Genomic DNA, 66,139 nt, shown 5'->3' on the forward strand with positions numbered 1-66,139 from the left:
TCCCGAGAGCAGCACACAGGCGGTGGGTAGCACACTTTACTGAGGTTTGGTGCGAAGTGGGGGGGCTGGCGTACACTGCAGAGCAGCAGAGCAAACTCACAATGGAGCGTGAGACGACCCTTGGACAAGTCCCTCGGCCATTTCCACCAGCAGGAAGTTGACACCTATCTCCAGCGACCCCACTCTCCTCCCTGGTTCACTCCCCCTGGATCCCCACATCCCTCCCCCTCACTCATGCAGAGGAGCCCCAGGAGGAATGCCAAGGCCAGCTCTCAGTGAAACCACTGTTCTTTCCAAGGAGCCCAGGACCCACAAGTGACCAGAGCCTGAGGCAGCCAGAGAGAGAGAAGGAAGATCTGGCCAAAGACCAGACCCCATGAGAAGCCTAGAGCAGCCACCAAGTGTCACACAGCAAGCCTGGGCCGCAGGACAAGCCACACGGCCAGCGGGTGTGGGAGGTTGCGCTGGACTCAGGGTGCAGGGACGAAATCATAAGCCCGCCCTGGAGCAGGAAGGACCCGGAAAAGCAGCACGCTAGGATTCACCTATTCGGGCCTGGTCTGCCTCCTCCCACCTGAAGCGTCCCCCACAGGGCGTGGGCTTCCTCAGCCCCTGGTCAGGGGGCTGGCCTTCAGGACCCTGCCCACAGTGGCACCCAGCTCAGGGTGGGGGCAGGGGACGTCTGGTTAAGAAGCAGAGTCTGGGAAGCAAGGGTTTCGCCAGAGCCTGGAGCAGCCCCAACAGCTCTCAGGGGAGCTGGCCCCCAAAGATGACCGCCCTCGAGGCTGAGAGACAGCAAGTGAGAGCAAGAGCGAGAGGAGACCCACACACGGGGCATGCGCAGGGCCCTGAGAGCTCGAGAGCAGTGCGCACACAAACATGGAGATGTGTGGGTGTGCCCACAGTGGGGCACACCATCCATGAGCTGGTGTGATGTAACTGTTTCAGAGTGTGAACGTGTAAAGACGACAGCATGGAGGTGGAGTGTACCACTCTGCAGGCATGGCTGCGTGTGCGCTAGTGTCAGCCTGTGTGCGTGTCCGGCGTCCACAGGGCACGCGCACATGGCTGTAAGGACTCGCCCTCAGGCCCACCCTGTGATCTTGTTCCTCTCACTCTAACCGCCCCTCGGCTGCTCCCAAACCTTACCGAACCCTGGGTCCCCCAGGCAGCCCAGCTCACCCCACGGCCCCCAAGAGTGCCAGTGCCTGCCTGTTCTCAGCACCTCACTCCCTGCTTTCTGCCAGGAACCCCCCCGCCCCCCAACACCCAGACTCAGACCCAGGTCTCCGAACTCAAAAGTGACTTTATTTCTCCATAGAAGATGCCCTCACAGCCAGGCTGCTGGACTGGGCCTGGCTCAGCCTGGCTTCCCCTCAGACAGCTGGGGGTCCCAGCCCCCTGCCCTCACCCCCCACGCCTCCTGCCCGATGCCTGGTTTCCCAGAGATGTCCTGCTGGCTGGGACTCGACGCTGGTAGAGAGACAGGGAGGTCTCACATCTCGGGGAGGGGCGAGGGCCACAGACCATGGAGCCAGGCCAAGGCTGCCCCAACCCCAGCCAGGCCAGGCTGGGGAGAGGGCAACCACCGGCTCCGCGGAATAAGCTCAAAAGCCCTGTGGGAGGGAGGGGACCTCAGGGCCCAGCCCAGAGGAGGGCAGGCCCTAGGCCGAGCAGGAGCCCCCAGGCCAGGGCCCAGGGGCTGCCCCCCACCCCGGACACCCCGTTGCACAAATCCTTCTCGCAGCAGTCCACCTCTACTTTTAAGATCCCAGAGTTAATGAAGCCCATCAGATAGTCTGAGAAAAAGTGCCGCTTAACGAAGTCACAGGATGAGGCACACATCTTGTTCACGGAATGATCTTTCCTTCCTGGGAAAAAGAGGGGAGTTGGGCATTAGACCCCACCGGGGCCCTCTGCCTCATGCCCAGGACCCAGCCAGGACCAGGGAGAGACAGGCACCTACTCTCGTGCCCAGTCAGAGAAGCTCAGATGGCACCCCTGCCCTCTCCCCACTCGGGCCCAGTCCTGACTTACTGCTGCTGGGGTCGGTGATGCGGACACTGGCGCACACTGTGTCCGACGGCGGGCACTGCTTCGGGGTGCAATGGCTGGAGTTGGTGGTCAGCGTGCAGTCCTGGCACCACAGGCCCTGCGCTGTGTGGGGCACGAGGAGGAGCATGATCACACCAACCAGGGGGGCAGGCCGGCCAGCCCCCTGCATCCTCCCCGCTGCCTGCTATAGGCATTCCTAGGAGAACCACACGGCTGCAGGAGGCCAGGCACCCCCTGGCCAGGAGTGACCAGGCCAGACGGGCACCTGGAGGACAGGCCTGGGAGGATCTGTGAGCCTTCTGGGCAGTTCCAGGGGAGGGTCCCACCAGCGGGACTCTGGAAACCCCCATGCCCCCTGCCTGGCCCCATAAACATGCACACACACACCCCCAGGCACACATATCTCACACCCATGGTGCCCTCCTACACTCTCTACTACCCCCTAAGCACACATGCCTCAAGGTTAGGTTGGCTGCAAGCTACAAAAACCAAACCACACTGGATGGGAGATCAGGTGGGGCTCTGAGAAGAGATGGAGCACAAGAAGCCCTGCACTGAGGACAGACATCCCCGAAGGACGGACGAGCTGCTGGGGGAAGGCCCGGCCGGAAGAGCACTCGGCGCCCTCAGGGGCCGGGAGGGACCCGCGTGGCTGCAGCTGGAGCAGCGTGAGCCAGGGCGACAGGGGCAAGGGCCGGGCCGGGGTCGCAGGGGTCCGGGAGGCGGTGTGGGTTTCACGGCTACCGTCGGAGTTGGTGGCCCCCCAGCCTGTCTCTCTCCAGAGCCGCCTCGGGCTCTCCAGGCGACCCGGCCCACCCCGCGGGCCGCCCCCAGACTCACCGGGCGCAGAGCACAGCAGGGCGGCCAGCAGTACCAGGCTGAGGCCCTTCATGGCTGCAGGCAGCATGCTCCAGGCGGGCCTCAGGACAGCGCAGGGGCTGTGGGTGGGGGTCTTCTGGGGCGCAGGCCTGGCAGAGAGAAGCTTCGCTCAGGCGACCCAGGCCGCTGTCAAGCCCGAAGGACCCTCCCCTTCTCTGGCCTGCGGATGCAACCTCCTCCGGGGAATCCAAGGCCGGGGGTCGTCTGGGAGCTCGGAAAGCCCCACCCCCAGCCCATCCCCCAGAGCATCCACCATCACAGCATCGCCTCCAAAGAGAAGAGGTCTGCCCTCTCCGGCTGGGTGACAGCCCGAAACGCCCCCACCGCGCTCGTCACCTGTCGGATGGGGGGCTCGGGGGCGAGACTTCTCCACCCTGGGGATCGGTGGGTGTGTCCGGAGAGGAAAGGGTAGGACAAGGTGCGACCGAACAGTACCTGCCGAGGGGGAGGGGCGCGCGCCACGTCCCCACCCCCACCCCTGGGCTGGGGGGCCGGGAACCCCGCGCCGAGCCCCCGCCCCTCGCCTCCCGCTCCGCGTGCCTCGGCGCTCACCGCGGATGGAGGCGGGGAGCGCGGGCCTCGGGTCGGGGGCGCACTCACATCCCTGGGGTGTCGGCACTCCGGGGCGCGGGCGGCGGTGCCCTTCGGTCTCCCTGCGGACCGGAACCCGGGCGCAGCCTCGTCTTTCGGGGGACGCAGCCGCAGACGCGGACCCCGCGCGAGGGGCGGGGCGGAGCCGGGCGGGGGCTGCGCGGGGGCGGGGGAGGCGGAGACGCGCGGGTGGGGGTCGGGGGTCGGGGCTCGGGGCCTACGGCAGGTCGCGGTCCCGGGCCGTCCTGCGCCCCCTCGCCAGCAGGTGCCCCGCTCGCCCCCGCGCCAGCCCTCTCCGGTTCCCGCTCCCTCCGCCGCTCCCCCTGCGCCCTTCCCCCCTCCCACCTTCCCCTACCCAGGCGAGAGCAGGATCCCTTCCCCCTCCGCTTGGCTGAGATCCCCTTGGAATTTCTCGGAAGAACGTTTACTGCGAAAGGAAGCGAAGTGCACAAAGACGCAGAGAGGGAGGGAGGTAACTAATGAGCGCGGAGCTTGCGCGGGTCCCGGGTCACAGACGCTCAGCCCTGGGGCCCCTCCGCTTCCCATCCCGGGTTCCGACTGTTCCAGGCTGTTCTCCTCCCGCGAGCACCCAAGACGCGCCCCCAGCAGCCGCAACCCCCTAGGACCGCTGTCTCCAAGCACACCCACCCCCAGAGGGCAAGTCCCAAGTACTGGTCCCAGCATTCAAGGCCCTCTGCCCCCGCCTCGGCCGGTTTCGCAGCTTTAGGTGTCGCTTCCCGCTCCAGAAAGCGTCTGAGGTGCAGTGCCTTTGCGCCTGCCGTCCCCTGTGCCTGGAGTCCGGCTCTGCAGGGCACTGGATAAGCCACAGCTGCCGTGCAAGTGTTGGAGGTCGCTCCTTTTCGTCCTGCCTTCATTTGTCCAACACATTTCTACAGGGTACTCTCTGTTGGCTAGCGCTGCCCTAGGCCCTGGGCAACACTGTGAGAAAGTAGAAGAGGGTTTCTGCCTCCCTGAGTCTTACGTTAGAGAAATGACTGTCACTAATATGTCACTGCAAGGTGTGCTCATCATAGTTAGCATTGATTACGCGCATACTATGTGTTCTGTTTTAAACACTTGATATTTATTATCATCCCCATATTATGTTAAGGAAAACATGGCTCAGAGAGGTTGAGCTTCCCACCCAAGGTCACACAGTGACCAGGTGACAGCCGATGCTGGGACATAAGCAGCCTGACTCCAGAGGATGGACACCTCACTGCTCCACTGCCACTCCACAGAGTGAAGGCAAAGGAACAGACAAGCAACCTGAACTTGGGGACTGGGGTTCCCGCAGATTCAATGGAATTCAGATATGAGTTCACAGTCAAAAATCAGCCAACATCCAGAGAAAATAAGCCCTCACAGTAAGACACAGCAGAAACAATGACAAGTAACAGATTTAAACCCCCACAAACTTTCCAAATGGAGCGTATCAGGTATAGAATATAAAATTAATGTCTTGTCAGTTTAAGACATATTAAAGGAAGGAAGGAGACACTGTCAACACTGACCATGCTTTACTGAAAAGAACAGAACCTTTAGAAGGAAGAACTTTTTATTGAAATTATAATGTCAGGAGAAACCTTGAAAGAATTATGCTCAGTGAAAGAAGCCAGTCATAAAATAACCTATATTGTATGGTTTCGTTTCTCTGAAGATGTCCAGAATAGAAAAATCCAAGAGAAACAAAATAGATGAGTGGTTGCCTTGAGCTGGGGGAGGGGAGGAGTAGACAGTGACTACTCATGGTCAAGGGGTGGCTCTCCCAGTGGTGAAAGTGTTCTAAAAATAGATAGTGCTGATGATTGCACAACTCTGTGAATATACTAAAACCCACTGAATTGTAGGCTTTAAAAGGCTGAATTTTATGGTGTGTGAATTATACTTCAATAAAGCTGTTTTTTAAAAAACAACAAAAACCATTTCACAAACGTGTTAGGGAGCAAATTAGACAAAGTGGAAGAGGGAATTTGTGAACTGGAAGATAAATCTAAAGAAATTATGAGGAATGTGGCACCAGGGATAAAGAGATGGAACATAGCAAAGAGAAATTAAGACACACAAAAGATGGTGTGCCAAGAGCTAATATAAGTCTGGTTGAAGTCAGAAAGGAAAAAGAGTCAATATTTGAAAAGATTATGCCTGGGAATATTCCAGAACTGGTGAGAGAGAAGTATTTACTGAAAACTATAATGAAAACTGAATAGAATAAATAAAAATAAAATTCACACCTATGTACAACATAGTGAAACTGCAGACCACCAAAGATGAAAGAAGAGCTTTAAAATAGCCAAAAAGAAACGGGATCGACTCTGAAGAAACAGCAGCTAGGCTGACAGCAGAATTTCAACAGCGGCAGAGGAGGCCAAATGACAGTGAAATAGCATCTTTAAAGTGCTCAGAGGGAAATAACTGCCTACTAAGAATTTTATACACTGTTTTCCAAAAATAAATACAAAATACATTCTTCAGATAAAAGTTTAGACAAATAAATGTTTTCAGATCAATGATAAATCAGAGAAGTTGAGAGTTCGCCACTAACAACCTTTCATTAAAGGAACTCCTAAAGAATGCACTTCAAGAGGAAGTGTTCCAGAGGACAGGCAGGAACGCAAGAAGGAATTGTGAGTGAAGAACTTGGCTTTCAAGAAGGGAAATCTAGAGCCAGCCCTGATGGCCTAGCAGCTAAAGGTTGGCACTCATGGCTTCAGCAGCCTGGGCCTGGCTCCCGGACACAGAACCACACCACTGATCTGTCAGTAGTCACGCTGTGGTGGTGGCTCACGTAGGAGAACTAGAAGCACTTACAAGTAGAATATACAGCTGTGTCCTGGGGCTTGGGGGAGGGAAAAAAACAAAAAACAGTCTTAAAAAGAAAAAGAAGGGAAATCTAAATTGTTTGTCATATAAGCTAGTGAGAAGGTCTCCTGTGTGAGGTTTTAACAGACTGAACAGGACCCAGGACAGCAACAGCCCGTGGCCCGGGAGGGGTGGTGGAGTCGAAGGGTCCGGGGACCCTCGTTGTTGAGGAGGCAGCTCTGGTCGTCTGCACAGAGACTGTGTGCAGATGCTGAGGAGGCAGAGGGGGTTTCGAGGGTAACCAGCAGAAGGGCCAGGGGGAGCATTTCACAGGGGAGGGTCAACCTGTGCCACGTTAGAGTTGGAAAGGAGGTCAGCGTGCCTGGCACACGGCGGTCCAGGGAGATTAGAGGGAGATGAGGTTAGAAAAGTGGGCCAATATCAGACCCCAGGTGGCTTTGAAATCCCAGTACAGACCCCAGACTGTGTCCTAAGCACCTCAGTGTACTGGTTGGGAAGTCTTCACACTGCAAGTGACAAAATACTTATCCAATGCGATGGCTAATCTTATCTGTCAACTTGGCTGGGCCGTGGTGCCCAGATATTCAGTCAAACATTATTCTAGATGTTTCTGTGAAGATGTCTTTGGATGAGGTTAACATTTGTATCAGTGGACTCTGAGTGAAGCAGGTTGCCCCCCATGCTGTGGGTGGACCTCGTCCAGTCAGTTGAAGGCCTGAATAGCACAAAAGACTGACCTTTCCCGAGTAAGAGGGAATTCTGCCAGCAGCCTTTGAACTTAAACTGAAACATCGACTCTTCCTGACTCTCCTGCCTCCTGGCCCACCCTGCAGATTTTGGACTTGCCAGCCTCCGTAATCACATGAACCAGTTCTTGAAAGAAACCTCTCTATATATTCGCATCCCGTTGGTTCTGCTTCCATGGAGAACTGTGACCGATGCAGGAGTGGCTTCCCCCCAAGGTGAGGGAGAGCTGGTGGGACTCGTAGGTCCTGACATCGAGGCTCTGGTCCCTTTTGGTTGGCTCTCTTGGCCCTCCTCTCATCATCAAAGGAAGATGGACGAAGGAAAGAGAGCCTGGGAACGGCTTCGAGGTCAGCGGTTGGCAAGGTCTGCAGAAATGGGAATGAAAAGGGTTGAGGTGAGGGGCAGACACCACTGCCTTACGTTTCAGACGATCCCTGTGGCCGCTGAGTGGAGACTGGACCGAAAGCTTCCAGAATGGAGCTCAGAGGTCAGTGAGGAGGACAGTGGCTGAGATCAGGGGATGGCGGTAGAAGCGGAGTAGGTGACCGGGCTCGCAAGACTTGGCGATGTCTGTCCAGGACACCTGCCTCCCAGGCCCTGCTCAGGAAGCCGATGGGTCCAGGCCTGGAGGACAGAGAGAGCAGCTCCCCCGCGGGTGCTAAAGCACCTTCCTGAGTCTGAGACAGCCGGGAGGCCCCACCCAGGGACCTCAGGTACACATGGGCTCGGAGGAGGGTCTGGGCGGGAGACATCAACACAGCGTGGTCAGCACGAAGGGAACAGATGCCATCTCGGGGGAGAGAGTGGAGAGACAGGGGAGGGGTCCCCAGGCCCCACCCGGGCAGCCGTGGGGCCCAGCCCCAAGCACTCGGCCCTTCTTGCTAAGATGCAAACCAGGGCCTGACACCAGCGCCCGCCCTTCCTCAGGCTGATGAGAGCTCACGCCTGTTGTTCCGCCTGGACCCCAGTGACCATGAGTCCGGGGGCTGGCTGGCTGGCTGGCTATCTATCGTCCACTCAGGTCAGCCAGGCCCACCTTGGCTAGAGTCCCAGCAAGGGTTCTCCCAGGGGCCCATTCTCTTCTCTAGTCCCACTGTTCCTGCTGCCACCCCACCCCCAGGCTACGCCAACCGCTTCCACGTCTCCCAGGGTAGCCCCCCAACCAGACCTCACCCACAAGGCCCTCAGCAAAGCCCCAATGTCCCGGCTTCCAGGTCCCGCCCCTCCCTTCCCCACCCCACCTGCCCCTCTACTTTACTTCTCCCTCAGCTTCTGCTCACAGCCCACCTGCCCCTCGGAGACACCCCCACCCCGGCCCTGCCCAGGTCTGCATGTGTGTATCCCCGAGCGGATCCGTGGGACAGCCAACTCCTTCCAGGCCGCCACCCTGTGGCATTTCTGCCTCCAGCGTCTGCCTCCTGTACCGTTCCCACATGCCACCTTCCTCCCCACCCTCCCCGTGTCGAGGGTGGAGGCCATCAGAGACAGATTCCCGCAGAGACGCCGCACTGGGTCCCCCCTGTGTCCCCGCACCACCTGCTCTCACACCCACCGCCTCCCCATCGACCCCCGAATCCTTCTGCCCCGCCCTTGCCTTCATGCTGTGAACTGTCGCAGGCACCCCCACCTCCCCCGACTGGCCCTCCGGGGGCCCTGGACACGCAGCGCGAGTGGGGTCTCGAGTCCTCCCAGCCCCTCCCCGAGCGCACCGTGCCTCCTGGAGCCCTTCGCGCAGACCACGCCCCGCCGCCCCGCAACCAGCACGCAGCCTCTGCCAGGCCCGCGCCTCGCGCCAGGGTCCACGCCGCCACACCTGTATCTGCCCTTGCCCACGGCCGTGTCTCAGCATGCGCGGCTCCTTAAAGACGCATGAACTTTCTGGAAGCCCAAGTCTGCTCCAGAGCACCCTCCCCGCAGTGTAAGAAGTTCGTGAAAGTACCGACGCTGAGGAAATGGCCACCAGGAGCTCAAGCTGCACAAAGCCTGCCTCTGGGCCTGAGACCCACCTGCAGCCCCAGGCCTGGGCCGGGACACCCCACCCGGGCTCGAGGGACCACCAGGTCCCCCGCTGGGGAAGGCAGTGCACTAGGCCTCCTCGCCTCCCAGCTGCCTGTGTGTGCACAGACACTCCACACACTCACACACACGTACACACTAACATGCACGCCCCACGTTCACGCACATGCATGTGCAGCACATACATTTGTGTTCACACACATGTGCACACTCACACATACACATTCACTCTCACACTACTCATGCATTTACACCGCCACACCTGCACACATGCACACACTCGTACACTCACTCACACACTCACTGAGAACTCAGTCCCGGCAGGTCGGCCCTGTCTCTCCCCGACTCTGCACATGGTTCTGTTATGAGCTCTTGCGGGCATTTCGTATGTCCCCATGGCCAGCCTCATCCGGGGCTTCTTTCCTAAGGCAGAGGCAAGACGCACAAAGGCAAGACCCAGGCTCTGTATGCAGGCAGCCCAGGACCACACTCAGGGTACGCTGTGTGATTCTGAGCCTCAGTTCCTTGTCTGTAAAATGGGGGTGATGCCAGTAACCACGTGAAAGCGTTCTGAGGGCCACAAAGGCACCATGGGTAAAGTAAGCACTAGGCATCCAGCCCAGGGTGGGCAGCATGAGAGGTCGCCACCACCTGCACAGTCAGCCATTCAGTTGGGAGCAGTCACGACCCGCTGCGTGCCAGGTACGGCTGGCACAGGGTGACAGCAGTAGAGAGGATCCCTGTCCTGTGGAGCTGACATTCCAGGGAGGGAAGGCAGGCAGGGGACGACAGAGCAAATAGAAAGGTGGCTACAGACCGTGAGGAGGGGTCCAGAGAGAGGAAGCCGGCGGCGCGGACAAGGCCTCTCTGCAGGAGACACTGAGGGGGCCTGGAGGACAGTGCAGGAGTGTTTGAGGGAGGAGCCAAGGGAGCGAGGAGAACGGGGAGGGAGGAGAGGCAGGAGGAGTAGGAGGGGGAAGGGTGAGGGGTCGCTCAGGCCGTGTGGAGGCCGGCAGTGTCCGGATCCGGCCATCCATGGTAGAACTGACATGTCCATTTCAGATTTCACACCGCCTTCTCCATGGGGTGGAGGGGAGAGGGGGACAGACATTCCTGGTGCCCTGACACAAGGCCAGCCTCCGTCCCTCTTGGTCAGCTGGATTCTGGAATCCTCGCCCAGGCAGGGGGTGCTTCAGGGTGTCCCTTGATGGGGCCCCTGCTGACCACAGTCAGTCCACTGCTGGAGAAGGAATCTGACAAATTTCTGTGCAGACACTTGGAAGGCCCCCGCACACCTCAGGCTCGGCAGCCAGCCCCCCACATCTGGGCCTGGGTGTGTGGACAGCTCTCAGAACCCCTTGGTATTCTCATCCTCATGCATCTTGTCCCCTTGAGCATGGGCTGGACTTACAGACTTGCTCCTGGTGAAGAGATTGGGACAGAAATGACTGGATGTCACTTCTGAGATTAGGTTATAAAAAGACAGTGGCTTCTGACGTGGACTCGCTCTTGCTTTCAGGTGGCTCATCCTGGGGGAAGCTAGCTGCCACGTCGGGAGGCAGCCCCATGGTGGGGACCCCCACAACAGGGACAGAGGCCTGCCAGCAACGACATGAGGGAGCTTGGAAGTGGATGTCCACCCAGTCGAGCCCTCAGATGAGACCGCAGCCCCAGCTGACAGCTTGACAGCAAGCTGGAGAGAGAACGTGAGCCCGAGGCCCAGCATCAGCATTCCTGGCCCACAGGCACCATGAGAGCATAAATGGTGTTGTGTTAAGCCTCTCAGTTTTGGGGTAACTTGTTGTACAGCAAAAGATAACACAGGTGGGTCAGGCCTGGCTTGGGCATCGTGGCAGGAGGAGTCAGCTGCCAGATGTCCTAGGAGTAACGTCTGAGGGGTCAGGGGCCAGCCCCTGAGGATGCAGCTCTGGGCCTGCTCCTCGGAGAGCAAAGACCCAGAGGGTTCTCCCCATGCTGGGCTTGGTTGCCAGGGAGACGGAGATTCCCGGCTGTTTCCAAGCTGCTCTGCCTTCCTCCCAACGCAAGTGGGCCAGTTTCACCCTATCAGGATTTTTGGAAACGGGAGTAACAGTCTGTCGTGATTAGCAGGAGAAAGCGCTTTCTGTAACGGAATGAGAGCAGAACACGCCAGTGTGGGGCCCTGGCCTTTTCTGTCTGGACAACCTCTGCACGGAGCTGGTGACAGCTGGCCCTCCTCCAAGCCTGACCTGGCCCAGATGCCAGATCCTGGTGAGGGACGCTGTCGTCCCGCAGCCTGGGATGACTGTGTGGCCGTGGCCCAAGTCTCACGTTATGCTCAGGGTCCGGGCCGCCCACAGCAGAGCCACCTCCCAGGTGATCAGAACCAGGGACGACGTCGGAGGCCGCCACTCTCTGCCCTGGGCTGCCAGGCGTCTGGAGCTCTGAAGCCAACAAAAGCCTCTGGGTCAGGCCCCAGCGGGAGGGTGCCGAGGTTGGGGTCACGGGGAGACGGGCTGCAGAGCTGCCGGCCTTGTACTCCTGGCTGACATGGTCAGAATCCCTCTGAGCCGGCGGAGGTCGTGAATGCAGCCACAGGCCCGGTTACAAAGAAGGGGCGTTTCCCAAAACAAGGCCCTGCCTCACCGAGAGGGCCAGCCAAGGGTCGACAGGGACACTGTGTTGGTCCCATATCAAACGTTTCCTGAAGGGCTGTGGAAATCAGAGAGGGAGAAAGCTCCTGACCCCCAGGAGCCCCCAGAATAGTGGCGGGGGGGGGGCGGGGGCAGGGTGCGTGCTAAGCTGAATGGTGGTCCCAAAAAAGATGTCTGAGTCTTAATCCCCAGCACCTGTGACTGTGACCCTATTGGGACGAAGGGTCTTTGCTGATGGGATTAAGCTGTGAACCTTGAGAGGAGGTCATCCCAGATTTAGGGTGGATCCTGGGTCCCTGGGGGGTGTCCTCATGAGATAAAGGATAGAGAGACTTGAGGCACAGACACGCAGGGACAGGCCACGTGACAAGGGAGGCAGACCTGCAGTGGGGCGGCCACAGGCCAAGGAAGCCTAGAGCCGCGGGCACTGGAGGGTCAGGCAGGCTCCTCCCCCGGAACCTCTTTGTCATCAAGGCCACCAAATTTGTGATCTGTTGCAGCTGCCTCAGGACACAACTTCCTGGTGTAACAGGCCCCGTGAGCAAGGGAAGGCTGCCCGGCCTCACCCACCCTGGCCGTTGCCTGTCCACGCGAGGTGCTGAGCACCAAGGGATGCCTCTGGGCCCGGGCACGTGGCAGAGGGATGCTCATGGTCATGTCAGCTCACACGCAGACCCATCTGGGGCGGTGAACCGTGGGAGGGAGGGGCAGACAGCTGACCCGCCCCAAGCTGGAGGGAGCAGAGCCCCCAGGGGTCCCCTTTGGGGCTGGGGGCAGCACAAGGAGGGTCCCATCCCTGGCGAAGGGCTTGCCGAGGGTGGTCCCAGCTAAAGGGGAGAGGCAGGTGGGCAGGGGCCAAGGACCAGAGAGGAGACCAAGCCAGGTCCGACCGCCTGTGGGGGCCAGCAGCATTCTGGGAAGACTCTGTCCATCTCTTGTCCTCCCAGGTCCTGCCTGATCCAGGCCTAACTGTCACTCCCGTGGAGCCCTACTAGGGCCCCACCTGGGCTCCCTGCACCCCTCCCACCCACCCCAGCCCATGATCCTGGGCAGCCCGAGGGGCCTCAGCAGACATCCAGGTGACTGGGTCACTTCCCTGTTTAAACCCTTCAGGGGCTTCTGGTTGTGCTCAAGATTGAGTCCAAAGGCCCCACGTGGCCCACAAGGACCTGCAGGTCTGGTGCCGATCCTTTCCGCCTCTTCTCCCGCCTCTCATCCCCTCACCCTCAGCTTCAGCCACTGTCCTCCTTTCAGTTCCTTGTACCAGCTCAGGATCCAGCAAAGCAGGTTCCAGAGAACATTTAAGGGGTATCTGCCCCCTCCTCTCAGGAGGCTTCAGGACAAGAAGCCCCCCGTCTCCCTGTCCGACCCTCTCCCTGCGTGGCCTGCAGCCCAGTGCTCCCAGAGCGCAGTCTTGGCTGGGGCCAGCTCTCAGGGTTTGGGGTCGCCTATGAGAAGCCTGTGCTTCCTGGACTCAGGTCCCAAAACCCCTGAAAGGGAGGACATCGTGGATGGATGCATCAGCTCTGGGAGTGGGCTCAGCGACCACAGCCACCCCCACCTAGCCCCACCCCAGGATGCCACCGAGGCCAGGGAGGGGGAGCCCCTGGGCCTCGACCTCATCCTGATATGCAAACACCTTGAGTCACAGGGAGTCCACCCCACGTGGACACTCCTGGGTGTCCCACATCCCCCTGTCACCATTAGGGGGTCTGTTCTCACATAGGCACTCAGGAGGCATCTTCCATGGCCAGCCCTGGGGACCCCAGGCCCCTTGCCCTGTGGCCAACATGACCGAGCATCAGACTCAGAAAAACACATCGAATCCTGGGATGAACCACAAATAGATGTAACACCCTGTGGAGCACTGGAACCCTAAATGGAGGAAGACTCAGCCCAGGTCAACCAGACCTTCACCGGGGCTGACACCCTTACAAAAGAAACCCGTGATTCTGACGTCTGCGGCGAGTAGAGGCCCCACAGGGATGAGAGTCAGCGGAGGACGCTGCTGCCTCCTCATCAGTGAGAGAAACGAGCTGGATCTCTGGGGGTTGTCCCTTAAATTCTTGCTGCATCCTTTATCCTTTGTGCTTAGGATCCCAGGGGTCAGGCTCCCTCGCAAACAAGTGCAAGTAAAAATATTTTTCTTCCTGCTCAGAATTGTTTCCAAGTTCTCCTCTGTTCCAGGGGAGAGATGCGGAGCACAGAAAGGGGCAGGTCTGAGCTGTGGGGTAGGGCGATGGAACGCGCTGGTCAGTTGCATTTCAGGGAAAAGAAGGAAGGCGGCATAGCGAGGCCTTACTCGTTGTTCTTGAACTGCTGGGTAGGTGGGGAAGACAGTGTATCAGGAAGGAAGGGAGGGGTTTGGAGGGCATTCAGGTGTCCGGTCTCAGGCACGTGGAGATGGTCAGTGTGCCCGAGGAGTCAGGAGGATGTGCCTGGAGATGGCGTTAGGGAAAGGATGGGTCACCGGCAGGAGCGCTGTGGGAGAAGCTGGCAGGGAAGATGCGCCAGCATCGGGGCTACAAGGTGCAGCAGGGAAATGGGCACAACCCCATCACAGAGTGAGAAGGGGGCCTCCGGGTGGGAGCGGCCGCTGCGCTGTGTGTCCCAAGAAGGCCAGGGGAATGAGGACAGAGAAGTATCCATGGACTTGGCCAAAGGATGGCAGAGGCGAGAGGAGCAGAGGGGAGGGAGGAGAGGACACCACCCCCCGGGACAGGCAGGGGGCAGGAGGTGGGGCAGGGGGGTGCCCCTGGGATCCTGGTGGCGGTGTGCACACTGCAGAGGAGGCTGGGTGACGCCAGGGGTGGGAGGTGCCACAGAAGAAAGTCTGAGAACCTGAGGGAAGAGGAATGGGACTTGTGTCTGCTGGGAGCAGAGAACCTTCTCTGTGGCAACGGGCCGGCCAGGAGGGGCTGGGCAGGGGCAGGCAGCGTGGCGGTCAGTGCTGGCAGAGGAGGGTCTCCTGTGTTCTAGGGTGTCATCTGAGGACAGGACAGGTGAGAAGCGAGTGTAAAGAGGCTGCCAGCCTGCAGGAGGAACGAGCCCGCTGGAGCCTGGTGGAAGGGCTGCAGGGCGCGACAGACCCTCTGAGGTTTGAGGCCAGTCGGCTGGGTCTGTAATTTTCCCCAGTGGACATCAGCTGTCCCGGGGCTGCAGAGGAGAGGTGCACTGGGACTGGAATGTGCCATTCACCAGGAAAAAGGGAGCTGATGGCATGGACCAAGGGACTGAGCCTTAGGACTGAAGAAGGAAGGAAGCCAGGAGGGGGCAGGTGGTAAAGGACATGGGTGAGGTGTCTGATTAGGTCCAAGAAGGCAGGCAGAGGCTGGGCGGCAGGACCCTCCCCTCCCTGTCCTTCCTCTGGGATCATGCTCTCACATCCTAACTCTCAGAGAACACAGAAGCATCCCGCAGGGCTCCCATCGTCCCACCTTCCAATCTCACCCTTCAGGGTCAGGGTTTGGAGGCAGAGATGTGGGTGGCCAAGAGTGGCTGTGCTGATGTGACAGTGGGAGGGGTTGGCGGGGTGAAGCAGAGGGAAAGGGTATTGGAGGTGAAAAGTTCAAGAACCCAAGAGCCCACACTCGTCATGGGGTATCCACACTTGCTGTGGGGCGTCCACACTGGCTGAGGAGCAGGGCAGAATGGAAGCTCTTGAACCCCTGGACCCATGTCCTCCGCTAAGGGGACTGACCAGGACGGCAGGGGGCATGGTGACCTGGAGCAGAGATAGTGGCAGAGGCAGAGGCATGAGCATCGGAGGAGTGGGCGTGTGGGGGGCCTTCTGGGGTGGATAGGAAGTATCCGGAAGGAGCATCTTAGAGCAAAGACAGGCAGGATGGGCAGAAAGCACACAACTTAAAGATTTTATCCCAACTCTATCAGCAATTGAATTACCTGTAGAAGGATGAAAATCTCCAATGGAAAGACAGGCTGTCCTGTTGGAAAGAAAGCCCAGTGTATGCTGTTTACCAGAGAGAGCGTACAGTGTAAGGCTGGAGGAAGGATGGAGCTGCCAGGGCTGTATTCACAGCAGACGAAGAGCCCTGGGGGCAAAAATAATTACTCAAGATAAAGAAGGTCACTTCACAACAGTACGTTCACCTCAGCAGGAAGATGCTGGCCTTAAATGCGAATAGTAGAAGAGGTGGCTGAAAATTCATTAGCCATGCATCTGTCTCAAGAAGTTAGAGAAAGAGCAATATAAACCTAAAGAAAGAAGAAGGAAGGAAATAAAGACTTCCTGCAGAAATTAATGGAATAGAAGACAAAGTCGCCATAGAGAGCGTGAATGAGTCGGAAACTGGTTCTTTGCACAATACAGCAGATCCCTTGGTGGAAGGAGCCGGAGGTCCAGGGGGATGGGATCTGGGGTCACTTAGGTTCAGCTGCTCAGTGATGGCATCCAGGACCCTATTTCTTTCCGTTTCTCTGCTCTGTCTTCGGTCATATAGGCTTCATCCCAAACCTGGCTCCTTAGGGGGCTACCACCTGGCTGCCGAGAACTCGGGGTGGTGGATCTGCTTCCCTGTCTATGGGGAGGAGGGGCACTTCCCAAAGATCCCAGAAGCCCCCTCACTCCACTGGGCCCGGTGGTGTGAGGAGCCCACTGAACTCACCAGAGACAGGGGAGGCACCAGCGATGATCTCGACCTGAGCCCGGCTCCCCAGAGCTGGGCCCTGGGGTGGTGCATCACCAAGAGGAGGGGGATGGACATTTGGGGGACAACCTCAGTGCTGGTGTTTACCCAAAGGAGCTGAACACTTGTGTCCTCACAGAAGCCTGCCCACGGAGGTTCACGGCAGCTTTGTTCATAGTCGCCCAAAAGCAACCAAGACACTGTTCAGTGGGTGATGGACAGATAAACTGTGGTCCATCCAGACAACAGGATATCATTCAGTGCCAAAAATAAATGAGCTATGAAGCCGTGAAAAGACACGGAGTAACCTTAAATGAGTGTTACTAAGTGAAGCCAATCTGAAAAGGCTACATAGTCTGCGATTCCAACTCTATGACATTCTGGAAAAGGCAAAACTATGGAGACAGTAAAAAGATCAGGGGCTGCCAGGGGTGTGTGTGGGGGATGAATAGACCGGCACAGGGGATTTTTAGGGCGGTGAAACTGCTGTGTACGAGACTATAATGGTGGATACGTGTCTATACGTTTGTCCAAACCCACAGAACGTGCAACACCAAGAGTGAACCCTGATGTAACTGTGGCCATTGGGTGATTATGACGTGTTGGTGGAGGTTCACTGATCATAACAAATGGACCACTCTGGTGGGGATGTTGATAATGGGGGAAGCTGTGCACGTGTCGGGGCAGGGGGTATATGGGAAATCTCTGTACCTTCCTCTTAATTTGTCTGGGAACCTAAAACTGCTCTAAAAACAAAAAAGTCTTGTTTTAAAAACATGTTTAAGAACTGAAAAAAAAAAATCAATGCTGGGGCTGGCCCTGTGGCCGAGTGGTCAAGTTCACGCGCTCCACTGCAGGCGGCCCAGTGTTTTGTTGCTTCAAATCCTGGGCACGGACATGGCACTGCTCATCAAACCACACTGAGGCAGCGTCCCACATGCCACAACTAGAAGGACCCACAACGAAGAATATACAACTATGTACTGGGGGGCTTTGGGAAGGAAAAAAAAAAAAATCAATGCTGGCCTGGGCACCAGGGGCTGGGTGGAGGGCAGCTCTGAGCCAGGCACTCCTCACCTGGGCACGGAATCCCCCTCCATGAAAGGAAGGGCTAGGACCAGCTCATGTCCGAGGTCCACCCAGCTCTACCATTCTAGAACTTCAGACACGCTCCCCCGCATCTGAGCGGACGCCCCCTGCCCCTCTCCACACAGCCCATGTATCGCCCTCTCAGGTCCTGCACCTCTGTACTTTCTCCTTTGTTGACCTGCTGACTTGGGTGTGGTCACCCTCCGACCAGCAGCAAGTAGGGACACAGGCGCGGGCGAGGTCAGGCTGCCCTCGGTGGCTCCAGCCCACTTGGAGAGACAGAGGGGTCAGGCACCCGCAGGCGGGGAAGGTCAGGGCACGAGGCATGGGAGGGCCAGGCGCTGGGCTGAGCTGGAGAAAGAGGACAGAACCAATGATGTCAGCAGAGGGTCTGTCTTGCTCGAAGCATAGAACTTATGGTGCCAGAGGGGCAGCCTGGTCCTGAGCCTCACTGGCCCAGGGCGTTGGGCCCAGAGCTGCAGCCAGCTGGACCAAGGCCAAGACCCCGGCCCCCAGGTTAGGACTTGCAAGGCCCTGCCCAGAGGCCAGCTCTCTGGCTGCCCCCCAGTGCCACCTGTCACCTGGCTGAGGAGAGACAAGTATGGAGCCCGGAGTATCTAGGGATAGTGGGGGCAGGATGTGGGCGGCCCAGTGTCCTACCAGATCTGGAGAAGGGGCCTGGTGGGCAGCCAGGAGGCCTGGAGACTGGACGCTCATGGACACACACTGATCTCCCTCCGGCCAGTCCATCACTTTGAAAGTGATCACTTCCCCATCCTTGGCTGCCGTGGACAGACATGGAAGCACCAGGAGGAAAGGCTGGGCAGAGGGGGTCTCCAAGACTGGAGTAGCAGACAACAGATGGGCCCCCGTGGGAAGGCAGACGGTCCCTCTGGCCCTGAGCCTTAAGCCTAGACATATAGGGTTGGAAGCACCACGGGGTCCCTAGCGCTCAGGCGTGTAGAATTGGACAGGTGCTGGGCATCTGAGACCCTCAGAGACCCCAGCACCAGGGGTCTAAGAGCAGCATCACATCCGTAGTCCCTCAGGCCCTTTGGCGAGGTCCATGGAGATCTGCCAGCAAGGCAGGGCTGAGACTGTCCCCCTACTTTAGAAGTGACAATACTGAGCTGTGGCCCCTCACTGACCTCGCAGACCCCAGCCTCAGAGCTCCTGCCTGCAGCCACCTGCCTCCCACCAGCCCTGCAGGCACCAGTGAGAAGAGAGGTGGCAGGACAGTGAGAGTGCAGGGGCTGGGCTCCCCACGTGCTGGCAGCTGGCCATGGTGCTGCACCAGAGCCCACCAGCCGGCCGTGCCCTCTAGACCCAGGCCCCAAGGCAGCCCTACCCGCTCATGGTCCTCCAGCACTTCCACTCGCCCTGCCAAATGCATGATGATGCGAAATCCAGGTTCTGTCCGCTGACCCACAGATCCAGGCCCACTGACATGGGGACAGGTGGGAAGGAGACAAAATCCCGATACATCAGCAAAGCCCAGAGCCTTTAGCACTTCGGGAAGAGCATGGAAAGGCCCCCGGGCCCTGTGAGGGGAGATCCTCAACCCTGATAATAACGCTTCCCACCCTGCCCCATACACCTGGCAGAAAGTCGTGTCCCATGGTGCTTGGGAAACGGGCTCCCCGACCTTGTGAGTGGGAAGGAACACGCACGTGGCAGCAACAGACAAGGAAAGGAGGGGGGACGGGGAGGGAGTGTAGAGGGAAGGAGGAGAGAGAGAAAGAGAAAAAGAAAAGAAGAGGAAGGAAGCACGCAAAGTCAAAAGACAAATGACGAACGGGGGCAAAAAATTGAAACTTATAAGACAAAGGGTTCATTTTCCTGATTACATAAGGAGCTCTTTAAAAAGTCTAGGGGATAAAGCACAATGAAAAATCCGAAATTTGAATTGAGAAGAGGGTCAAAAAGTGATTTTTTTTCCCCTTTTTTAAAAAGTGCTTTTCTCCTAACTTTGATAACTGAAGAAGCCTGGAAGCAATAGAAACCTTGCGATAATGAGCACCGGCTGCCTAGACTGTGGGCCCTGAGTACCGTCACCACTGAAAGAAACGAGAGCTGGGGAGAAACGCAGACTCCAGGACAGGGGGTGCGCAGGACGTTCTCAGGGCTGACGTTGGTGCAGCATCAAACGTTGCCGGAAACGTGCAGCAGCCAGAACGTTCACACGCTGTTGGAGGGGGTATAAAACAGAACCACCACTCTGGGAAAACTCTGGAAAATTCTTATAAAACTAAACATTCACCTGTCCAGCAATTACACCCCCAACTGTCATTAAGGCCAAACGTTGCTCACAGCCCAGCGCTCACGACAAGAGTGGATAAATGAACTCTGGAATACCCATCGAGTGGAATGCTCTCCAGCAACACAAAGGAACAAATTGCTGAAACCCATGACATGAGCGAATCTCACAAGCTGCGATTCCATTCACGTGACCTTCCAGGACAAGCAAAAATTAATATGTGGTTTTCTAAAAATTCAGAAGAGTTGTTGCCTTTGCAGCGGGGAGATGGGAACTGACTGGGAGTGGGCAGGAGCGAACTTTCTGGAGTGATGGTAATCTCTGCACTTTGATAGGGGTTTGGGTTACACAGGTGTAGGCGTTGTCGAAACTATGGGATGGGACACTCGAGATTCATGCATTGGGGCCGGCCCCGTGACCGAGTGGTTAAGTTCGCGCATTCCGCTGCAGTGGCCCAGGGTTTTGCCAGTTCGGATCCTGGGCGCGGACATGGCACCGCTCATTAGGCCACGCTGAGGCGGCGTCCCACATGCCACAACTGGAAGGACCCACAACTAAAATATACAACTAGGTACTGAGGGGCTTTGGGGAGAAAGAAAAAAGAAGAAGATTGGCAACAGATTAGCTCAGGTACCAATCTTTAAAAAAAAAAAAAAAGATTGCTGCATTTCACTGAATGCAATTTTACCTCTAAACAAAATTGAACGACGTGTTAAAAAGTGAATGGTGTGCACGCTGAAGTCTTAGGGGAAACGTAGAGGTGTCTACAGTTGACTTTGAAATCCACCCAGAACATAAGATGGTTGAGGGGTGGATAGATGGATGGATAGACACATGATAAAGCAAATATAACGATGTTAGTTGTAAATCCAGGTGCTGGGTATATGGGTGTTCATGTACAATTCTTCCAACTTTTCCTGTCTGCTTGAGATGTTTCATAATAAAATGTTGGGGGTAAAGCCATAGGGTCATGTCAAGAGGACACAAGAGTCAACCTCAAGAGGCTCCCATGGGCCAAGATGGTGCCTGAGTGTCCTGGGGCTGCCGCATCAAATTACCACAAACTCAGTCACTTAAAACATCAGAAATTTATTCTCATAGTCTGGAGCCCAGAAGCCTGAAATCAAATTGTCGACAGGACTACGCTCCTTCAGGCGAGGGTCCTTCCAGCCTCTTCCAGACTCTGGTGGCCCCAGGTATTCCTTGGCCTGTGGCTGCATCACTCCAGTCTCTGCCTCCATGGTCACATGGCCTTCTGGTCTCTGTATGTCTCTTATAAGGACACTTAAGTCATTGGATTTAAGGCCGATCTAGATAATCCAGGATGATCTCCTACAGGGATCCCTAACCTAATTACGGCTGGAAAGACCCTTTTTTCCAAATGAGGTCACATTCACGGGTTCCAGGTGTTAGGACATGGACACATCATTTGGGGGCCACCAGTCAGCCCCCTACAGATGGAACAATTCAAGCATCAAAAATAATGACTGCAACTTATTGAAACACACTAAATGTATTAAAGCCATGAGTTCACACCAACCTTAAAAGGAAATCACAAAAACCTGGGCAAGGTTGACAGCTGCAGGACAGTGGATTGGGTCTCAGGAAAGGGGACTCTGAGACAGAGAGGAGAGTGCGGGACGGTTCCTGGGGAGTGCTCGGCAGGGGCAGGAAGAAGGATGGGCTGAGGGAGAGGCTCAGCTGCAAAGCAGCCTGAACATCCTCCTCAGGTGACCCCATGGGGAACGCAGGGGTGCCCTTCTGGGTGGTTCTGACCTCCGACAATGGACGGGCTTTCATGGCCCATGTGGACCAGATGTTGATCATCAATAGATGGTAAAATCACCAGGTGCCACTTCACCCCTGAACCTGCTGGTCCATCGTGGCCCCCCTTGGACTGAGACAACCAGACTTCACTTGCCCCAAGATGAGATACGAAGAGGAGCAGAAAGCGCTTCTATAAAACATCCTTCCCCAAAAAAGTGGAGCCCGAATCTAACCAAGCCTATAGACTCGGCTTCTGGTCTAGAAAATACAGAAGCTGGAGAAGCGAGCCAAATGGCACCAAATTTAGAGTATGGAATATTCTACAGGAAAACTTTCCCAGTTTCTTTGAAAGGCCAATGTCGTGATGGAAAACAAAAGCTGGGACAACTGTCCTAGATAAGGAGAGACTTTCAGAAGCCCTGAAAGTGTGGTGGGGGTTGCTTCCCCACACCACCAGGCAGCTCTCCCCTACCAGCTGGGCGTCCTGCAGATCAGCTCAGTTCTCACTGTCTCCGCCCAGGACAGCGTTGCATCCCACAGGCTACGGCCTCAGTCCCACAGGCTGCCCTGCACTTAGGATGCCAATCCCAAGGCCATGATGTCACCTGTCCTTCTATCCAACTGGCTATAAATCAGAGGTTCCCACGACCCCCTCCTTGGGTTCAATAAATTTGCTAGAGCGGCTCACAGAACTCGGAGAGACCTGTTTACTCATGATAAATAAATAAAAAGCAATAGGCTATATTGGAGCATATGAGGAAGCTATTTGGTTTAAAACTAATTTGTTCTGACCTCGTTTTTCCAAAAGGGCCTGACATGGCCTGTTGAGCATGCATTGTACACCTGCTCTGAATATTAATATGTCCCAAAAACAAGAATGATGCCCCTAAAGATAGGGATGTAACTTCCCCCCATATCAGCATTTCTTTGAGGGTAAGCATCTCTTCCTGGGAACTAAGCATTAATTACTGACCTGCTGTGCTCGCCTGCTGACCACCGACTGCTGTGCCAGCTGAGCAGCTCGTGACAATTGTAAAAGAGACGTTGCCATCACACGTGATGTAGGCTCTTTGCTCTAAGATGGTACATAACCACTCTGTACACCCCACTTCTTTGGTGCCCTTCTTTCCTTGGGGAAGGAAGGCCCCAGGCTAGTCCTCAGATCTGGCTCATAATAAACTCACCCCAATTTTGATTTATAGATTGCTTATGGATTATTTGAGTCAACATTTCTTGGTGTAGTGATGGCAGGATTTCAGAGAAACCCACCAGAGACCACCTGGAATCTACACTGAACCGGCATTTGGTACCAATAGGGGCCCACTGAGCCCCTGGATCACTGCATTTTTCAGTGCATTCTGAATTCACAAATTCAGGTGACCCTGAGGAGTTCTCCTGAAACCCGGACCTCCTTACTTTAAGTCAGTGATCCAGAGTTTATCTGAGCTGTTTCAAACCTTAAGACTAGGTGTCTCAGTGGGTACCGGTACACACCCCAGGAAAGAGGAGCCCTGGGGGAATCCCTAGGTCAGAGGAGCCTAGAGGAACCTTGGAGTGAATGGGGCAAGCTGACCATTTAATTTGGCTTTAGATTGGAAAGAATTGTGTTTATAAAGTCTGAACAAACTGCTTGATAGAGAAATGAGAGCCTGAATTTGTTCAGTTTCAAAGAAAAGGGACACCAGCTTCTCCGGGCTGAAGGGCGTTCTGAGGTGACTGAGCACGTGAGCAGGAGCGCTGGAGGGTGGAATGCCTCACAGCGCCAGCGCCAGCGGTCCCATTGGGAACCCCACCCTCCCTCACGTTAATTAATGACAGGCTCTTCTGGGGAAGCGCATATGAGGGTTGGTCGCCCATGAGCTCTGAGCTCCTTCAGTAGCTTCAGACTGCTGGCGGCAGAAACTGAGGCACGTAAGAGAGTGTTTATGACCTTTCCTTAGGAAGTAACACTCACAAGCAGCACATTTCTGACCCACTACACTGTCCCTAGAAATTGTTCAAACTTTACAGTAAAACTAAACTAAAAGAAACATGGGAAATCGAGCTTCTGAAAGCTGACCAGTTCCCAAATGAGCAGCCCCCACCTCGGAACTCCAGCTGGCTTCATGCTGAAACTTGCAAGTACTTAACTAACAAAATAGAGATAGCTGTAAGTGGCTGACAAGATAACCTGGGATAATTTAAAATTACTGTGGCGCTCCTTTTTAAGAGCCAGGTAATAGAGAAGCTTTTCTAAAGAGTAAAGCTTGCCACCTTCCACCGTAATTGCTCAAACTAAAGCTTCCAGAAACTTTAAATATTTACAAAGAACAGCAAAAAAAAAAATCCTACCAAGCTTGTTTGGTGTCCTGAGGGCTTAGCTTAATAATCGACGGGCTGGGATCCCAAAATATGGTCAGACAAAAATGCAGCTGTGCCTCATTTTGCTGTCGGAGATAATCAGACAGAAACGTGGGCTGCACTCCATTCCTGGCTAAAGGTCCTACCAAACTGCCACCAGCCTCAGGGGAATTACCTTGGCCAGTAGAAGGAACGTCCAGATTAGATAAGATCATTTAAGAAGTGCACTTAAACAACTAGAAGGACCCACAACGAAGAATATACAACTATGTACTGAGGGGCTTTGGGGAGAAAAAGGAAAAAATAAAATCATTAAAAAGTAAAAAAACAAATAAATTAAAAAAAGAAGTGCACTTAAAGGCAAAGACTTCAAAATTCCAAAATAACTTCACTGAAAGTTTTGTTGCAAAAAGCTAATAGAAAATTAAGCTATAAAAGGTACCTAAAGGAAAATATATTAGGCCATGACTTTACAGACACCCCCGTAATCTACTCTCAGAGTTAATGAGACTCAGAGAGATTTTGTGGGAAACTGCTACGTTAAAGATCACCGGAACGGTTCAATACAGCCGGGTAGTTACTGTTCATCCTGGCTGAAACCTGACGAGGCGTTTGAAAGGATTTAGCATGATTTATGGCAGTAATTTTAAAACAATAGCTGTGGAGTCTCTGCGTATGTGTGTCTATATGTATGTTATATATGTGTGATATTTTACCTCCAGATGGTTTGGCCAAAATTAAGAGCTCTATTTAATTGGCTTAAAGTAAGCACTTATATAGATCATTTCTAAACACAATAGAAACTAACACAAATGTCTTTCAAGTTAACACGATAAAATTAATCTTTGGTAAATGAAAGCCTATTTAAGCTTGTTGGTTGGATTAAATTGGACATGCTTTCTGTGTTATCAGCATTGGATATGAGGCAGACGTGCAGGCTTTATTCTATATTTATTGGTCAAATAAGCTGAGGTTATCTCTATTACAAAACTGGTTACCAAAAATAATAACCTAAAATGATGCCTAATTTTGCCTAATGTCTCATGAAGTTCTGTAGGCAATCTATATTTTTATTGGGAACAAGTAACTAAATAGATGTAGAAAAGATAAGGGTGTTGGATGAACTTTTTTAACAATAATTGTGTGTTATGGTATATGTACTTAAATAATTTCAAAACCTTTTGGTGACTGGAAACCTTAGAGTTTTGCTAACTGAATTAAACAATAAAATTTATTGAGTATCTAGGTCATCTCCATGTAAGATAAAACATTAGATGTTAATTACTAAAATACTGACGTTTATCTACTTTTGGCTTCTTATTACAGAGGAACTAAAAGGCGCTTGGGTCTATTAGTAGACGTGTCTTGTATTTTATTAAAAATTGTATTATGAAGTAACATGTTTCTAGAAATTATAAAAAGTATTTATAAATTTGCCAAGTCACAGAATGCTAATGTAAAAGACAGTTTATAATTGCTTATTTTTTAGTTTTCACTAAAAATTAAGATCTGTAAGAGTTAAAAATTCTAATTAATATATGTGATTAAAGCTACTAAAATTTAATAAGAAAAGCACCTTTGTATTCAAGGAAAGATTATGTTCAATAAACACGCTATAAAAATTGCAAGTATTTTTGTTTGTTTTGTTAAAAAAGATATACTGTCCTAAGGTACTAGGAAGGAAAGAAGGCATGGGATAAATTCTAAATGTAAAAAGAAAGTTATAGAATGGTTGTGGAAAAAGAACCCTGAAGAAAGAATTTTGTGCATGGTCAAGTTGGCAAAGATTAAAATAAATTTAATTAAGTAAATAAGTTTTAATATCAAAAAACTAAGCTGGTACAAATATTAGAATTTGATTTTCTCTCTCTCTTAAAAGGATAATTTTCCTGGACTTTTAGTCTGCTCTTGATAAAGAGATTATAAACAGTTTTCCTTATTTTTGAGTGAGTTTCACTTTGGTCAAATGGATAACTAAGCACTATTCCACAGTGACCCTTGTTTCATGGTGACAAGATCAGCAACCCCCTGATCTTGTTTGACCGAGCATTCTAAAACCTTTTGACAATGTTGACAAGCTCCCCAAAATTCATATCCTAAGTAATGTCTTTCTTTGGACTTAAAAAAAATTTTCTCTGAGAATTTTCAGAGGGCCCCTGGGACTTCTTAAAGAAATTTGTCCTCTCTTCCTATAAAGAGGGAGATACTAAACTCGTTAGGATTGTTTGATATGCTAAATTTCATGGAAAGCATTGTCAAGTAAATTATCATAAACCTTCTCAGGTTGTATTGATGAGGATTTTAGGCTGGTTACTTTTAAAACTGCAGATGAGAAGCAGGCTCCGAGGAGCAGAGTTTGCTTGCCCTTTCTTGGGAAACATTTACATTTGTAAGGGAAACCTCCATCTGTAACTTTGCCTCCCTCTCTGTGCCAGGAAGAAGGGAGATGACCTTATCTCTAGAAACTCTTAATCAATGCCAAAGGCAAGAACTTAAGTTGTTTACTGTCTAGCAACCTCATGTAACTGATTTAGGGTGATGGCTTCCGGACCACCCAATGGCCAGACCCCACCTGCACTGTTACCATTTTAACTTTTTTACATGTTCTTTCCTTTGTCTTGTAAAGAGATGGCTCACATACCTACGCCTTAAATTTAGCCTTACTCTCCACTCACGTGGGCAGCAGAAGCAGGGGCAGCAGCAGCTCCTCCTGCCCATGGGCCCTGTCCCCACGCAGCAGCCTGACTGCCCATGGGCCCTGTCCCCACGCAGCAGCCTGACTGCCCATGGGCCCTGTCCCCACGCAGCAGCCTGACTGCCCATGGGTCCTGTCCACATGTTTTTCCACATTACTCTCTAAATAAAAGAGCACTACCGCCAGGTCTTAAGAGTCCAAGAAATCTTTCTTTTGACTCCTCAGCTCACCGACCCCGCATCATTTCTGGTAGCCCGTACGGGGATTTGCTTCATCGGCTTGTGAGCTTGAGTTCTGGTAAGTGCACTTTTCTTCCTTGTGCCTTTCTCTTTTTCGAGGATGGATCTAAATTCACTTCTCCATCGGGAACTTTCTTGGACAGTTGTATGAATCCATGTTTGCTGCCCATGGCTACTCTATGGGGAAAATCATGGCATTCAGCTTGAAGAGAATCAGTACCTTAAGCCTCAGGGTGATGCAGAATGAATTAATCCATTCCTTCCTGACTCTATCTCTAATAGACAAATTTTACGTGGGCATGGTTCAACCACTTAAGTCATTAGGATGGTCGCCAATCTCCAAGACTCCCATGAAAGGTTTCTTTTCCTAAGGCTGGATTGGGATCCCTCCCTCTGGCACCTGACCACACTCTGAACTGTGGGAAAGTCCCAATCGGGACTCCGGTTCAAGGAAAGTACCAAACTCTAACCTTTGGTTGAGTATGGGAACCCCTTCTTGGGAGAATGGCTCCAGGCTGCAATTGGGTAGAATGTCCCCCAGACTGGCAGAAAATTCCTCACTGTTTTTCTCTATCCTTTTATCCTGGGGACCATTCACCAGGCACCTATTACTGCCAGGCGTAATAGGGAAGATGTTCAAGGGATGCCCCTGTCATCCCTTGCTACAGGAACCCCATTGGGGGGGATTTTCAGGGTAATGGCTCCTTTTCTCTCTGGGACCATTCACCAGGCACCTATTCCTGCCAGGCAGAATAGGGAAGATGTTCAAGGGATGCCCCCATCATCCCTTGCTACAGGAACCCCAATGGGGGGATTTTCAAGGTAATGGCTCCTTTTTCTTTCATCTCTCTTAAAGTTCTCCTTTTCTCTCGGGGACCATTCACCAGGCACCTGTTACTGCCAGGCATAACAGGGAAGGTATACAAGGGATGCAGTGCCAGGGGATTCCCACATTACCCCTTGCTATAGGAACCCCACAGTAGGAACAATGGCAGGACGCTGCCCTAGGTTCCCAGGGGATTTTTCAAGGTAATGGACCCGTTTCTTTCATGTCTCTTAGAGTTACAATGGCCATTTTTGTCTCCTTTTGAGCTTTGCAACTGAGAAACAAAGAAGTCTTTAAAGAGTCAAAGGCTCCACCTATGGGAGCCCCCACTCTGGTTTCCGGGCCTGATCACCCTGGCGACACCAAGTGGGGTGCCCTCTCTTGGCGGTTGACTCGTTGAGTATTTTAGTCACCTACTGAGTCGGCTATGAGGGTAGGAGACCTGTGATTTATTCTGTGAACTGTCCTGCTGGGGTTGTGTGCCCCAGCACGGGAACTGTTGTGTGACTCTTATCTTGATAACCCTCTGGAAGAGGCCATGAGGGCGAGGTCTGATCTCTTTTCCTTTCTTTGTCTGTCTTGTTCATCACCTCTTTTGTTGTCACCAAGTTGAGGTTAAGTTCAGGCTGGACCTGAGCAGAACCTAGACTTTCTGTAAAATTGAAAACTTGAAATGCTTTTGCCAGGGACTAAACTCTCAACCCTGGTGCTGGGAGCCCGGCCTCCAGCCGGTTCCAGGCCTTTGGCTCCTGCTTCCCTACCTCAACTGTGCAGGCTCGGAGACAAAGTGCCCGGGCTGAGCGGGACTTGACTAAATCTTATAACTATGTTGACACCCGCAATTGGCCTCTGCACCCTTCTCCAGTCCACTGTCAGTCGGACACTGGCTTTACCGACCGCCATGGGGAACGCCCTAAGCATCCCCAGAGACTCACCGCTCGGGTGCATTCTAATTAGTTGGAAACACTTGCAATTGGATGGGTTATGCCCCAGAAACTCCAGCTGGGAGAAAACTTGAGGGGTTTCTCTGTGCCTTTGTGATGCAGTCAGACAGGTAGATAAACCCATAATGTCATTTGAGTTACAACCCGGTTTCTGAGAAATCAAGAGCTCTGTTTAATTGGCTTAAAGTAAGTGCTTACATAAATTCTACATGTAGTAGAAATTAATCCAATGTCTTTCAAGTTAGCGTGATGTGAATTAACCTTTGGTAAATGAAAGCTTGTTTAAGTTTGCTGGTTTGATTGAAAATAGTCCTGTCAGAGTTGTCGGTATTTGCATATGATGCAGGCATGGAGCCTGGGTTTACTAGTCAAATAAGTTCACGTTGTCTGTTAAATTAGTCAGCAAAATAATAGCTTTAAATGATTACCAGTTTTGTCTAATGTCTCATGAAGTTTTCGCAGGTAATCTGAACATAATTGTTGGAAACAAACGGTTTAAATACATAAAAGTCATAAAAGTGAGTACAATAACTTTTATGGTCTGTATACTTGGGGAAAAAAAACAGCTTCGAAATTCTTTTTGGTAACAATCTTGACTTTTGCCAAGTTAAGTTAAATGATAAAAATCTGAGTATCTGGGTCATTTTTGGGTAGGATAGAACACTGAAACATTATTTCCAAATGTACCTAAGTTATTTACTTTTGGCTTCTTATTGTAAAGAGGCTAAAAGCGTTTGGGTCTATTAAAAAGCATGCCCTGTGTTTTTGTGAAGAGACATGTTTCTAGAAATTATGAAGTGTTTAGAATGCTGATATAAAAGACAATTCGTAATTGCTTATCTTTTTAGTGTTTACTAGGTCTGTTAAGGGTTAAAAGTTCTTATTAACCTATATAATTAAAGCTACTGGAAATTAATAAGGAAAACAGCTCTGTATTCAAAGAAAGTTAAAATGTATGTTTTCAGTAAAGAGCGTATAAAGAATGGAAATACTTTGTTTGATGGGTTTAAGAAAGATAAATTTGTCCTAATGTACTAGAAAGGAAAAAAGAAAGACTTTGGGACAAATTCTGAAGGCAAAAAGAAAGTTGTAGAAAGTTTGTGAAGGAGAAATTCTGAAAGGAGTTTTATGCTTGGTCAAGTAGACTAAGATTAAAGTAAATCCAATTAAGTAAATGAGTTTTAGTGTTAAAAATAAGCTGGTGCAGAAATTAAAATTTGGTTTTCTCTCAAAGGATGGTTATCTTGAGCTTTTTGGCGTGGTCTAAGTCTGCCTAAAAGACAAATCTGTTTTGTTAGAATAATGACTGAGGTCACTCTTAAGATTTTTGACTCTTTCTGTTGTCGCTTTGAATGGAAACCTGAGCATTGTTTCACAGTGAGCGTTGTTTGAACAAGTGTTTTAAAATCTTTTGGTATTTTTGACAAGCTTCTCGTCAAAAATATTCAAGTCCTGAATAGAAGAGTTTCTTTCGAAAAATACTAAACTAATTAGGCTTATTTGGTCTATTAAATTACATGGGAAGCATTGTCAAATAAGCGATGATAAACTTTCTTAGGTGGTATTACGTGGGTGAATGCTATTGATAGAAATGTCTTAAAATTATATAGCATTCCTAAAATTCTGATCTGTCCTGGTTATCAGTCATAATTCCAGTTATTATCTAGAAGTGTTGTATGTCACAGAAGTAACCAAGTTTCTTTGTCAATTGCCCTTTGAGTCTTTTGTCTATTTGCAGATAGTTGCTGTTTTACTCTGATGCTTTTTGCTTTTGCAAATATGTTTCATCTTCAGAGAAATTCCTGGAAAGGATTATGACACAAGATTCTAAACTACAGGCTTCTGATAAACTTTCAGATTATAAAACTGAACTGAGTAAGAAATTACAGAATTCTAACAGAAAAACTGAGCTCATAGATCTGCTAACAGAAGATTAAGCTCAATAATCAATTATACAGGACTGTGTGAACTGATGAGGATGATTATAATTTTTTATGACTTCTATTTGAAATATTGCTGAGTTTTTATGTTTTGTTTTGTTTTCTCATATTTAAGGAAATTTTTTTCTCTTTTATCTTATGCTAACTATGACTTATAGCAATTTGGTGAAATTATACCTTTATGAGCAAAACTGAAACATTTATCTTTTTCTCCCTACCTTATCCCTCCAGAATTTGGAAACTCTTTGTGAGTGAATATGGTTATTTCGTGGCAATATAGTTATTTGCGTAAGTTCAATAAGAATCTGTTCTCCTTATAACAGGATACATTGGTTATATTACCAAGGCTTTGACTGGAATGTCATATTTGAAACATACAGGCTTGGATATGACAAGACAGTTTTTCAGGAACAAAGATTCGACTTTCTGTAAATAAAGCCACTTGGAAATATGGGCCTGGTACCTTGTTTACAGAGATTCTGGCAATCTTGCCTGGTAAGTAAGGAAGCTTGCTTATCTGGCAGGTGCAAGGAACCTCAGAATATTTTGGAGACCTCGAGAAGAGAGGAGTCCACCCAAATCTGTAGGTACTGCAGGCAAAATCTGATCGCAAGTCCTTGGCTTGGCTTTTCTGGCCTCGAGAGGCGTTTACAGTTCAATCTGAGATTCCTCATAAAAAAATTCCAGGAAAGCAGATTTTAAAAAGCCTGTATAATCAATTGCTATTCTTACTGCACTTATGTAAATAATTGGACCAAGTTTTATTGAAACTACACTTATTTTGCAAACCAGTTAATCTTAATTTGGCTATCTTTTGTAAAAATGAGGGTGATGTTAGAGAGAAAAAAATTATGTTTCAGTAAAAACTATAGTACACATTCATGGATATTAGATTCTAGCTCTTTTCTTCTACAAAGTTCATCTATTGCTAATCATAATGTCTCCTTGTGGCCATCCATCTCTGATACTTGGGAGTTCCCTGGCCACAGGCAAACCTTTTCTTTCAAATCTACTGCCCAAATACTAGCTAGATTTGCCTTATCACAGGTGGATCATGAACAACAAGTTCCAAAGGTAAAGTCCCCAACTTATCGATACACACAGGATGGATTATATCAAATTTGGGACGAATATATTTGGCTCACTCCTACTAGTGGTCAACTCAGTCAAAAGCCCACTCTATGTTGGGAACAAACCAATCACACCTGTGATACATGGCCTAATAGCACCCGACCTATGGGAAAAATTCCCCATTATATGTGTTCTCATATCATCGCCTTAAGAAATTCTGATTGGTTTGGGACTGACTGGGATAGACGGCCCAGCATACATTGGTTAGCCCCTAATGGCACTCAGTGGCTATGTGGCTCCAACTTATGGCCTTGGCTGCCACCTGGATCAATTGGACGATGCACCCTAGGCTTTGTCTGGATGCAAGGTAGAACTACATTTACTATATCTCCTCCTGCTAACCTACCCAACCTGCAACAGCGCTGGACCTGCTCTGTCTTCCACTGGTATGACCAGGTTGCCTCAATTTTCCTTCCCCAATTAGGAATCGAAAGTGTCATCTGGCACATGGAAGCTCTAAACAAATTTACTATGAAAGCGTTAAATGATACACAACATCGCCTTTCACTGCTTGATTTAGAAGTGTCCCAAATGCGTAAGGCAGTCCTCCAAAACTGAATGGCACTGGATGTCTTGACAGCAGCACAGGGGGGCACTCGTGCCATTATAAAAACTGAATGTTGTGCTTATATTCCTGACTACCATCAAAATATCTCTGGCTTCCTATGTGATATGAACCATCAAATTAAATCCATGTCTGACCCTACCCTATCCCTTAAATGATTGGTTGAACTCTTGGTCAGGTCCAGGTTTCTGGACTACTATCAAAACCTTGTTCATTGGGTTAATCATATTGCTAGTATTTCTTATTATAATTTGTTGTCTATTTCATTGTTTGTCTTCCGTATGTCAACAAAGTTTCACCTCCTGGACCACCTCTCGTCAAATGCTTCTCTTGTCTCCAGACGCTCTGTACACCTTGTCAGCCTTGGACTCCACGGTCGCAGCTTTCTGGTCCGCTGAACCTCCTACCTGTACCTACAGCCCCATTTAGGGGCAGCTCTATGACCTTGTACAGCCGGAAGTAGTTACAGAAGACTGACCATCATCCATATCCCCAAAAGATTTCGGGGCCAAATGGGTTCAGGGGGAGTTTATGATGAGGATTTTAGGCTGGTTACTTTTAAAACTGCAGATGAGGAGCAGGCTCCGAGGAGCAGAGTTTGCTTGCCCTTTGTTGGGGAGTATTTACATTTGTAAGGGAAACCTCCATCTGTAAAGTTGCCTCCCTCTCTGTGCCAGGAAGAAGGCGGGATGGCCTTATCTCTGGAAACTCTTAATGGGGAAGGCAAGGACTTAAGTTGTTTACTGTCTGGCAACCTCATGTAACTGATTTAGGGTGGTGGCTTCCAGCCTTTACGTAATCCGATTTGATTCTTCTCTAAAAGTTGTGGGACCACCCAATGGCCAGACCCCACCTGCACTGATACCATTTTAACTTTTTTACATGTTCTTTCCTTTGTCTTGTAAAGAGATGGCTCACATACCTGTGCCTTAAATTTAGCCTTACTCTCCACTCATGTTTGCAGCAGAAGCTCCTCCTGCCCGTGGGCCCTGTCCCCACGCAGCAGCCTGACTGCCCATGGGTCCTGTCCCCATGCTATTCCACACTATTCTCTAAATAAAAGAGCGCTACTGCCAGATCTTAAGAGTCTGAGAAATCTTTCTTTTGACTCCTCGGCTCACCGATCCCACATCAATATCACACAGGTAAATACTATTCACCATCTCAATCTTGCTACCTCGCTTCCAGAGCTACAGCAGAAAAATGATGATGCCTGCATTCTCTTATCTAATTTGGTGCACAGATGGGTCTTCCTTAAACATAAGCAAGGACATTATCAGCTGTGTATGCTGTCCAGCCTCGAGAATTCCCGCTACTTTCTATTAACTCTGCTAACCCAGTAAAAGATTTCCTCTATAGGCCCAAGAAATCACCACAGAAGAAGAGAAACAAAGGAGGCAACAAAAGGGGGAAAACAATACTCTTGGAAACTTTCTCCCGCAGCGGCTCATAGAGCCACACTCGTGTCCTATGCCCAAAGTATAACGACGGAAACCACTTCATGGGGCACAAGGCCACTTTCCCCATGGGGGACACTTTGAAGTATGGCAATGGGGCTTTGTCCAAATGCCACCATCTCAAACCTAAATATATCTTGTAATGATCTGTATGTCCTCACATTGGGTTGAGGCCTTTTCTTGCAGAAAAGTGACGGCTTTAGGTAAATTATTTTCGGAAAGGATAATTTCTGTTCGAGGAATTCCTACTGAGTTACACAGTGTCCAAGGAACTCATTTCACTGGACAAATAATTAAATCTCTTTGTGACATTTGGCCGACAATACAACAGAAGCATTTAAGCTGTCCTGGCCAAAAGCTCTCCCGCTGGTGCTCCTCAGTCTTAGATCTACACCCTTTGGTCAACATCAGCTGTCCCCTTTCGAGATAATAAGGGGACGGCCTATGCAATTCGATGAAGGAATGTATGAACCAACTTTGCTTAAAGGAGACATCTTACAGCATTGTCAAGGTCTCGTTAAGACACTTAAAAGAAATAAGAGGTTGGTGTCTGATTCTTTTCGCAGTGTGCTCCCGGGAGACAAAGACTTTAGGATCATGAGCTACACCCTGGAGATTTTGTTTATTGGAAAAGAGATTAGATAAAAAACTCTTTGCAGCCCTGTTGGAAAGGATCATACCAGGTACTTTTAACCAGTTCATTCATTGCAGAATCAAAAGGTGTAGACTCGTGGATTCACATTTCTTATTTTTAAAAAAAAGCCTTCTCCACCTGAGTGGGTTTCAGTTCCCATTTCTTTTCTTTCTTTCTTTATTTGAGGAAGATTAGCCCGGAGCTAACTGACACCAATTCTCCTCTTTTTTGCTAAGGAAGGCTGGTCCTGAGCTAACATCCATGCCCATCTTCCTCTACTTTATTTGTGGGACACCTACCACAGCACGGCTTGCCAGGCAGTGCCATGTCTGCACCCGGGATCCAAACTGGCAAGGCCCGGGCCGCCAAAGCAGTACGTGCACACTTAACTGCTGTGCCACCAGGCCAGCCCCTCAGTTCCTATTTCTGATACTTGACTTCAACTGACCAATGTAAATATCTCCAAACCAAGATGAGAAGACAGCAGCTGTTACAGACAGCTGTCCCAGGTCTCAGGACCAGGCCTGTGTTCCCAACCTTATATCTCCTCATTTAAACCTTTGGTGTTTTGTTTTGTTTTTAAAGATTGGCCCTGAGATAACATCTGTTGCCAATCTTTTTTTCCTCTTCTTCTCCCCAGAGCTCCCCAGTACATAGCTGTATATTCTAGTTGTAGGTCCTTCTGGTTCTGCTATGCGGGACGCCGCCTCAGCATGGCTTGATGAGCAGTTCTAGGATCCGAACCAGCAAAACCCTGGGCCACCGAAGCAGAGCACACAAACTTAACCACTTGACCACGGGGCCGGCCCCTCATTTAAACCTTTGTGATGCTTAAACTATATACCTATTTTATAATTGTGCCATTTAAGATTTTCAGAATACTGTCTCACTTAAAGAAAGTGATTGATTTGGAACAGACTGGTCTCGTAGGCCCCTAATGGAACTCAGTGGTTATGTGGAGCAAATCCCTGGCCTTGGCCACTGCCTGGAGGGCTAGAACACTGCACTCTGGCTTCCCTTGGATGCAGGGAAGGAGCCAGACTGAACCAACACCAGTTGCCAATCTTCCTGTCATTAAGGCCAGACGGGCTCCTTCAGTGTTCCACCCGCATGGCCATCTAGGGGCTATATTTGTTCCTTCCTTGGGGCTAGAAGATATCATATCACAAATAGAAGCCCTTACTAAATTCACTCAACAGGCCCTTAACGATAGTCAAGCAGAAATAGCCTTATTAAAGACTGAAATGTCTTTAATGAGAAAGGCTGTCCTTCAAAGTAGAATACGCTTATGTATTTTGACTACATCCCAAGGTGGTACGTGCACCATCATTCAGACTGAATGCTGTGTTCTATACCTGATGAATCTTCCAGTGTGTCATCTCTGCTAAAGCACATAAAAAAAACAGGTAAATGTCTTGAGTGATTCTACACCCAGTCTTGATTTGTTTGGTTGGTCTCCTTCAGGTATCAGTTCCCTTTTTCAACCTAAATTGCAATTATAATTGTAAACAATGTGAGCATAAAGAGTCATGGAAAGGCACATGCATGATGTTTGTGCAGCAACCTAAAATTAACTGAAAAACCTATGAAATGCTTCCTCTGTTAATATATACCGCTATGTTTGTACAACTATTTCCCTCCAGCATGGATAACTGGGCACATAAATGAGAAAAAGCCTAGCACCGAGGGACAGGATGGACCCAGGGCAGGCAGCAAGCACCCTGGCACAGAAGACAATATTTTGATTCTCAATGCTTTCTATCAAAAAATTAGAGATCAAAAGGAAGCAAATGATAAATAAACGACAAGCAACAGGATATAGTGGAGCATATGAGGAAGATATTTGGTTTAAAACTAATTCAGCCTGAACTTGTTTTTCCAAAAGGGCCAGACATGGCCTGTTGAGCATGCATTGTACATCTGCTTTGAATAGTAATATGTCCCAAAGACGAGAATGATGCCCCTAAAGATAGGGATATAGCTTCCCCCCATATCAGCATTTCTTTAAGGATAAGCATCTCTTCCTCGAAACTAAAGATTAATTACCAACCTGCTGTGCTCACCTTGTGACCACTGACCTGCTGACCACCAACCCACTGTGCCAGCTAAACATCTCGTGACGGTAAAAGAAGAAATATTTCTGTCATATGTGATGTATGCTCTTTGTTCCAAGATGGTACATAACCACGCTGTACACCCCACTTCTTTGGTGCCCTTCCTTCCCTGGGGAAGGAAGGCCCCAGGCTATAGTCCTCAGATCTGGTTCATAATAAACTCACCCCAATTTTGATTTATAGATTGCGTTGACACCCACTAGATTACCGTTTACTACAAAGGATATTAAAGGCTACGAATCAACAACCAGATGAAGAGATACACAGGGTGAGGTCCCAAACAAATGAGTTTGGGCCCAGCACCATGGCACGTGGAAGTGCTCTGGTTCACCAACCCAGAAGTTCTCCAAACCCCATCCTTTTGGGTTTTTAGGGAGGCTCCATTACATAGGCGTGATTGATGAACTGGTTGGCCATTGGTGATTGGTTGAACCTTCAGCCCCTCTCCTCTCCTGAGATCGGGGGTGGGGGGGGGGTGGGGGAGGGGGCCCAAAAGTTCCAACCTTCTAACCACAGGGCTGGTTTCCCTGGCAACCAGGCCGATCCTTTGGTGACTTAGGGGCTTTCCAAAAGTTGCCTTATTAACATAACAAAAGACTCCTTTATCATTCTCCCTCACTTAGGAAATTCCAAGTGTCTTAGGAGGTCTGTCCTAGGCATGGAAGGAAGACCAAATATGTATTTCTTATTGTAAATCACAATATCACAAAGTTCTACTGCTGTAACCCTTTGGAAATTTTCATAGTGAAATGCTTACATTTTCCATAATGTGCACACGGAGCGGGACTCTGGCCCACACAGTTCCTTCACTGCGTGAGGATGATAAGAAAACATTCCCCACATTTCTGCAACTAATTGGATTTGTGTTCTTTTAAGTTAGTCCACAACCTGAGCATTCTGGACATCAGAGAGGGGATTCTGGGACCCGTCACAGGGGAAAGCACGGGCGTTTGGGGTGTGGAGGGACATGGGCTCAGGGCCCAGCTCTCCTGCAATATAGTCTTTATTGCGCAGTTGTAACCGTGGGCCCCCAGGACCAGTTCAACTCACCCCATCTTAGCAGCAGAGTAATTGAGTAGTTTTTCAAGAAATGAGACGCCTTGTCCAGTTCAGGCTGGTTGAGACCACCAACCCATCCACTGGGCCTGCAAAAATGCTTGATAAGTGACCTTTTTGACATCAAGGAACTAAAAACTCCACCCTCGGATCATGAGAATGCCACCGTCTTGTGAACATGTGTCCTGCGAAGGGGCATGAAGCCTGGCTACACCCGCGCATATCATCAATTACCTCACCTCTCCTCACCTCCCATCATGGATCTCCACACTTCAGACGGCTCTGCCCTTCATCCCATAAATTGTGCCCCAAGCCCTGGATTGGGAAGCCAGATCTGAGAGCATATGCCCCTGTCTCCTTGCCAATGAATCTAGCAATAAAGGTGATTTCTTTTCCCAAAAGCTGATGCCATAATAACCAGCTTTTTTATCCGCATAGGGCAAAAGACCCGCAATTTTGTGCAGTAACACAATCTGGACTCAGTTTCGCGGCCCTAGCTGGAAGCTGGTCAGCTCCCCTGCTAGAGCAGCCAATGAAGCACACACCTCGACCACTTCCCTTCTAGCTCTCACACTCCAGGCCACTGAAGACCTGCCTTGACCACCCCAGGGCCAGGAACCAGACAACTAGGGACAGCCCTTGTGCCCCAAAGCCAACAAAATCATTCAAATCAGCCAGTCCACAGGGAGCCCTGAAGCCTAGCTGACCCCACCCCACTGGCCACCCATAAGCTGCCCCGACAGCCCCCAGTGCAGCCCCCTGTGGCCCTGCTCTAAGTTCTACCTTTCACCTTTCCCAGTGTCATCCTCCTGGATCCTGCCGTCAAAAGAAACTTTAAATTTTGTAAAACAGACATAGAAGGACAAGGGTTCAGGTCCCAGCTGTGCTGCTACCACCTGTGTGACTTCGGGCATTTCCTTGCTCCCCTTGGTTTTCCGGTGTAAAGACAGGTGTCTCTAATGCACAGGGTCCGTGCATGGGCTAAGTGAGAGGACGCAGGTAGAAATCTTAGTAAAATATCTGGCTTCATAAATGCTCATGTAATTTCTCCCTACACCCCCCACACCTGGCATGTATCTGCACCCCCGACCCAGCCGTAGGGAATGCGCATGGCTGGCATTACTCTGATTGGACAATGGCGATGAACACCACCCCAGTCCATTTCTTCCCTAATGTCAATCCACCCCTTTTCCTCCACAGAACCCAAATTTTGTTGAGGTTCAGTGTTCAGTGAAAGTGACCCCAGCCCAGATGTAAATCTTCCTAATGTCAGCCAGTTTTGGTGAAACATTTGTAAGTAATTGGTTTAGTCAAAGGCATAGAAAGCAATTCTGGCCAAAGAGGATGTCTGAAGGGAGGGTTTATGGGAAAGGTTCTCACTCTAAAAAAAGACACTTGGCCAGCTTCCATCTCAGAAGGACAAAGCCATTTGCAGCAGGCTCATGCTCCCACTGAGGATGAGAAAACCTAGACAAATCACAGAAACTGTATTTTTAAGACACTAGAGAGATGGACAAGCAACAAAGGCAAGAGGGACTAAAATTCCAGAGACAGGAAACCTATAGACCTCACCTGAATGTCCACAGCCATTCCCCTGGGCAGGCGCTGCCTCAGAGCTTGCCAAGAGCTTGAGAATTTGACTTTGGTCAAGGCTGAGGCCACTCGTAGGGGACAGAGAAACAAGCAGAGCTTTTGGTAATTATGCAGTTCCCAAGTGACAAAATTAGAGAGTTGAAGGGCTTCCAATGGCTTCTGTGAAATGAGTTAACAGTGACTCCATTTTGTACTCTGGACTCCACCTTGTTAAAAATGTGAAACTACTGACCTTGCTGACTTGCCAAGAGAGTTATTGCTGAGAAAGGACTTTCTGAAGGGCCTTGTTTGGTAGCAATGAGATGTCCTAGAGTAAGTCAGTGAACGGTAACAAAAGGTTACCCTCCAGTGGTAGATCTTTACAAACAACTGAGATGATTGTTCTGGGCTCTCCTTTTTGCTAAAAACTCCTGACTTTTACTCCTCAGGGAGATACTTTTCTGGCTGCTGCTGGAACCTATGTTGCCCGAATTGCAATTCTAAGACCCTGAATAAATGCTCTCCTTTTGTTTTGCAGTTGCCTCTTTTTTCTAAGTTGACATTTCATGTAAATTTTAGAACCTGCTTACCAATTTTGACACAAAAAAGCTAAGAGTACAAGGAAGCACCACCCCACCCACCAGAACAGCTGAAATTAAAGAGACTGACAATACCAAGTGTTGGTGAGGATGAGGAGCAACTGGAACTCTCATACAATACTGGAGGAAACACTTTGGGAAAGTGTTTGGCAATACCTACCAAAGCTGATCATACATACAGTCAATCCACCCTTGGTATCCACCCAATAGAAATGAGGGCTTACTGACACCAAAACGGAGTAAAGAATGTTCAGAGCAGCATTCTTCATAGAAGCCAGGTCTGGAAACAAGCCAAATGCCACCAACAGTAGATTAGGCAGCAGCTCTGGTATTGCCATTGTCAACTTAAAAAGCAAATTTGCCTGTTATTTTATCTCAACATGAGTTTATTTGGGCATAGCCAAAAGAATTGCAATTTGGGGTGTGCATGCTATGGCAAACCATAGGCAAACTCAGAGAACAAAGGAGGGGAGCTGCTTTTATAGAGAAAAAGGGGGAGAGGGAGGGGCTGTTCTAAAGGAAAGTCCATTGGGGGAGAGGAACAGTTCAGGGCGAGAATGCCTTCTCATTGGCTGAGCTGTGGTGTTTCTCATTGGCTGAGTGTGGAGGCTTCTCATTGGCTGAGCTGTGGTGTTTCTCATTGGCTGAGTGTGGAAGCTTCTCATTGGCTGAGCTGTGGTGTTTCTCATTGGCTGAGTGTGGAAGCTTCTCATTGGCTGAGCTGTGGTGTTTCTCTTTGGCTGAGTGTGGAAGCTTCTCATTGGCTGGGCTGTGACATTTCTCATTGGCTGAGCTGCAGTGTTTCTCATTGGCTGAGCTGTGGCATTCCTCATTGGCTGAGCTGTGGTGTTTCTCATTGGCTGAGCTGAGGTGTTTCTCATTGGCTGATCTGTGGGGTTTCTCATTGGCTGAGCGGTGGTGTTTCTCATTGGCTGATCTGTGGGGTTTCTCATTGGCTGGACTGTTGTCAGGTGGGGAGAGAAATCTTCCTTCAGTAGTAAAGTAGTTGTACTTCCTGTGGGAGATGCAAGCATCTGTCTCTTCCTGTTTGGTGTAATTGATGATGAGTGATGGGGTGAGAGCTCCCCCTGCAGGCCTTCCTGACTCCAGTTTAGTTAAGGTTTTTTTTTATTTTCCACGCCATACGATGGAACACTACACAGCAACAAAAGTGAGGATGGATGAACTGCTGAGACACACAGCTGCATGGGTGACTCTCACAGGCGCACAGCTGAGACACACAGCTGCATGGGTGACTCTCACAGGCGCACAGCTGAGACACACAGCTGCATGGGTGACTCTCACAGGCGCACAGCTGAGACACAGCTGCATGGGTGACTCTCACAGGCGCACAGCTGAGACACACAGCTGCATGGGTGACTCTCACAGGCGCACAGCTGAGACACACAGCTGCATGGGTGACTCTCACAGGCGCACAGCTGAGACACACAGCTGCATGGGTGACTCTCACAGGCGCACAGCTGAGACACACAGCTGCATGGGTGACTCTCACAGGCGCACAGCTGAGACACACAGCTGCATGGGTGACTCTCACAGGCGCACAGCTGAGACACACAGCTGCATGGGTGACTCTCACAGGCGCACAGCTGAGACACACAGCTGCATGGGTGACTCTCACAGGCGCACAGCTGAGACACACAGCTGCATGGGTGATTCTCACAGGCACACAGCTGGATAAAAGAAGTCGGACGCAAAGCAGCCAATGTTGTGTGATGCCACCTATACAAAGTTTCAAAGCAGTCAAGCCAAATTTATGGTGTTAGAAGTCAGAACAGTGGTTACCTTCAGGGTGTGGATACCAACTGAGAGGGGCACAAGGGAGCCTTCTGGGTTTCTGGAATGCTCTGTATCTTGATATGAGTGGTTGCTACATTGTAAATATGTATATATATAATGTATGTGTTACATGGATAGTGCACATATCTAATTTCATCAACCTGTACATTTAAGTTCTGCACACTTAGCTGTATGTAAACTGTGTCACAATTCTTTTCAAGATAAGGAGCAAAAAGACATGTACGAGAATGTTCATAGCAGCACTATTTGAAACAGCGAAAACCTGAAAACTATCCAAAGCACATCAGGTTGACAAATAAAAATGGCAAGCAATAGGATATATTGGAGTATATGAGGAAGCCATTTGGTATAAACCTAATTCGGCCTGACTTTGTTTTTTCCAAAAGGGCCTGACTGTGGCCATTGAGCATGCATTGTATATCTGCTTAGACATTTTGAGATAAAGGTGCAACTTCCCTCCCCCTCCCAATGTTGGCATCTCCTTAAAGATTAAGCATCTTTCCTCAGGCTGGGAACTGATTGCAGCGCTCATCTGTGACCGCCCAGCTCGAGGCAACAGACCTGCCACCCTGCGGGGTTCACCGAGACAGCAGACCTATCTGCTGTTTCCATCAATCACTGTGCCGACAGAGCAGCCTCGTGACTATTGTAAAAGGGACATTTCAATCATACGTAAACATCCTCTTTGAGGGTATATAACCACCCTGTGTACCCCCACTTCTTTGGAGTGCTCTGTTCCTTTGTGGAAAGACTCTCCCGGGTTATAATCCTCAGATTTCAGCTCAGAATAAACACACCCAAATTTTCATTTATAGATTGGTTATGGATTATTTTCGTCGACAAGGTGTAGGATGAAAAAATAAATTGTGGTGTGTTCACATGACACAATACTGTATAGCACTTAAAAAAACAAATGCTATCTGACCACAACAGTACCGATGACTCTCATAAGCCCATTGTGAGTAAAGAAGCTAGACAGGAAAGAGCACCTGCCACGTGATTCTGACTGTTATAAACAGCACTACTAATCTATGACAAGAGAAGTCGGCATAGTGGTCACCCTTGCGGGCAGTAGTGACCGGAAGGACGCATGACAGAGCCTTCTAAGGTGCTCTTAATGTACTGTTTTCTGATGTAGAGGATGATTACATGGATATTTTCAGTTTGCAAAAATTCGTCATGATGAATCTGTGACTTGAGTATTTTTTCTGTATGTTGGTCCTACCCAAAAGCAAACAAAAAAAATCATGGCATGAAAAAGGCAGGCCTCTTCTTCTCCAGGCTGTCATATTTGTATGTGATGTCTGGAGCTGCAGCAGCCATCTTGTGAGCATGAGGGGAGTTATCCCAATGACTGAGGATTGCAGAGTGGAGAGATGGTAAAACTCTTGTGCTGTTGAGCCATTGAATTCGCCATCCCTGAAGCTGCCCTACCTTGAGACTTCCTGTTATGTGATACTTTTTTCTCGCCATTAATTATATTTATTTTGAATCAGATTTTCTCAAATTTGCAGCCAAATCATAGTAACCCATCCATACACTATGAGGGAAAGGCTTATCCAGGAAGAGAAATTCAAAGATACCATAAGTAACCTGGAAATATTAGATACTTAATGAAAAAGAGCCGTATTATTATTACTCAACTTAAGTTCTCCTTCCACTTGATTCCAGACATTTTGCTAGCCACCAGACTCTTTCCTCAAAGGAATTTTGCATAAAAGCTGAATCTATAAAATAGATCAAAGCATAGCCACTCTTTTTGAAGTCTGACATGAGGAGGACCCCTGTGTCCTCCCCCCGGTCCCTGGAGCAGGCTTGTGAAGACTCCGCGGGGTCCTGGCACTCTGAGGAGCAGAGCCTGAAAGCCACGGCCTGGCTCGGGCTGCAGCAGAGCGTCCAGGAGCCTTAGTTACCTGCCAAGTGGCGCCCCAGCAACGCTGACACAGCTCCCCCTTCCCAGCTCCCAGTCCCACGTGCCATGCCCTCCAAAAGGGCAGATCAGAAGCTCCAGGGCAGCCTGCTGGTGTGGGGACAAGCTCCCAGAGCATTCAGGGAACCCTCGCCTTCGCACAGGACGATGGCCTCTGGACATCCCACCTGAATACCTAACTCACCTGGCGGCACTGGACTGTAGCCCGGCTCTCTCCTGCTGCTGTAACTCACAGGCACCCCAGCTCCTCCCCCTCCACAGCTCCTCCCCTCTGCAGCTCCTAGGACCCCGTGCAAATGGAGGAACTTCCCTGGGCTTTGGATGGAGAGGCTGGCACCAAGGCCAAGGACTAGGGGAGGCAGAGCATGGACTGTCGAGAGCTGGAGGTGGAGCTATGACAGGGGCTGTGGGCATATCTCTGGGTGTCCCCTAGGCTGTGGGGGGTTCTGTGGCCAGAGGTTTTCTCTGAGGAAGAAAGAGGCCGAAGAATGCAAGGGAGGGAGGAGGAGCGGAAGGTGCAGATTTTAGCAAACACCTGTGGCAGCACTACGGCCCCAAGGCCCTCTGTGCCCTCTCCCGGGATACAAAGCACGCCGTAGCAGCCGCACAGTACAGGGCCGCTCCTGTGACCACCGGGTGACCTGTGAAGACACTGAGGTCCAGGAGCAGAAAGCTTGGAGATCAGAAGCAGAATCAGAACAAGCTCCTGGAACCCCCCCTTGCAGGACACTCTGTCCTGTACACACACATCTTTCATCCTTGGTGGCCTGCAATGGTCAGTTGCTGTGATATTGTGATTATAATAAGAAATATACATTCGGTCTTTGTTAGTTCCTGGCACAGAGCTCCCAAAACCCTTGGAATTTCTTAACTGATGAGAGTGGCAAATGTGTCTTTCATTATGCTAATGAAGTGGCTTCTAGAAAGCCTCTAGGTCTCCTAAGGATGGAGACCTAGTCAGCAGGGGAACAGAACACGTGATGAGAGAATTGGAACTTTCCCCTCAACCCCTGGGGAAGGGAGAGGGGCTGGAGGTCGGACCAATCACCAAGGGCCAACGATTTCATCAATCATGCTTGCGTAATGGAACCTCCATAATAACCCAAAGGAGGGGTTTGGAGAGTGTCCAGGTTGGTGACCATGTGGAGATTCGGGGAGAGTGGCTGCTGGGAGAGGGCATGGAGTTTCCGCACCCTTCCCATACCTGCCCTGTGCATCTCTTCCCTCTGGCTGGTCCTGAGTTTCATCCTTTCATGACAAACCAGTGATCTAAGTAAAGTAAGTAAAACATTTCTCAGAGTTCTGTGAGCCGCTCTAGCAAATTAATTGAACCCAAATAGGGGGGCGTGGGAACCTCCGATCTACAGCCGGTCAGTCAGAAGCACAGGTGATGACCTGGACTTGCGACTGGCATCTGAATGGGGGTTGTGGACAGTCTTATAGAACTGAGCCCTTAACTTGTAGGATCTGACATTATCTCCAGGTAGCCAGAGCGAGAATTGAATTAAATTGTAGGCCCCATGAAAGATGACATGAATGGAGTCATGTTAAAACAGCCGGAGCAGTCATTTCAGAGGAATGTCTTGCACATCCTGTTTTCTTTATCTCCCAAATGGAACCAAACCACCAACAGGCCCAGGAGTCATTAAAGAAGAGACTATCCTGTTTGTAAGGACTGATGAAACTGGACTTTGCTGATGGCTGAATCGCTAACCCATCAGTGAAGTACAAACTTAGCCTTACCTCATCGAGCACCAATGAACAACTCACCGCATCTCTCTCCTGCTTTTCTCATAAAAACCCTGAGCCCCTCTCCTGTAATCAGGACACTATTTGGGTTTCCCCAAATTGCAGTTCTGTGACCCCAAAATAAACACCTCTCTGCCTCTCATTTTGGCCCTTTATTTTTAGTTTAACGACACCCAGCTGGTGTCTGGAGAATTGCTTGGTGGCATGGGGAAACCCACCCCTGACACATGTCTGAACTGCTGACCGGAACCTTCTAGTTGTGAAGTGGACAGAGAAGGGAGAAAACCAACCACTAGGAGGGGGCAGGTTTGTGATTTGTTTGGGGCACTGGCTGCGGAGACACCCACAGCCCACCCTCCTAGCCCACAGGCTTCTACACCTCTGCAGGGCTTCCAGGATGCCCCACTCTCCCATGCCTTGGCCCAGCCTCGGCGACCATGCTGAGGGGACAGAGCTCAAAGCGTACCTTCTCTCCTCTGTACAGCACTCCCTCTGCACCCAGGCCAGGGGGACTGAGGCAGCCGTGGCGTGTCATGCAGTGAATTATGTCTCCTTGAAAAGACCTCTTGGAGTCTATCAACTTAAAAGGCAAAATTGCCTGTTATTTTACCCCCAAAATGAATTTATTTGGGAATAGCCAAAAGAATTGCAATTCAGGACCTGCATCCTACGGCAAATCCAGCAAACAAAGGAGGGGAGCTGCTTTTGTAGAAAAAAGGGGGAGAGGGAGGGGCTATTTGAAAGCAAACTCCATTGAGGGAAAGTAACAGTTCAGGGCAGCAACGGCTTCTCATTGGCTGAGCTGCAGTGTTTCTCATTGGCTGAGCTGTGGCATTTCTCATTGGCTGAGCTGCAGCGTTTCTCATTGGCTGAGCTGTGGCGTTTCTCATTGGCTGAGCTGCAGCATTTCTCATTGGCTGAGCTGCAGAGACTTCTCATCGGCTGAGCTGAAGTATTTCTCATTGGCTGGGCTGTGGAGTTTCTCATTGGCTGAGCTGTGGCATTTCTCATTGGCTGGGCTGCTGCCAGTGGGGAGAGAAATCTTCCTTCACAGTAATAGTAAAGTAGTTTTACTTCCTGTTGAAATGCAAGCATCTGTCTCTTCCTGGTCAATGTAATTGACAATGTGTGATGAGGTGAGAGCCCCCACTACAGGCTTCCCCACTCTAGTTTAGTTGAGGTTTCTCTTATTTTCCACACAACAACGGTGAGTGAAGTGCCCACGGCAGTCCCAGCACGGGGGAGGGGAGGGCCACAGCACCCAAGGGTCTCCTCGAGGGCCCGCTTGTGCAGCCTCCGGGCCAGTCTGTGAGCTCTGCAAAGCTTCTAACCAATTCCTCTTCTGCTTCGACCAGCCAGAGTCCACTTCTGTCATTTGCAGCCAGAGGCCTGTCTGATTCAATGGAAAAGGTTTCCCTCCACGTGGGGACAGAGGGGGCTCTGGGAAGGAAGGGCTGTGGGAGCAGGGAGATTACAATTTGTAAACTGTGGGGTGCAGTACAGAGGGCACCAGTCTAACGTGTTCCTGCTGCTGAGGCAGACCTAAAAACAGGAACAGGGAGCTCCTCTCCTCCTCGGCCCCCCCACCCACCAAGAGAAACCCACCTCTGAGGCTGGAGGCCAGGGTTTTCTGAGGGAAGAAAAAGCAGAGGCTTTTATTTCTAAAGCAGGGGTTTTAGAAGTTCAAGGTGGACATGGGCAAACCTTGGAGAAGGAAGAGGCCCCCTGGGGGAGACGCAAGAGCTCCGCAGAGCACGATGGGGAAGAGCTGTGGGTTTCGGGGCGTGGGGGGCCGCTGCCCTTGCACACAGCACCCGGTTAGCAGAGAAGCCCACGAGGGTGGGACTCGAGTTCACCCCCAGCCTGGGTGAGAGGTGGTCTCTGCTCTCATCAGCATGAGCCCCTCTTCCCCCTTGAGGCCACCCCTTGGCCAGAGAAGCACACAGTGCCCACCACCTTGGCAGCTTGATGGGGTGGGAGGACCCTGGACTCCAGTGGCCTGGTCAAGCTCTGGTTCCAGCCTCCAAGGGTGGCCCTGAGCAAGTCCCTCTCTGCACCTCTCTTTGCACATCCGAAAAACTTAGAATGGCTTCCCCTTCCATGGGAACGAATGAGACCCTTCCCTGTCTGGCCACACTGGGCTCCAGAGAAGGATTTAGACACGAGGAGACGGCGGGCACAGGTTCCAGGGGCAGGCCCACTGGGCCCAGGGCCACAGGGGCAGTATGGCAGGGGGTCTCCTGCAGGCCCACCCACTCCTGCCTTACAAGGAGGTTGGTGGGAGCTATCAACGCTGCCTGCTCCCCCAGGGAGTCCCCCCCAGGGCCCAGCGTCCAGCCGTGCTCTGAGGGAGGGGGACGAGGGACACTGCAGGTGGGAGGCTTTTCAGGACCAGAGTGTGACCGAAGGTGCTGACCAGCACCTGTGCCCAAGCCGCGCCTGCTCCGCAGGAGTGAAACCAAGAACGAAGGAGTTAACACTTCCCCTGGTTAGGGTGAAACATGCCTGTACCCACAAGGTTGACTTGGGAAACAAAGTAACTGGAGTTTCTGAGCTTCCTTTGCATAATAGCAGGAAGACGCTGATAAGAGAGCAGCTTGCTGGCAGCCCTCGCCTGACTAACCATCTCGCCGAGCATTGAGAAGCTGAAATGACCGATCATAAACTTTAGACGTCACGGACTAAAAATCCACCCTGTGCAACACATAGAACCCCGCGAATCCACACATGCACCTCGTGAAGAAATAAGACAGACAGTCGTGCATGCGCAGAGGACTCAAAACTTCAGCCACATGCTTCCCCCACCACCTAAAACCCCAAATACAAACCCTTGCTTGGCGGCCGGCCCCGTGGCCAAGCGGTTAAGTCCGCGTGCTCTGCTTCGGTGGCCCAGGGTTTTGCTGGTTCAGATCTTGGGTGTGGACGTGGCACCGCTCATCAAGCCGTGCTGAGGCAGCATCCCACATGGCACAACCAGAAGGACCCACAACTAGAATATGCAACTGTGTACTGGTGGGCCTAGGGGAGAAGAAGGAAAAAAAAAACTGGCAACACGTGTTAGCTCAGGTGCCAATCTTTAAAAACAAACAAACAGATAAACAAAAAAACCTCTTGCTTGTAGCTTTGGGGAGAGCTGGGATTACAGCGTTAGCTGCCCATTCTCCTTGCTCAGCGCTTGGCAATAATATTCCTACTTTCTTCCACCACACCCAGTATCAGAGACTGGCTTGCTGCGTGACGGGTGAGCGAGCCCACTTCGGTTCAGTAACAGGAGCAGAGCATTCCTGCATCTGGCCCTAGGGCAGGGGGTGACACACCAGGCCCTGTACCAACAGCTTTGTGTATTAATCTGACCTGCACAGCCACCCACAGAGGGAGGCTGTGGTCACCCCATCTTCCAGTGTGGAGACGGAGGCAGAGAGGGGGAGCAGCCTGCCCAGCTCGCACCGGGCACCCCCCTTGGAACCTCCTTCTCATTTCTCTGAGCTTCTCTTTGCCTTGGGCTGACACTTTTTGTGCCATGACTCCATCAGAAATGCCCTCAAATCCTACGAGGAAAATGCTGTCAAACCTGTCCAGTAGGTCACCAGGAAAGGGAGCCAGGGATGTGCTGACTGGCAGGTAGAGACGGAGGTGCCCACCCACTCAGGGCTGCCGGACCCTGACAAGACCAAGCCCCCGTGTTGACATGCAGGACTCCAAGTTTTGAACTTTACCTCACCCCCATCTTACCCTCACAATATACTTTTAGAAACGCTTAGGGGCCGGCCCCATGGCCAAGTGGTTAAGTTTGTGTGCTCTGCTTTGGCGGCCTGGGGTTCATCAGTTCAGATCCTGGGCGTGGACCTAGCACCACTCATCAAGCCATGCTGAGGCAGCGTCCCACATAAAAGAACTAGAATGACTTACAACTAGGATACACAACTATGTACTGGTTCTTTGGGGAGAAAACAAAAAAGAGGAAGGTTGGCAACAGATATTAGCTCAGGGCCAATCTTCCTACCACAAAAAAAGAAAGAACTGCTTAGAACTGCATGTAGGTGAGCTAATGAGTACCCAGTAGAAAGAATAACTTGTTGGTGAGAAAATTTATGACTCCTGCCCAGAACTGTTCCTTCTGTCTCAGATAAGGAAATAACTAAGGTTTCCTTAGATTCCGCAGGAACGTCACGTTCAGCAGATCGGAAACTTTTTGTCTACAGAGAGGCACCCAGTGTTCTGCAGTCATCCATCACCTGACATTCTTGAGCCCCCTTCCCAATCCCATTTGCCTTATATAAGTCATTTCCAAATCAGTCCCCCTTTAAGATTTTTTTTTAGGACCATAGTCCACCATCTTCCAATCAGCTGGCTTATTGCTTAATAAAGTTCTTTCTCTATAGCCACCTTGCCTCTTGACTGGTTGGTTTTTGCCTTGTGGCAAGCAGATCGAGCCCTTGCTTAGTAACACTGACACAGGCTTGCTGCTTCAGCCCGGCAGGCTGCTCTCCTCTCGACCCATTTCCTCCTCTGTAGGCAAAGCCTTCCAGGGTCTCTCGTCCACCTGGGGCTCTTGGTCGCAGGCCTCTGCTGGGCGAGGGTGGCGCTGGCTTGAGCAGAAGACGGCACAGAGCGCAGAGTCTCCTGAACTCAGATCCTATATCCTCCCTTTTCAAACAAAAAGCAGAGCGTGTGCACACTCTTCAGCCCCTGCTTTGTCCATGTAGTATTTTTCTGCTTCAGACACAAAGAGTACCTTCATTCCTCTACACGGAGGCAGAGAACCCCTGCAAAATCATTTTCAGAGTTTTTTTTAACATGTTAGTGTAAGGGAGATCGATTTCTAATGTGATAAAATAAATGACATGCACGATGCCACTCGCCTGTGCATTTTCCCAAGGGGAGCGCCAATAGGAAGGACTGGTGCCCCAGAAGCTGGGGGGCTAAGTCTGGAACCCCTTAGCAGGGTGATGGCCACCGCAGAAGGGTGTGGGGAAGGCCTCTGGAGAGGGTGGTGCCGGTGTCACGTTCTGCCGGTGCCCCAGGCGAAAGGAGGGGGCGCCTGGGTGGGTGAGGTCAGCTGGCGGGAGGACGGCCTGTGGTGAGTGGGGTCAAGGAGTGGGCAGGGTCAGAGGGGAGGACAGCCTGTGGGTGGGTGGGGTCAGGAGGTGAGTGGGGTCAGGGCTGGGGAGCACAGTCTGGGTGGGTGGGATCACGGGTTGGGTGCATGGCGTCTGGGATGCTCTGACTCTGCTTCCATGTCGAAAGCCTGGGATGAGTGGCAGTGTTAGATGGGTGATTAATGGTTAAGAGCTCAGCTCCTGGCACGTGGAGATGTCACCAGCGGCGCCATTGAGAGCTGCACAAGGAGGAAGATGAGGAAGAAGGTTGGGTAGAAAATTAAGGAAAGAGAGGGCTTTTCAGGGGTTTGTTTATAATTATTTTTTTAATGAGAGACACTTGGTTGTGTTTACGTGCAGAAGGAGAGGATCCAGTCCAAAAATTAAACGGAATCACCATATGATCCAGCAACGCCACTGCTGGGTGTACACTGAGAGGGATTGAAAATAGGGTCTTGAAGAGATATTGGTACACCGTGTTCACGGCAGCGTTGTTCACAGTAGCCAAAAGGTGGAAACGACCCAAGTGTCCATCAAGGGATGAAAGGATAAACACAATGTGGTCCATCCATACAACGGAATATTCTTCAGCCTTAAAAAGGAAGGAGGAGGCAGCCCCTTGGCTGAATGGTTAAGTTCGTGCGCTCCCCTTCATTGGCCCAGGGTTTCACCGGTTTGGATCCTGGGTGCCGACATAGCACCACTCATCAAGCTATGCTGAGGCAGCGTCCCACACAGCAGAGGCAGACTGACCTACAACTAGAATATACAACTACGTACTGGGGGCCTTTGAAGAGAAGAGAAAAAAGAGATTGGCAACAGATGATGTTAGCTCAGGGGTCTTTAAAAAAAAAAAAAAAGGAAGGAAATCCTGTCAAGGGTACAGCCTGGGTGAATCTTGAGGACATTATGCTCAATGAGTGAGATAAGCCAGTCACAAAAGGACAAACACTGTAGGATTCCATTTATATGAGGGACCTAGAGCAGTCAGATTCATAGACAGAAGGTGGAAGGGTGGGTGCCAGGGGCTGGGGGCTGGAGTGGCAGAGAGTTAGTGGGGACAGAGTTTCGGTTTGAGAAGATGAAAGAGCTCTGGAGATGGATGGTGGTGATGGCCGCACAACAATGTGAATGTGCTTCATGCCACTGAACTGGACACTTAAAAGTGGTTAAGATGGCAAATTTTATGTGTACATTTTACAAAAACAAAAAAATTGAAAAGAAGAACCAGTAGACAGAAGAGAGGGGAGCTGCAAGCCCAGGAGATGAGAAAGATGCCTGGGGGCCGGGGCTGGAGTCCCAAGGGGGCCGCCGGAGAGGAGGGGGCATCAGGACAGGGGTGGGGGTGATTCTGGGCACAGGGTGCCAGTCTGGAGGTGGCAGGCTTGAGGCCTTCGCCCCCAGAGGCCTGGCTTCCCAGGGAAGTGGGGGACCAGGTAATCTGCTGAGAGTGCAGGAGCAGGGGCAGCCCCACTGGGCTGGTGCTGGACTCCAGGGACCCTCAGGCACTCTACTGGTGGGGCTTGGGGGGAGCGAGAGAAGATGAGACTCCCCAGGGTTGATGTGGACAGGGCCGAGGGTGTGCAAGGACTGGAGAAAATGAACCCTGAGGGATTCCTGGAGCGTGGACGTGTGGAAGGGAGTTGGGAGGCCGGGGAGGAAGCAGGGGTGCAGGCTGGATAGATGAACGATGCGGGCCTGCATGCCTAAAGGAATTGACAGATGAGCTTCTGACACCCTGAGGTGTCTCCTCACAGGCCCTGGGGATGCCTGGGTTGCAGGGCAGTGGGCCCTCCAAGGCTGCCGGGAACCTGCTCCCTCTGGCCACCCCTCCCGCATCTGCCTGATTCTCGGTGCTGGATTCCAGGGAAGAAAGGTGCTTGTGCCTCATTACAAACCCCAGGGAGCGGCCTGCCTGCCGGTCACTGTTGGACCCCCGGAAGCGGAGACCCCAGGAGACAGCCCTCATGGCCCCCTGCCCACACTGGGAGGAGGGTCTGGCCTCTGCTCTAAGGAGGAAGCCCCTCCCTCTGCACCCAGAGGCAGAGAGGGTGGAAGGAGCCACACAGCTCCCCGAGGAAAGCAAGGCTTTGGTCCCCCCACCCCCACCATCTGCCCCTCTGCCGGGGCAGGAGAGAGTGTGGACAGCCCGTGTGCCCTGTCCACAACTGGCACCGAGGTCTGCGCCCAAGGCTGCTGCTGCCAGGAAGAGCAAGGTGACCTACTCAACTCAGCCGGAGAGAGGCCAGGCCTGGGGGAGGGGACCCAGCCCAGAAGTGTCCACAGAGCCACCCACAGGAGCTGGCCCGGCTGAGCGGGACAAGGTAGGCAAGGCCAGGCCCACGCTGTGCAGGGTAGGGGGGCAGGGAGCTGAGGCCCCGGGCTGCCCCGGAAGGGCATCTCTGGGTGTGGGCAAGGCTGAGGCGAAAGCCCTGGCCTAGAAGGGCGCTGAGCCAGGGCAGAGGTCATTCAGGATGAGGTTCTAAAGTGGGCCTCTGCTGCCCCCGGGACCACTTGCCCTCGGCCCTGGCCCTAGGGGGTCTGAGGAAGTCTGCAGGCGTGCCCTTGTCCTGGAAGCCTGGGGTCAGAGAGGTGCCACCAGTGGACATGTTTTTGGACCAGAACGTCTGACACGGCCTGGGTGGGGAGGGGGTGGGTGCACATCCCCCACCTGAGGGCGGGGCCCTCGGAGCCCAGGTGTCTGCTGTCAGGATGTCAGGACAGGGCTGAGCTCCCCAGCCTCACCAGGCCTCCATCACACCTGTGGGCCACCAACCTGGCCCAGCCGTGTGGCTGCATCTCCATGGCCAGACCAGACCAGTCCCCAGCCCCTTTCCTGGGGTGGGGCAAAGGGAGCAGTTGGGGGGAGCGTGGCGAGGGTGCAGCCTTGGGGGCGGGGGAGGGGCAGTGGTCCTTGTCAGCACAGCACCAATGCAAACACCCCAACCCCTGGAGCTGCTGAGGGTGGATGCCTTTGCACTTAATTTGACTTAGTGAACCCAGAGGGGCTATGGTTATCTCCAGGTGGTGCTCACATGGAGCTCGGGCCTGGGCTGGGCCGCTGGCCCCTGGGCCGAGGGAGAGCTGGGCCCGTAGGGGGCAGGCGTCAGGTGGAGACCCCTGCTCCCTGAGTCCTGGGAACCCCGTGGGCCCTTCCTGGGAGCAGCTCCTGTGACCCCCGATGGAAGGACCTGTAGGAGGAGGCCAGGTCTGCTGGGGGCGGCTGTAGACACAGGTCTGAGGAGTAAAGAGGGTGGGTCCAGGGCCGGGAGGCCACCTGGGTGAAACCCTGACTGGACAGTGACTTTGGCGGCCGGAATAGGTCCAGGGCTTCCCAGCATCTCATTCTTCACAGTCTCTGGTCTGCATAGGAGGAAAGGGTGCCCCCAGGGACAGAGCTGGGGGGCTGCCAAGCCGGCCTGAGCAGCCCAGGCCTCTCACACAAGAACCACTGGCAGAGGGTGGCGCTGAGGGAGGGAGCTCCCAGTGGCCCCCTGCCGGGAGCCACCCACCAGTCAGCTAAGCCTCTACCCAAGGACAACGGTCCAGGAGGGAGATGAGGGAAGGCACGATGGACCCTCAGAAGATGGCGGTTGGCCGCTCCTGATCCTACTCATGCTACTGATCTCAGCAGTATTGCTCTCGCTGTTCTTTTTCTGTACATGGGATATCTTGGGGAAAATCTCTCCATGCAGGGGAAAGAGGCTGATGCAACCTGGCCTTCTAGGGAGGGTTCAGGGAACAGCAGCCTGGAGGGCAAACACGTGCTGACCCCTCCTGGAGACACGGTGAGGGAATTTGGACAGCCCTCCAGGAGGAAGACTTCCAGTAATCAGCCTCAAAGGAGAACATTCCCTCCTCAGGCCCTTCTAGGAGGTAGAGATTATCCTAGGCCTCTTAGGACGGGAGGTAAATGGTGGCACCCACCCAGAAGCAAAGATATGCAAAAGGTACACTCTCCTAAAACAACTCATAACCCTGATAAAGTTGCAGAAAAATATCATAATATATTGACACAGAGGAACTGAGATTATGATGAGGATTGGGAACCCTATAAAATAGTTAATGGTGAAAGAGAAACCCCAAGCACTGTGCCTGTGTGCCTTTCGATCAGACGGAGCTGGGGACCTGTGTGTATTTGGTTCCCTTACGCTTTGCAATACTTCTGCTTTCATTACTACGGGAATAAAGGTAGAGGCTTAGGGCCATTCGACTCATGGGGAACTGAATCTGGACGTTACACCCCATTTTGCAATCAGTCTTAGACATCTAGACGCCTAGTAGACATATAGAAAAGGTCAATATCTATATTTAATAAAGGCTGCTTACTTCTCACAGACATACTGTGCTAATATTATAACAAGATATGCTTATGTACACATTTTGTTTGCCAAAATTATGTACTGAGACAATTCCATGAAATCATAAACACGTGACCTAGACCCTATATAAGTGCTTGAATGCTTTGAATAAATCAGACTTGGAAACCTCACTTCCAGTCTCACCTTGTCTTCTTTCTTTGCCGATGCCGTTCATCCCTCAGGAAACCTGGACTTGGCTGGAGCTGGACTCCGGCAGCCCCCCAGGCGGCTCCCCCCAGCCTTGGACAGCCCGGCCCAAAGAGCACTCCCCAGGGCAGGGAGGTCCCGGGACAGGGAAGCCGTGAGAGGAACGACAGCAGGAAGGCCTCTCTGAGGAGGTGACATCTGAGCAAATGAGGGGATGAGCCGTGTGGACATCAGCAGGATCAGCATTCCAGGCAGAGGGAACAGCAAGGACAAAGGTGGGAGCGAGAGCAGCCAGGGGGGCAGCGGGAGCACTGGTGGGAGGGGGGAAGCGTGGTGGGGGTGTTTATTGTGCTTTTATTTAAAATAGCCTTAAGAGGCCCTGGACCACCAGTGAGGCTGACGCAGGGTTGAAGGTGCCTGGTCAGCGGTCTGCAGCTGGAGGGTCTATAACGCCCAGCTCCCGTGGCTGTGTGGCCTGGGCCAGAATCCCACAGGGTCCAGACTTGGGACAGGGGACCATCAGGTGCAGCCCCAGCCCAGGGCCAGGCTCTCTGGCCCCCACTGCAGGGCTGAGGCACCAAGGCCAGCAAGCCAGGCTGTGGCGGGGGTTGGGGGGAGCAGCACAGGTAGACAGCACACCCCAAGGCCAACCACAATGACTTCCCCTCCCCCTGGGGCCCCTGAAGCTGGAGAGGGAAGTGGCCGTCGTCCGTCCCTGGCCTGGCGCCTGGCGTGGGGAACAGGGTGAGACCCATTGTTTGAGGCTGGAGCTGGGAGGGGCCGGGGCTCAGGGGCCTCAAGGAAGCCCCTGGCAATGTGTCTTGTGCCACTTCCTCCAGATCCAGAGCAGAGCAAGGACCTGAGCAAGCGAGCGAGCAGACCAGGCAGCCCCCAGCGGGATGAAGGCGCTCACGGCTGTCCTGTTGGCCCTGCTGTTGTGCCGGCAGCCAGGTACTTGGGGCTGGGGCATCCCTGCAGCAAGGGGGACAGCCTAGTCAGGGCCCATGGGGACCCCCAGGGACCCTCAGCCTGGGGGCAAGACAGGCTTGGGGAAAAGGAGGGGTGAGGCTGGTGTCTAAGGCCAGAGGGAGGTGGATGGGGGTTGTCCTGGGCTCGCACAGACCCCCACACCTCTGCAGTGTCCCACCAGCCAGGCTCCCCTCCCCACTCCAGCCCCAGGCTTGGCCTTTTCAGGTTTGAGTTTCCCTCTCCTCTCCCAGCCTCAGTTTCCTCTTCTATAGATGGGCAGGCCATCCTGAGGGTTTACTGTGGGGGAGGGGGTGGGGGAAGGAGCTGCGGGACGGAGCTGCTGTAAAGGGCCAGCCACAGCAGCTGGTGTTGTTAAGGACAATGCGGACCCAGACAGCAACCTCACAGCTTGGGAGGCGGCAGGACAGAGTGGGGAGGAAGAGGACAGAGGGGTGGGGGAAAGGACAGATGGAGGCGCTGGGGGCGTGGCACTGGGCCCCGAGCGTGTGTCCTCTGTATCCGGGCAGCGGAGGTTTACAGACGTCCCTGCGCGGCCAGGGAGTGGGCAGGTGCAGGACGAGGAGGATGAAGACACGGACCTTGAGGTGGAGGACTTTGAGGACAACGAGGACGAGGACGAGGACGAGGAGGAGGCCAGCATGACTGCAGGCAGCAGGGGCACAGGTACCCTCCGTCCTACCCCAGACTGCGGGTCCCTCTTTTCAAGATCTCATGTGTGATGCTGGCGTAATGGGGAACCGATCAAAGAAAGGCCTGGCCTGTGAGCCTGCCTTCCAGACGGTCGGGGGCTCGGAGGAGAGGAGGGATTCTTCTTCATCCTTCACCTCTCACCCTGACTGGGACCCTCAATTGCCATCGAGAGTAGGGAGCCTAGACAAGGAGCCACTACGGGGAGGGCAAGGGTGCCAGGGCGGAGAGGCTGAATAGGAGTTCACCAAGCAGAGAGAGGCATAGCGGAGCCCCAGGATGCCGAAACCAGCGATGGCCTGGGTGTTGAGCTCAGTTCAGAGACACATGAGCAGTCTGCCCCTGGTGGGGCAGGGAGGGGAAGGCAGGCGGCCCCAGGGGCAATACCGGCTGGGCAGGCCTTGAGGGGGATCAGCTGAGAAGGCGGAGGTGGGCAGGAAGCAGGAGGAGACCTGGAGGGACAGGGTGGGCACCAGCACAGGCCCGGGGGGCTGGGAAGGCTCTGGGGCCGCCCAGCCTGAGCCCTGTGCCGCCAGCGCTGCTGCGCTGCTACTCCTGCCAGGCCCTGCACGGCGAGGAGCGCTGCAACCAGACGCAGAGCTGCATCCTCAGGCAGGCTTTCTGCAAGACCCTCCTCTCCCACGGGAACACGGGTGAGCAGGCGCCCGGGGCCGCCAGTGGGGGGAGCCACACAGCCCTGTGAGGGGCCCCGTCCCTGCCTGGCCCTCAGTGAGACTCACCCTTTCTCCATCGCCCGCCCCCACTAGAGTTGGGTCCCCTGACCACCTACTCAGCATGGTGTGCGGACGTGTGTCAACCCATCAACAAGACAGTGGAAGAGACTGTGATAACCATGACCTGCTGCCAGTCCAACCTGTGCAACGTCCCACCCTGGCAGGACCCACTGGGCAGGGGGGCAGGCAGCCCCCAGGGTAGCCCCACAACTGTGGCTCCCGCCCTTCTGCTGGGCCTCCTTGCCAGCCGTCAGGCAATGGGGTCCTGAATGCGGTGGTCCCACCCCCAGCCCAGCCCAGCTTATAGCCTGGCTGGTCAGCACTCTGTCCAGTGCCTTCCCCTCCCGCCGCCCCCATCTCTGGAGAATAAACATGGAGTGTCTTTAATGATCTGGCCAGCACTGGCTCCTCCCAGCCCCACCTGCATTTCCCCGTCTGGCATTCTTAGCCTCCTCTCCCCACTGCCTCTGTGGGGCGGGATGGCCAGCACCTGGGCCTCTGGTCCAGGCCCCAGCCACTCACAGGTGGGTCCACAGAGCCGCAGGCAGAGAAGACACCCACCATATGACGGGGGAGCCCACCCCATTCTCTCCCCAGCTTCCTACCCAGGCGATACCTCCATCCCCGTGACGGCCACCTGGGTGGAGCTTTGCCCTCTCCCAGGATGCCTCCCAGCCTGCCCGGACGAGAGGCTGTGGGGGGAGTCTTTCCTGGCCCGTGGGAGGAAGACAAGGGAGGCCACGGGTGTCGGGTGGGGTCGGGGGGCAGTTAACGCAGGGCAGCTGCGAGAGAAGGAGAGAAGGCAGGGAGGTGGGAAGCTCAGCTGAGACTCTCGAGCCAGCTGCACAGCCTGCTGGGCATGGAGAGGGGGCTGGGGTGGGGCAGGGAGAGGCGGAACGGGCCTCTGCGTTTCTGAGGAGAAGAGGAGTGGGCAGTGGGAGGGGCTGCGTAGAAGAACCTGTGGGTCCCCAGCTTCTGCCCTGGCTGGGCTGGTGCCACTGGCTGCTGGGCACTTGGCCTTCTTGACTGGTGCCAAGATAGAGCCCTGGGATGGGAGGGAGGAGGCCGGGGCCTCAGTTTCCTCATCCAAGCAGAACAAGGCTTAGAGCACCTCTAGATCCCCAACAGCCCAGCATCCCCTGGTTTGGGAAGCCCAGAACTCTCTCCCGCCCGCCCGTCAAGCGTCCCCACAGGCAGAGCAGCCTCCCACTCTCCCCTCTCCCCTTTCCTTATTAATGGAAACCTCGAGGCCTAGTGGGAGGGGCCAAGTCCCTTAGGTGGAGGTGACTTGTCTGTCTTCTTCCCTTTCCTCATTCCTGCTGGCTGCTGGAGCTCAGCAGCCCCCTTGCACCATGAGGTAGCACACTGAGAATGGCGGGGCAGCATGGAGGAAGGGGCCTGGATGGCTGATGACCGGCAGCCATTATGCCAGCCCTGCACCGCCTACCTCAGGACTCCTTTACCCGGGAGGGAAATAAACTTCTGCCCTGTTGAAGCTAGTTATTCTGGCTTTTCCTGTCACTTGCATTTTCACACACACACTCGCTCATTCACAGTACTCCCACTCACGCACACACGCATGGACACAGTCACACACACAGCCCTTCTGAAGCACAGCATATAAGAGCAGAGCTGGGGGTCACGCTGCCTGGGTTCAAAGGTTAGGCCGAGCTCTCCAGCACCACGACCCAGCGAGCCCTCCCTGCCAGCTGCTTTCCCAAGCCACTAAGCATGGTGTCAGGAGGGCCTTCCCCGCAGGCTGGGCTGCAGCGAGAACCGACTGAAGTGCTGCAGGCGCTTATAGCCCGTGCCTGGCAGAGAGCAAGCACCCAGCAGACATCAGTGACTGCTGTCAACATGACACTGGCGGCCTGGCTCCTGTGCCCTCTATGTGAGTGTGTGCACGTGTGCGTGTGCACAGATGCAAAACCTCCACGTGAGTCCCTGACCATCAAAAGAAATCTCATTAGCCCCGCGCACCCTCCTTAGAAACACTGGGCGGGTCACCTGCATCCACAGAATTCTTCCTTCAACCCCCTGCCTTAGAGCCTGAGAGGTCAGAGGGCACAGACCCCCCCCACATCCCTCTGCAGCTGACCCTCTTTCAAGGCTCTTGGCACCAAGTGGGAGCTGGGGTGCAGGCTCAGTCTGAAGCCACCACCTGTGGGGCCTGCCCTGGCCTGGGGCCCCTGCTTTGGCCACAGCCTCTTCTCTGGGGTCCTGGGGCTCTGCCAGCAGCTGGGCCCCCATTCCCACCCCTGGGGAAGCAGAAAGCACAGCCGTGATTCCTCACTGGGGCCCGAACCTGCCTCTGCCCAAGGCTCAGGAGGAGGCACCTGGCACTTTGATGTGAGCGAGGACCTGATGTGGGGCAGAGAAGCCCACCTGCTGGGCGCCCCAGCCCAAAACACTGCCCCCGCCCAGCCACCCCAACAAGCTCACTGTGCGGCACCCAATAGCCACCTGACTGAGGAGACGCTGCAGCCCAGACTCGAGCCTCCGGCTCAAGGTCATGCAGCTGGGTGGTGGCAAGTCCAGGATCCAGTCCCCGGGCTTCGTGCCCACAGCAGCTACCTTCCCAGGGGCCTCAAGCCAGGTGGGCAGCGGCGTTGGGAGGCCTGAGCCGGAGGCTGGAGGGGCTGGATGGTGGCCAAGGCCCAGCTGGATGCCCAGGCTGAGTCCAGTCTAAGGTGCCAGGGGTCAGTCACAGCCAGGCCTTGTCACGGAGCCCAAAGCACAAGGCTGGTCCCAAGAAGGAGACTGTCCAGCAGGGCCACTCACCCTGCAGCCCAGGCAGCTCCTCTGCAGCCACCCGGGAGCCGGCCAGGGATCGGGTCCGTCTGGGTCACCGAATCTGTGTCCCATGCTGCCATAACAAATGACCACAAACTTAGTGGCTTCAAACAACACAAATGTGTTATCTTACAATTCTGGAGATCGGAAGTCTAAAATGAGGGTATCAGCAGAGCTGCGTTCCTTTTGGAGTCTGCTATGGTCAATTTCGTGTGGCAGCCTGACTGGGCTCAGAGATGCCCACATTTCTGGCCTTGGTGAGCACAGCTCGCCCACATCCAGAGCACTGCAGTCACCCCCAGCCTGAGGCAGCAGAGTTCCCTAGGCATGAAGTGTTGTGAGGGTGGTATTCCCCCGCTTCACGCACCCCACACCCACACACCATGGCGCAGAGCGCCGGCATGCCGACCACTGGCTGTCACAGAGGCGGATGTGGTCCCTGACTCCAACTCATGGGACAAATTCTAACCACACCTCCCTCCCGTGAGCTCCAAGGGGCTGAGAACATGGCACAGAGACACGTGACACGTGGGACCTAACGCCCCTGAAGAAGTGCTGGACGCCAGCCTAGGGAGCACGGGCTTTTCCTGCGGGCCATAGCCAAGCTCCACGACGTGGCCAGTTGAGCTCACCTGGGCCAGTGAGTGGGACCAGTGGTGTGAGAGCCCCACCTTTCTCCAGGCTCCCCCTGTCCCCGCCCCGGTCCCAGGTCTGGTGCAGCTTGGGGTGGGCAGAAGCCCTCAGCCTGCCTGTACCTGGTACCTGCATTGTTGCCCCTCATCCCCTCCACGCCCTGAGAGCAGGGCGGGGTAGTGTGCTGGCCTGGGGCCTTGCACACGGTTCATGCTGGAGCGCAACTGCCCGAGCCTCAGGGGAGCTCTCCGTGACTCTGCAGGGCCCTGCCAGGTCCACTCTGGGAAATGCTCTGCTGGCCCCATACTGCTCCGTGTGGACTCAATTTGCTCAGCAACCCCTGGGTTTTCCTGGTCGTTGAAAAGGCAAATTGCAAGCCAGCCTAGAGTCTGGGAACCTGGGCCTTGAGCTCGTTGCCTCAGGCTGTGTGTTCCTGGGCCAGCTTCCAGGCTGGGGCACTCACCGCGGGGCTTATGCCCGGATCCTCATCCTTCAGATTTTGGGGAGTCAGGTTTTCCCTGGAACTTGGTCCAGCCAGTGGCCCTTGCCCTGGGCTGCGGCTGCCCCTCCATCACCCAGACCCCGGGTGGCACCTGCAGAAATGGGGGAGGGGCTTCCACGGGGAGCCATGGTCCCCGGCACCGGTGCTGATTCGTTCCACCCCTCTCCCCAGCACGTGTGGGATGGCGCTGCTGTGTGCTGGGGCCAGCGTCACAGATGCATCTGCTGGCATCCTGACCCTGCCAGAGGCCCGAAGGCGGGAACTCCAGGGTTGAGGGAGTTAGTCGGCTCAGGCTGCTGAGACCAAACCCCGAGCCTGGGCACTTAAACAGCAGAAATGTACGGTCTCCCAGTCCTGGAGGCCGGAAATCTGAGATCAAACTGTCGGCAGAGTTGGTTTCTCTGAGGCCTCGCTCCTCGGCACGTAGACGACCATCTCTTCCCTGTGTTCTCAGGTGGTCGTCCCTCTGTGCGTCTGTGTCATCTCCTCTTCTAAGGACACCAGTCAGACTGGATCAGGGCCACTCATATGACCTCATGTCCCTTAATCACCTCTGTAAAGACCCCATCTCCAAACACAGTCACATCCTGAGGTCCTGGGGGTTAGGATTTTGTGGAGACATGGTTCAGCTCCTAACAAGGGGCTGAGATAGGGCTCTGTGGGGGCACAGAGGGTGGGTGTCTGCCCTGAATTGAGTTTAAAGGAGATGTCTGCCAGGATGGGGGGACAGGGGAGGAGGGGCAGGGGCTGCGGAGAAGGCCTGGCCCAGGGGTCCCTGCAGGCAGACGGGGCTGCAGCATGGGCTCAAAAAGGCCAAGCCGTCAGCTCGCAAGCACCAGGCCCTGCCTGTGTCCCCCACGAGCTCTGTGGCCGTGGCAGCCCAAGCTCAGATGACCAGGTGCTGCACACAGACCTTCTCTGCAAATGGACACAGGAGCCAGGCCTCGGTGCACCTGCAAACCCTGAGCAAACCCCCTCCACCACCTGGATTCCCCAGGCTGTCCCTGTCCTGCGGAGATGGTGGTCTCTGTGGTGATTCGGCTTGGACCAGCCTCATGAGGCTGTGCCGTCACTTGCCTGCAGGTCCCATGTGCACACTCCATTGAGGGGCCCCCTGACCTGACATGGAGGTCTGGGGGCCGTGCAGGAGCCCCCTCACCTCAGCCCATTGGCAGGGACCCACCCAGAAGCTGACTTCCACACCACGGTCAGGAAGGTGGCACTCCCTGCTCCCCCTCCTCCCTGCCCCTACAGGCTGCGCTCAGGAGGCTGTGGTACTTGTGGGGGACAGAGCCTGCTATCATCAGCCGTCAACAAAGCCCAGAAAAGCTTCAGTCTTCACAAGAATCTCCAAGTGAGCGTGCAAACCGGCTCAGCGTTTGTGCAGGCGGATGGCAGCACAGGTCAGGCCTAAGTGAGCATCCCTTCAACCCGGCAGTTCCGCTTGAAGGAGTCTGTCCTAAGACACCCAGAGCCCTCACCAGGACGGTCCCCCAGGACAAAGTGCCTGAGCTCTGCTGCTACCACCCGCCCATGACGGCAGGCACACATGTGAGGTCCCTCCTTGGCCCGAGAGCAGAGGGCACAGGCGCCCCCTCCAAGAGCCCAGCTTGCTCACAAGGAGGGACACAGCTGGCCCGAGGCCACCTTCCAGAGCATGCCCCTCACCCCGGCACATGCAGGTGCTTGGCACCCCCACAGGGCACTCCTCAAGAGCCTGATGCTGGAAACTGCTGGGGCCGGGGGGCCCTGGGGCAGGGCTCTGCCCTGCACCTCGGATGCCATCAAGGCTCCCTGGCCTTCATCAGTGTGATGTGGGGGACCCTGAGGTGACAAAGGGCCCACATGGCCCCAGGGCTGAGAGGTCTCAAGTTTGGAAGGGGTACTTCCCTGCTGTGTAACCTTGGTGAGCTCTTTAGCCTCTCTGTGCTCAGCTCCCTCATCCACAGAAGTGGACACAGAGCCCTGCTCCTAGGACCGTGTAGAGGCTGACTAGGGTGCTGGCTGCCAAGAGCTGGGCCTCCACCAATGCCGGCGGTGACCGATGTGGCCCTGCTCTGACCCCCGGGCTGTCCCTGGGTTGGGGCTCCAGGCTGCTGTACTCTCCCCTATGGAAGTATTGCTTCTGACCCTCTTCCCAGCCTTGGGTCTGCCCTCTCACCCTGCTCCCTTCTGTGTCCCTCACTCACCACCCCACTGGCCCCTAATGGGGAGGGGACAAACAAGCCTCCTGGGCTGAGGACCCCTTCCCAAGCTGCCTCACTACCGCCCCCAAAACCAACCCCTGGGGTCACCTCAGGGCCCTGTGTGCCCCCAGCACCGGCGCTGGGAACCAGCTCAGTGGGAATGCCGTTCTCTTCTCTCCTGGGCCCACATGCCAGCTGGAACGAGGGGCAGGGGGGGTGCCAGCACACAGAGACCCTCCCTTAGCAGCCCTGCCCTTCCACAGACCCTGGGGCTCCTCCCCTCGTCCCCCCAGATCTGTGTGTCCTCTGTGCCCACATGCCCCCCTTGGGTCATCTGCCCTTCCCCACTCACCCCACCCCAGCTGGACTCACTGGATGTTTTCCTCGGGACTTCCCTTCTCCCAGCGCAGGAAGGAGGTGTGACGATCACATTTCCTGTCCTTGTTCTCATCTGTGAGAACTGGGTGAAGGAGGACACGGCAGTGACCACAAAGCAGGATGGCAGGAGGCTGAGCAGGACGGCCGACTCCTGGGCGCCCAGGTCCTACCAGGAACTTTCTGGAACGAAGGGGAGTCACAGGCTACATCAATGGAAGACCTCAGCCTTCACACATCAAAGGGCTCCCGATGCATGTGAGGATGCAGCCTGTAGAGAAGCAACCCCATGAAATCCCAACCTCAGAACGTTCACTGGCAAGAAACCCTTGAATGTAAAGACCGCAGGAGAGCCTTCAGTCCAGGCTGCATGTTCTAATGCAGAGAGTCGCACAGGTTGCACGTGAAAGAAACCTTTCAGTTACAACGAAAGAGAAGCTACGCAGGCAGACCACAGCCTCCCAGCCCGGGTGCACTGACTGTGAATTTACACCAGAAGGACACTCCTTCCCTTGCCCGTCCCAGCTCATGTAACGCCTAAGAGTTGGTCTCCTTGTAAATCTGTAATAGGATGAACATGGAAAGATCATGTAATGGGAGAATGAACGTACTCACCACCCACCCCTTGTCATACATTGTAACCAGAGGGGGCAGATATTAGTTTTCCTAAGTTAATTTGTGTGACACGTAACTGAGCAACAGGCCGGCAGGTGAGGAATCCGCACATCTTGGAAGAATGGTGAACCCTGGTGGCCCGACTCTTGTGTGTCTTCCTTGCTCTGCGTCCACGACCTCCCTGATTCGCTGGTGTGTGGTCCCCGCACCTGCACTCCGGAACAGCAGCCTGGACCCCGGCTACCCTCTGGGGTCATCTAGGGGTGCTTTTAAAACTGCCAGTGTTAGTGCCCACTTCCGCACCCCCACCCATTAAATTAGAACTCCAGGGAGATGGGGCCCGGGCACATTTCTTTTAAGCTCTCCAGGTGTTTCAAATGAACAGTTTGGGTTGACCACCACTGCCCCAAGGGAACCTTGCCTTCTGGTTCCACTTAAACCTGACTGACCGTCAGCATCACTGGGAAGTTTCTAAAATTATGGGGTACCAGGCTCAACCCCCATGCATTCTGTTTTGTCAGCTCTTGGATGGCACCTGAAAAAAATCTTCAAGGATTCCGAGGTGATTCTGATGAAGAGCAGGTTTGGGAACCAATGACATAGAGGGCGTGAAAACGAACAAGGAGGCAGCAAGGGGAGAAGGAGACCCAGCATTCGTGGAGCATCCGCCGAGCCACACCATGTCCTTGGCACCTTCCATAGCTGTATCATTCGTTTTCACTGAAAATCCCGTGAGATGGAATTCCTATCCCCATTGTGCAGGGGACAAAACTGAGGGTGTGCAAGGTGCTCGCTCCCCTCACCAGCCGGGCGCTGTGGGGTTGGAATCCAGACCCAGACAGCCTGCCTCAGCGCCCTCCCACCATCTGAGACCACAAGCTCCTGTCCTCCAGACTTCAAGCTCCAGCATCAGATGGGAAGACGACAGCTGCTCAGCCGGCCCCACGATCTCATGTCGCCAATCTCTGGAACAGGTCAGGTCAGACACCCGTATGTGTGAGTGTATGTACAGCTCCCAACGGTCAGCTTCTCTGGCTGAACCCTGACCAATGCATTAGCACGATCAGAAGACCTCAGATTCTGACCTCTGAAATAGTAGGTGTTGGGTCCATCCAGTGGAAAGATTCTTTAAGCTTCTAAAAGGTTTGGGCTGGATAGAGAGTGAGATGTGAGACAGGGTGTTGGACAGGCCACATAAGGATGACTTCTGATAGCATCTCCCTGAGACAGGACCACCCTGGGGTGGAGGCCAGGCCCAGCCAGGCGCACTTCCCTCACTCCCGAGCTCTCTAGTGACAAGCCGGCCTCTGTAAGTGGGGCTGGGCCGACAACTCCATCTCTCACATGGCCCTGTGTGACCCTGCAGGGTCGGTACAGTCATCACCTCCATTTGAACCTACACAGCCAGCAGTGGAGCAGGCGTCTGGCTCCAGTGGTCTGACAGTGGGCAAGTCTCTCAGCCTCCCTGAGCCTTCACTGTTTTCTCTGGAAAGTGGGGCCGGCACCGCAGCGCTGTGAGGGCCAAAGGAGACGACAGAGAGGAAGACGTTTCACAGCAGGGAGCATGGTCACTCGTGAGTGACCGGTGTGGTTGCCGTGGCACAGCTGACCACGGGAAGCAGGCCTCCAGGGCCCTGACTCAGGGGCTGTGAAGCAGGAGGCCTGGCCCTGAGATCTGTGGGCTTCGGGGATGACTGAGGTGAGACATGATGACCTGACTTGCAGGTTTGAGAGAAAGGCTTCCATCAAATGTGCTGTAGTTCCCCAAGGCCACGCCAGCTGCCCCCGAGAGCAGGGGTATGGAGACCTGCAGCTTCCTCCTCGCCAGACACTGGAGGGAGGAAGCCACGAGGCCCGGCAGGATGTCCTGGGAGCTGGAGTCCCCGGGGCTGGTGCCCAGACTCA

General features: G+C 52.9%; 2 protein-coding genes and 1 long non-coding RNA gene across 11 annotated transcripts; 1 reads left to right on the plus strand and 2 right to left on the minus strand.

The window, feature by feature from the left end:
• Window positions 1-1,288: 1,288 nt before the first annotated feature.
• LY6H (lymphocyte antigen 6 family member H) lies at window positions 1,289-4,345 on the minus strand. Of its 7 annotated transcripts, none has more exons than XM_070631220.1 (5): window positions 4,174-4,325; window positions 3,881-3,952; window positions 2,896-3,023; window positions 2,038-2,157; window positions 1,289-1,871 (listed from the first exon to the last, which is right to left on the minus strand). In XM_070631220.1, the coding sequence occupies exons 3-5, from the start codon at window positions 2,960-2,962 to the stop codon at window positions 1,636-1,638; spliced, it is 423 nt and encodes a 140-aa protein (XP_070487321.1). In that variant the 5' UTR covers window positions 2,963-3,023; window positions 3,881-3,952; window positions 4,174-4,325; the 3' UTR covers window positions 1,289-1,635. The 7 variants fall into 7 exon arrangements, with proteins under 7 accessions (XP_070487321.1, XP_070487326.1, XP_070487324.1 ...); XM_070631225.1 differs by lacking the exon at window positions 4,174-4,325 and adding an exon at window positions 3,487-3,587 and having other exon boundaries at window positions 3,881-4,051; XM_070631223.1 differs by lacking the exon at window positions 4,174-4,325 and adding an exon at window positions 3,535-3,587 and having other exon boundaries at window positions 3,881-3,898.
• Window positions 4,346-40,108: 35,763 nt separating this feature from the next.
• Window positions 40,109-49,709, minus strand: LOC139085195 (uncharacterized). Its single transcript, XR_011543302.1, has 2 exons — window positions 47,941-49,709; window positions 40,109-46,566 (listed from the first exon to the last, which is right to left on the minus strand). It is a non-coding gene; the product is annotated as an uncharacterized lncRNA (long non-coding RNA).
• A 2,703-nt stretch (window positions 49,710-52,412) lies between these two features.
• GPIHBP1 (glycosylphosphatidylinositol anchored high density lipoprotein binding protein 1) lies at window positions 52,413-58,629 on the plus strand. Of its 3 annotated transcripts, XM_070632118.1 has the most exons (6): window positions 52,413-52,535; window positions 54,755-54,994; window positions 55,559-55,670; window positions 56,247-56,372; window positions 56,933-57,049; window positions 57,164-58,629. In XM_070632118.1, the coding sequence occupies exons 3-6, from the start codon at window positions 55,619-55,621 to the stop codon at window positions 57,397-57,399; spliced, it is 531 nt and encodes a 176-aa protein (XP_070488219.1). In that variant the 5' UTR covers window positions 52,413-52,535; window positions 54,755-54,994; window positions 55,559-55,618; the 3' UTR covers window positions 57,400-58,629. The 3 variants fall into 3 exon arrangements, with proteins under 3 accessions (XP_070488219.1, XP_070488220.1, XP_008541101.1); XM_070632119.1 differs by lacking the exon at window positions 52,413-52,535 and having other exon boundaries at window positions 54,686-54,994; window positions 56,959-57,049; XM_008542879.2 differs by lacking the exons at window positions 52,413-52,535; window positions 54,755-54,994 and adding an exon at window positions 55,382-55,463.
• The last annotated feature ends 7,510 nt before the right edge of the window (window positions 58,630-66,139 follow it).

Source organism: Equus przewalskii, chromosome 8, assembly GCF_037783145.1.
Source record: "Equus przewalskii isolate Varuska chromosome 8, EquPr2, whole genome shotgun sequence".
In the NCBI taxonomy this organism is placed as follows: Eukaryota; Metazoa; Chordata; class Mammalia; order Perissodactyla; family Equidae; genus Equus; species Equus przewalskii.

Excerpts from the sequence above, each read along its gene's own strand:
- LY6H (XM_070631222.1), bottom strand. The coding sequence starts at position 4,071 with ATGGGAAGCGGAGGGGCCCCAGGGCTGAGCGTCTGTGACCCGGGACCC. Across the intron at positions 3,024-3,880 it reads GGGATCCTGCTCTCGCCTGG|GCCTGCGCCCCAGAAGACCC; the intron begins GTAGGGGAAGGT and ends TCTCTCTGCCAG. Across the intron at positions 2,158-2,895 it reads CCTGCTGTGCTCTGCGCCCG|CGCAGGGCCTGTGGTGCCAG; the intron begins GTGAGTCTGGGG and ends TGCCCCACACAG.
- GPIHBP1 (XM_070632118.1), top strand. The coding sequence starts at position 55,619 with ATGAAGGCGCTCACGGCTGTCCTGTTGGCCCTGCTGTTGTGCCGGCAG. Across the intron at positions 55,671-56,246 it reads GCTGTTGTGCCGGCAGCCAG|GGAGTGGGCAGGTGCAGGAC; the intron begins GTACTTGGGGCT and ends CTGCGCGGCCAG. Across the intron at positions 56,373-56,932 it reads TGCAGGCAGCAGGGGCACAG|CGCTGCTGCGCTGCTACTCC; the intron begins GTACCCTCCGTC and ends CTGTGCCGCCAG.